The sequence below is a fragment of the Eumetopias jubatus genome, unplaced genomic scaffold (genome assembly GCF_037043125.1).
Source record: "Eumetopias jubatus isolate StellerSeaLion01/CBP00866 unplaced genomic scaffold, mEumJub1_p1.0 scaffold_13, whole genome shotgun sequence".
Lineage (NCBI taxonomy): Eukaryota > Metazoa > Chordata > Mammalia > Carnivora > Otariidae > Eumetopias > Eumetopias jubatus.
The window spans coordinates 25,880,559-25,952,647 of record NW_028274819.1 but is presented as its reverse complement, the minus strand read 5'-3'; the positions used below and the strand labels follow the sequence as shown (position 1 = coordinate 25,952,647).

The 72,089-nt window shown below is 44.8% G+C and overlaps 1 protein-coding gene across 2 annotated transcripts; it reads right to left on the bottom strand.

Moving 5' to 3' along the window:
* Positions 1-13,289: 13,289 nt before the first annotated feature.
* Positions 13,290-61,099, bottom strand: SLC1A2 (solute carrier family 1 member 2). Of its 2 annotated transcripts, XM_028087713.2 has the most exons (10): positions 60,967-61,096; positions 58,993-59,145; positions 56,960-57,210; positions 50,818-50,986; positions 46,319-46,445; positions 37,666-37,899; positions 32,334-32,528; positions 28,632-28,766; positions 16,494-16,725; positions 13,290-13,361 (listed from the first exon to the last, which is right to left on the bottom strand). In XM_028087713.2, the coding sequence occupies exons 1-10, from the start codon at positions 61,094-61,096 to the stop codon at positions 13,290-13,292; spliced, it is 1,698 nt and encodes a 565-aa protein (XP_027943514.1). The 2 variants fall into 2 exon arrangements, with proteins under 2 accessions (XP_027943514.1, XP_087874267.1); XM_088018141.1 differs by lacking the exon at positions 37,666-37,899 and having other exon boundaries at positions 60,967-61,099.
* Between the last annotated feature and the right edge of the window lie 10,990 nt (positions 61,100-72,089).

Below are 72,089 nucleotides of genomic sequence, written 5' to 3'. Positions count from 1 at the left end.
AAGGAGTCCACTACAAATGACTGTAGTTCTATATTTGTCCTTTTTTCCTTCACTGGAGACCACTAGATATTTCCAGACAATATTTGGAAGGCTAACATCGGATTACCCCAAATCACTGACCAAAATAGATGTTGGGGTTTTGTGCATTCATTCTGACCTGATAAAGAGAGAGCAGGGGCAGGGGTAGGGGGGAGGGGACACAGTAACGGTTTATTTGTCTGATTTATGGAATTCATAAGCATTTAAAGTTGTTGCTTTTAAATGTTTGCAAGAACGGTATTTACGTTGGATGGTTTTATGCTCTTTATGCTCTTTTTGGACAAGCAACACGGACCCAGCCAACACTCCTGAATTGAAGCCCGCCTCTGTGGCTCAGTTTTTCTTACAGTGACACAGGAATTAACTCTTGCCTCTCACTGCCTCAGTGGGAGGATGAATGAACTGAACTTTAAAAACTACCGGGAAGAAAAGTATCAAGCTAAAAGATTTGCATTTTTTCCAGGGACTCCACATTCCGCTGTTCTTGCACAGCCCACATCAAGCGCGTGGGCATCTCCACCCATGCCTTCCTGTCCTCATGAAAGCTTTCCTGGAGGTGCCTGAACCTTCTGTCACCTGTGGCTCTTTGAAGAACAAAGTCCTGGCTTCCTGTTTATGTCACTGTGCCCGGAAGAAGAGGTGTCCAGAAGGTTCAGTGCCTCAAGGTGGCAGCCTCACAGCTGCCCTTTTCAGACACACTGCCCTTTACAGTTCTGCAGTCCGCCATTGTGGGACCAGAGCATGCCACTACAGGGGCTCCTAGGGCTTTGGGGAGTAGGTGAAGAGTTTTCTTGTGACTTCCTGTAACTTCTCTCAAACAACAGTTCACAGCATAGCAAACAGCCTGCTTACATCAGGCGGAGCTTGCCGGGCCCATTGCATTATGCATAAAGAAGAGAGGAAAGATCTAGTGGGTCCTATCTAGCTGTCATCGGAGCTGTTTAAAGACCAGACCATGGGAGTCTGAGGAAAGAACGCTTCAGCTTTAATCTTTTTTTAGAGATTTTATTTATTTATTTGAGAGAGAGAGAGAGAGCATGAGCAGGCGGAGGTGCAGAGGGAGAAGCAGACTCTCCACTGAGCAGGGAGCTGAGGCGGGGCTCCATCCCAGGATCCTGGGATCATGACCTGAGCCAAAGGCAGACGCTTAACCAACTGAGCCACCCAGGTGCCCCGCTTCAGCTTTAAATTTAAATTCCCCTCCTAAAAATGTTCTGGTTTCACTTGCCTTGGTATTCCCGCTAACAACATGGGCTTCATTAATCAGCCAGCAATGTGTGGATTATCGGGGGGGTCCAGTGGTAGTCCACACATGGGCCCACTGAAGGAGCCATGGACATATAAAAGATTTGAATACTTTCCAGTCACACACACACACACACCCAACATATACTCTCTCTCTCTCTCTCTCTCTCTCACACACACACACACACACTCACACGTGCGCACGCACACACATTTTTTTTTATTGTATCTAAGAGCACATATGTCAAAGTTTCCTAGGTTATACACTGAGGAGCTATATACAAGAATGTTCATAGCAGCACTGTCTGAAACACACAAACAACTAGGAAATGAGGCAAATCTCCACTGACAGGATAACGAATACCAAAAATGTGGCATATTTTCCACACTGTATCATGATACAGCAGTGACAATGAATGAACCCCAGCTACTTGTAACAACATGGATGAACTCGGAAACCCAACATTAGGTAACGAAGAGACATGTCCAAAAAGACTGCATGTAGTCTTTTTTATAAGGCTTAAAATAAGCAAAGCTTGTGTAGGCACGCATACCTGTGAGATAAAGCTATTTTTTAAAAGCAGGGGAATGATAAACACAATTCCTAGGAGCAGTTTCCTCTGGGGAGTGAAACAGATTACCAGGATAGGGAGGAGAACCAAGGTCAAGGGAAATCATTGGTGATGCTGCAGTGCTGTGCTTCTGTGTCATGTGGCATTATCACTTCGATCTAAGCGTGTCTACATACGTACATGATGTATATACATACATGATGACTTCCCTGGCTGAACAGGTAAATTTCAGAGTTCAAATGCTTAGAAGTGATCTCATCCAAACCCCTAATTTTACATGTGCCAAAATAACTTCCAAATTGCAAAGGGACTTGCCCACATTTACTCAACTCTGCAGTGACTATATGGAGATCAGAACTCATGTCTTGTAACCCTGAGTCTATTTTTCCTCCTTCTATTCTCACCCCCAAAATAATAAGTAATAATTCTATTATTAATTACAATAATTACATATAATAGGCAACATGTATATAATATATAATAATTATGTACATATATGTTTTGCAGTGGTAAGTAAAAGCAACATTACACTGTCACGATGACAATGGATGGATTAAACACTTCTGCTCCAGAAGAGAGGGTAAGAAATTAGAACATGGGGATCATACTCCCTGAGCAAGCAAAGTCAAGTCTCTCTCTGCCTGTGTCCTATTTCGAAGGACCGAACAAATCCTATCCATACTAAAGTGTTATGTTTACCTCAGCTGTGATTTGTGGCTCTTTGCTATCTTAAAACAAAATGGCAGCCCGGAAACTTACTGACAAGCATATTTTCTGTAAATAAGATTTTAATAACATTTTGAAGATGGATGTGATGTGATACATACTTGACTCCCAGGGAAGAAGGAAAAATGTGTTTTAAAAGGAAATGTCCATTTTCACCAGCAGTTTAAAGAAATTGCTGACATTCATAAAAAGAATTGGGGTGTATCATGTCTATCTATTTCACTTACTTAAAATATTTGCTTCCTTTCACCCCCAAAAAAGAATGAGAGAGAATAATTCAATTAATCTAAACCATTCTATTCAGTAGGCAGGTGCCCCGCGTGTCAAAAAAACCTGCCATTTTCTTGGTGGGCCTCCATTCCTATACATACACCTTTCACTGTGTGAGAATCTCATTATGCTGAGCCCGGTCCTACCTTTGAAGACCATGCATTTTATTTCTACAACATGACTGCCAAATGCTTGCTACTTACCGCCATAGCAATGATTTTTCCAGTACTAGAGAAAAACGTGCAGTTAGACTTATTGAAAGATGATTTGTTCACATATTAGCCTTTATGAATGATTTAAGGACTCTTTATGGTCCGATAGTCACCAGAGCTATTCACCAACTCTTTCCAGTTTTCTTCCTGGGCCCCTGGTATGGTTGCACTTCCCTGCCCCTTTGAGGTTAGGTAGAACCCTGTGACTTGCTCTGGTCACTGAACTATGAACAGGAGTGAGGTCCATGACATTTGGGAGGAAGCTTCAAGACTCTGTAACATCTGCCATGTTCCCTTCCTCCTGGATTTGGCACCTGCAGAAACGTGGATATGAAGTCTCTCCCAGACTCCCTCAGTGAAGATGGCTCACAGCAGAGTCCTTCAAAGGCAACTTGTGATGAGCTTTCCACGTGACTGAGAAGTAAACCTTGTATCAAGCCCCGAGATTTGGGAGATAGCCCACATTAAGTGATTCACAAGGGAAAATTTAGATTACATCCCATTTTTGTCCACCTCACTAACTTTAGGGAAGATGTGACTCCGCTACATATCTACACATTCTGGAAAGTATTCATTTGGACACTGTACTTTTCAGTCCACAGTTTTTCCAAAAGGAACACTGGAGACCCTCACTATGGAAGCAACACTAGTTTAAAATGGGAACTGAAGGAGACGCAATGACCAAGAGAAATCAGAATCCACATTTATTGATGAGAGATATATACACAAAAGTTAAAACACTTAGTGAAATATTGGATTCACAGATTGCTTCCAGTATATAAAGAATATCCAGTTATTTTACACATGAAATGTTACAGTAATCAGTCCACATGGTAAGAAAGCTCAAGGTGAAAACGAAAGATCTCAACTACCCCAAATGTGCTTTGCCAACAAGGCATCTCCTAGTACCATACTGAAGAAATAACCCCAAAATTAGTTGAAGTTTTTTTATCTTTTTTCATTCATTAGTCTTTAAATGCCTGTGTGCTATCAATGCTCTGGGCTACATGACTTTAGACCAGTGGGGATTGTGAAGTTGAGGGAAACAATTATTCTTATCTTTCATTCTGGACACACAAGCATCTCCAGAGGAAACCCCGCCTAAAGGCTAGCTTTCTTTCAGTGGGGTTTCCATCCAGAATCTGACAGGAGTTGAAGAGGCCACATTTTCCAAGAAAAATGTGCCTGTTCCACCATCTGTATCCCCTCACTCCAATCATTGGAGAAGCCACCGAAAATTAATATGCTCTGTGCCCTCACAGGATCATGCAGGCGTCACGCCTTTTTGTGAGAAGAGAGGGGCACTCGGTGTCCCCAGCTGCACGTGGCCATTTTTCTCTGTCCTTGCGGAGGAGGAAAGGAGTTACAGGAACTTTCAATGCTACGGCATTCCACGTAGTGGTAATTAGACAGAATGTGTGTTTTAGGAAGCAAGTGTATATTTGCATTAGTTAGTCTCGTCGTCAATCACTCAAAACATGCACACAGAGCCTATTAGGTAGAGGTCATACTCCTTCACATCTGTGGGATCTGTGCTTCATCAGTTGCCTTTCTGCAACCCCAAAGCTATATACTGACCATTCCTGGGCCTCTAGTGCTCTTTCTATGGACACCTGTGCAGTTTACTACCAGAACTGTGCTTCTGTGGGGTTTTGCCTACATGGCAGTTAGTTAACCTGACTCAAGAAACCAAGGGGGACAAGGTTCTTCAGAACCTCTAAGTCATGAGAATCATGATCAGTATTTGGCAACCAGAGAGGCAGACCTTTACCTAAGGACAGGATGCTAGCTAGCATGCACATAAGCAGACTAACCTTTTGTCTCTCTGAGTCCAATACACCAAGCAAAGGAGGGCTGTAGATAAATGTCCTCATTCTAAACCTACTTAAGCCTAGATCATCAAAAGCTCCACAGCTGCAATCACCATGCATTAGACAGACGTCAGATGACCTTTCACTAAGAATCATGACACACGTCCAACCCTCCCTTGCTCTGAACTGCGTATTTACAAAGATGCTAGACACCCAGACTTTCACACAGTCATTGGTACAAAGGATTCATAGAGAAGTTCTTCACTGATACATACCCCTAAATCACATTTAAAAAGAGGAGAAGCGATTCACTAGTTATCTAAGAGGGAAAAGAAGGGTTTTCAAAACACCAATCAACATGTCTACTGCATTTAGATGAATAGCCAAAAATAACATTTAAATTAAATTAAAATACATCTATACACCAATTTCACTGAAATTACACATAGATACCTACATTATAGCTACACAAAGTGCATAGGCACTGTTCTTCATGCGCGAACCAAGTGTTACTGTATACACACAAGAACTTCATGCTTTGAACAGCTATCTTGTACTTGAAAATCACAGATACAATCATTGCCAGTTGAGGGCACTTCTAATCTGTTTGCTTATTGAGGAACAGCTTCAAATATATACCAGTACACTTTCTATGGAGTTGACTATCTTTTTAAAACGTGGCAAAAATACTAGCCCTACAACCATATCAGAAAGTGTGTTTGGCAGAAGGAAGACCCCCTTGTCTTTGCAGTGGCTACCGATTTGCCTTTTGGGGAAAATTACATAGATTGTTATTCACCTGAGGACAGAATCTACCTGGGCTTCTTTTAAACAATTGCAGTGTGACTCTAAGCTCCCACCTCCAGCCCCGGTGATTAAGAGTATTGCTTCATAGCTGGTACTAATAACCTTTTTCTTAAAAATATGTGCTCAATTCACATAACAATGTGACATTTACTACCAATTTGCTTGGCAAGAAGGAACTGCAACAAATCTGTCGTGATTTGCTTCCTAGCACTCACTCGCAAGCTCTGCTATTCAAGGTTTTCCTAAGCCCATTTTGACATAAATTATTGGGAAGGCAGGGGAAGTTCTGATATAGAAATGATCCCACTCTTATCACCTTATTTTTCATCTTCTTACTTTTGTGAAATTTGAACGCTTAGCTGGAAAAACAAGGCTTGGTGTCAGGAATAAGGAATTAGCACCATTCCTCAAGTTTAAAAGACTAATTGTTTAAATGCGTATCTTAACCAGCTAAGGGATTGAAGTGATTCCTTGTTCTTTATGGTCATTTTGTTCATTGCATTGCGAAGGACTGGATTCTTAAATTTTTCAAATGCGGTTATATGCTCAGGAAATAACTGATAGCTCTAAGTTGCTGTAGAAATGTCTTGTGCTCTAATTAGTTACAATTCTACATATGTGGTTATATAGAAAATACTGTAAGAAAATATCTGTCTGCAAAATTACAGATACTAAATAGATTAATTCAGTCTACACTGAGTTCTTTGTGATTTATGAAGAATAGATACAAACCTATAACATTATTAAAGGCTAAATCAATATTAAACATATAATATCCAGGACTATAAAAACATTTCCTCATGCTCTTTATAAATAATAACAAAGAAGCCCAGCGATTTGTTTAAAAAAGAACGTAAGATTGGGCTGGAGGAATTCGTGAGTGGGGTGCAATATTGATCACAGGGCAATGGAAAGACAATGAATTGTCCCCGGTAATATCGGTTCTTACCAGGAAGCCAAAATATATCTGCTGGCAGCAAGATCAAATTAGATTCACAGTTTGCCAGTTCTCTCCTTAAGCCGTAGAAAACAAATAGAAAAACAATATACAAAAATCTTCACAAAAGTAGTCTTTTATATACAAATCTCTAGAGCGACCAGATAATCTGATCTGTGTTGTGCAACATGGGAATGCAATGCTGAGGTTCCCCAGGGGGAGGAGGAAGAAGGGAGAAGTTAAGGTGATTTATGGAAAGATCTCGATGCCCAAGGTTGAGTTCCTAGTAAGGAAAATTACTCTCCTGGAGTAGTAAGTAAGCAACCAGCGGATTGCTTCCTGATCACACATCTCAGAGGACTTCCTGATCACACATCTCAAGAGGACTCGCTGCGCGGAGGAGAAACCTCAGAGCTGTGCTAGATCAGCTTCCTTGGCTAATGTGTGTATTTCTCTCCTACCAGAGGCAACAGCCATTTTTAGGCAGGCTGAATGGTTGCCATGGAAAGAAAGAGAGCCCCAGAAGGAGCAAGGCTCTGATGGCATCATCCCCGTCTCCACAGGGAATGACGACAAGGGTCACAGTTGGCTGTTAGGTTCCAACACTCACCCAGGGATTGGGGGTGTCTCCAGAGAGACTGGAGACCTGTGATGACCCATGCTCTAGATCATGCGTTGACTCTGCAAAGCAGTGGGATCTGTTTCAGTAGCCAGGTTTAGTCTCAGCACAAGAAGGCCCTGTATGACAATCAGAAGAACTTTAAAAATCTCAAAATGGATACTTGGTCTGGCGGTAGGAAGGTGAAGCCAGGCTGGACATAGAAAAAAAAAAAAAACCCATCAGTAATTATTTAGGATATAATTTGAGTGAATGAAGTAAGAATTTGTGGGCTTCTCTTGCTTGTCTATAGGTTTTTCTATGGGTCAGTGGAGAACTAGCCTTTGTCTTGCTGTCCTTGCTTCGGGTCTTCTGCACCCAAAAAACAAACAAACAAACAAACAAACAAAAAACAACGAAGACCCTAACCCAGTCCTTTCCATCCTACATTTATGTCTTGCTTCCCCAAACCTAAAAAGCGGGGCTTCTCTGGCAATCAAGTAAATACCAAACCTATTCCATATTTAGCAGGAGTTTGGGCTCAGAGCAAGGATGAAAGCAGGGGCCCATTGCAGCAGTACCAGAAAGTGCAAGAAGGTGTTCAAAAGCCATGCTGGTGGCATGCACCTTGCAGACAGACCATGCATTTTATCTGCCCTAGAAACCCCTCAGGCATGGAAGGGCACAATGATAACCAGCACAACTCCACTCTTGTAAGATAGAGCTTCTCTAGCTTTGATGGGAGGCCCATGATAAAAACCAACCAAGACGACCATTTGAAAATGAATTCAAATATCCCTGCAGAGAAAGGACTTGGCCCAGGCTCAGCCTGTGCTGGGCTGTGCATGTCTGCGTACAGGCAGGGAGGGAAGGTATTGACAGACAGTTGCTGTTACTGTATAAGTCTTGCACCAAATTTCCTAAGGGTGTTCAAGTTTATTTGCCAAAGGCTCCCAGATTCCCGTACTGGGTTGGCAATTAGGACGGTGTGCAGAAAACTGTGTGTTTTGGGTTCGGAGTGGGCTCTGTTGCTATAGTGGGAATGATCTAAGGCCCTGCGTGAGGCTCTGGACTCGCCCTACCCCTGTGGCAGCAGTTTGCTTTGGGCTGAATCACTACTTCTACTAAGACAGTGAGTTAGGCAAAAGGGCAGTTTTGTCAAAGGATGTCTGTTTGTATCCCAAAACACCAAACTATGGATTAACGTGGCCAACTTCCGAGCTTGTTGTAAAACATCAAATGAAGAGAGAGGCTTGAATTTAGTATTGCCCCAAGGGGATGAAAAACGATCCAAATTGATTATTCCTTATTGTGGGCCACTCTGACTTAAAATATAAGCAAGTCATACTTTCTAGCAGTAAGCCTCTTGAAAAAAAGAAATTAAAGCAGAGATCATCATATCATGGATTCTTAGGGCTTGAAGAGAGTTTTAATCACTTAATCCAACCCCCTCACTTTACGTATGGGAAGGAATGAGGCTTGGGCATGAGGCGACTTGTCTAAGTTACACAGCTAAAAGCTGGCAGAGTCTAAGTCAAATGTTTCTTGTACCCAACGGCATTATTTCTCAGCCTCCCTACGTCATTATGTGAATTCACCGTGCTAGGCTATGAAACGAGATAGTATTCAATTAAGATTCCTTGTCATCTTTTCTAGAACCAACTCTTGCACTAACATGTGGTGTGTTACCAAATTGTCTCTTAAGCAGCAACGATGCCTGCTAAAGAGAGGAATGAGAAAGAAGGAAGAGCGGGAAGTTGGGTTTTCCTTTTGGGAAAACCATAAGCAACTATAGCATGAGCAGCTTTGGACTCGCTTCACCTAAGGAGAACAGTCCGCCTATAGGGCCTGCCCAGGTTGGCACTCGGTGGCCCTTATTCTAGATTTCAGCCAGAAAGTACCAGAGAGCCTGAGGCTGTGAATCTCTGACAGGTAGATGTACAAAACTCTCACTTCAGAATTCCTTCAGGCTCTTTGCTTAAACTTAATCTTTAGAGGGGATGTAAAGCTAAGTGAAGTAAGCCTGTCAGAGAGAGACAAATACCAGATGCTTTCACTCATATGTGGAATTTAAGAAACAAAACAAAGGAACAAAGATAAGAAGAGGCAAATGAAAAAGCCAGACTCTTGAATATAGAGAACAAACTGCTGGTTGCCAGAGGAGAGGTGAGTGGGGGGATGGGCAAAATAGGTGAAGGGGACAAAGAGTACACTTAGCGTGACCCTAAAAGTCCAAGAGTGTGTATGACAATAACCGGAAAAAAAATCTCATTGGTACTTTTTCTTGCCTTGGAATGAATTTATTTGGAGAATAAGGAAAGCAATACCAGCAACCTAGACAACTGTATGGCCCCAAGACTCAAAAAGCAAGGAAGAAGAGCCACCTCCACTGGGTGTAACTGCTGAGCCCTTTTGGCCATCAAGTCAAGCAAGAGCTGCAAAGACCTTCTCATCAAGAGTCTGAACCATGGAAAAATTCTCTCTGAGCATGTGCGTACTGATTTGGACTTACTGCCGTATTTCATGGGAAACTATAGCACAGACAGATTCCTTGATTCTGACAAAAGTACAATATTGTACCATAACATTTGCTCTTGAGAAGCAAAGGAAGTGTGGTATTTGCAAAAACATGGCAGGATTGGGTTTCCCTTCAGGGAGCCAGTACATGAGTTACCCAACTCCGGAAGGGTTTCTTGACTAGACACGCTTGCAAGTGCCATACTTCCCCATGCAAGGTTGGAAATGACCTGAGGCCCACTACTCAGTCATTGGGATTCCTGATATTTCCTACCAGGAATACATCTCCCCATAAATTGAATTTCCCCTAAGCCCTTCTCAGTTTCCACCAGTCTAAATCCAGGAGTGAGGCGTTTGGCACCCTTTCTTTCGGCTGACCAACAGTTGCAGAGGAGAAGCTAATACTTTTCTTTTACGGGACAAGGTAACTTCAGGCAATGAGACTACGGGCTGTGTTTCCACACCCAATAGGAAATAAAGAATTGAATCTGGCATCTACTTGGTTCAGATTTTATTACCTGAAGACCTTTATTGAGGATCTATGCGATCTAGATGATTGCCTTGATTCTTTGATGCTCTGCACGGGAGGCACATCCTCAAAGACCTAAGGTAAAGCCTCAGCTTGAGAGATAAGCCATTCTTCCTGCTGACTGGATTTAGCTCATTGAACTGTAGTTGGTAATCAAATGGTAATTCTACTTGGGTTTCCCAGTGGGCAAAAATTAAAAAGGGGAGGATGAAAGTCTGTTCAGTTGATTTTCTCTCAAAATGATTCGGATTCCTAAAAAGAGTGAATGAGTCTGTAACAAAATGGTGTTGCCAAAGCCCTGACTTACAGACCTTATGGGTTGCAGTGTATGGATCTGGCCTGTTGTGTCTGTATATAACTTATGCATCATCAAATATTAATAACTGTTACAAGCATCTATATCTGTGTTGAACCTATTAATATAAATCTGTGCATATAACGGAAAGATTATACGTATCTTACTTAGAAAAAGGTTCTTAGAGGTATACTCTGGATCTGTTTGTTCTGTTTATGGCACTCATGCTGGCCAAGGGAAGCCCAAATGGGCATGGCATAAGAAGAATGAATGAGACCTAAAAAAATAGAGAACACAGTCATACGTCAGCTCTACATACATCCTGGATTTTCGGGTTAGTCCTGAATTTGACAGATTATTCAGTTTAAATATGATGTGAATTTCCAGATGAAAGTGATTTCCTAAGTATGTTCTTGTGAAACTTATTACAGGTAGTCTAAAACCAGAAAAACCTGTTTTGTTAAGCTGTACACCTTGTTTCTTCTGAACACATTGTCCCCTTATATATTTATAGGATAACTAGGAAGACAAAGCAAAGCAGGAAGACATTGAGCGGAGTCTTGGGAAGACGATCCCAAGACCACTCTTTTGAGAAACATGTCAACATGTACAAGTGCTAAGCTGGCCTTAAACAGCAAAACCCACAAACTCCTCAGTGCCTTGCCTAGATCCTTCTCTTCACCATCAAAAAGCTCTTGGGAGCACCACTTAAAGACAATCCATAACAGTTTCACAGCTAAATCCAGGAACTGTCCCCTTGACCCACAATATCTGCTGTAAAGGATGCACTGTCCACTACTACGTTTCAGCACGTCCTTGGCGACCCAATTAACTGTCCATCTAATGAAAATGAAGACCAATAACATTAAAAAGAAAAAAAAGGCATAAAGCTGCTTAATACTGCTCAAACAATGATCCTTATCTAAAAACAACAAGGGTTTGAGAGACAAAAGCAATTGGAATCTTACGTCTCTTGCAAGTTCCAAAGGTGTCTGGTTTGGAAGAGAAAAGTCACCAGGAATAGGTAATAAAGGGTATGTGATGTCTATATACACGACCTCTTCTCAGAGCATTTGCACCCTACGACTATTAGTGTGTACCCCAGCACCCATCTGCTGGTCTCTGATGACCACCTGACTCCTACGTGTGGACCAAGATTCTACACGCTCCTCGCAGTCAGTCAAATGTACTTATTTCTCGGTGATTCATGTTCAAGTTACCAGCAAACTCCCAAAGCCTGCAACCTTAGGAAAATACTGTGAGTTATTCAACAGAAAATGATAGTAGAGAAACTGACAAGTTTAGTTTGCACGATCCATCATCAGGATTCACTGGGTGCCAATGGCATACAAGGCACGGTGCTAATCCACTTATGTTATTTACTCCCTCAAACCGTGACAGCCTTGAAGACGCCATCTGTGAAATTGTGAGGAGCCATCATTTGCTCCCATTTCATGGCTCAAGGCTGCCTTGACTTTGCCATGGGAATGCCACCTTTATAGGATTTTGCACATGTTTGTTTTCTGTTCCTTACTACAGAGAAGACTGGGAAGCAGATTGGCTCTGCTTTCAACTGTGCCCTGTAACTAGTTTTATTGTGCTTTGAGAGAATACAACAGAAAGCTTTCTACATGTTAGATCAATGACGATGTTTTGTTTTTTATCGAGAGATGGTATTAAGAGGCGCAGCCAACGTAACCGTCCTCCACGTGTGAGGCGAGTCGAATGATTCAGCCTTCTAGGTTAATGAGACTGTAACTAAAATAATTTGCCGATTAAAAAAAATGTCCTTTTTTTTTTGTTAGAAATCCAAAGAAGAATTTTACGGCTGAAACAAAGAAAGTAAAGCATCAATCAAATCATCTCACTTGATTTCACTCTGCCAGGTGAATGCAAACCAAACACAAACGAATTTGAATATTGGAATCTGGTTAAAGTTTACGGTGGCTGTGTTCTCTTACTTTCGTCAATATGTACAGCGGCCATATGCAAATTACATCCTAATCCATTATCAAATTGAGAGCAAATTATGAAACCTACTTTGAAATTTCAGTGATTATTTCCCCAGACCGGATAGGGCAGAGCAGAAACTCAGTGGGTTCCATAATCAGCTGCCTTGAAGAACACGGTTCCCACTACCATTCTCTTTGAAATATTTAGTTGAAAGAGTACACAGAAGATAGATTCTGAGAGTTCCTGAAGACAGGGATTTGCTTTTAATCAACACATGGGCAAACTCTACGAGACATTTCAAGAGAATTATGTCTAGAGGCTTCTAACAGAATCTCTTGTGCATAACAAAGCAGAAGCACGGAGAACACTTGAAGGAATCACACTCTGGGTGTCTGCTCTTTATCCCAAGTCCCCGGAGTGTACCACATCACTTTAGTCATGTCCCCTGGGAAAAGAGCTTCCGAGACTCTGCATTTAGAGAGCAAAGGGAAGCTGGCAAGTATGTGTCTTCAATTCAAACTGATTCCTCCAGCACTCTCCGTTCAGACAATAATACAAGTGAGAAAATGAGGCAGTTACAAAGCATCACTTGGCAAAGACACAGCACCGCGCCTATCACTGACTCACAACAGATCCTCGAAGCCTTGGCTAGCAGATTAAGTAAACACAGAAATAGGTGCATTTTTTTTTTTCTTTTTAAAGACAGCTTGTTTATATTCTCTTTTTACCATAAGATACGCTGGGGAGTTTGTTCAAAAATTTGCTGAGAGTCACATCCTTATTTTTCACGTTTCCACGGTTCTTCCTCGACTCCGCAGTCGGCGGACTTTCCGTTGGCTGCCAGAGTCACCTGAAAATAATTATCATCAGCATCCAGCTAATAATAGGCCACTAACCAGAAAACCACCCCACGGGTTATGCGGAGGAGCACCAGATCCAAGTTACGCTACATGACTTCCATATTAGTTTTAAATGTCGTTCTTTCCCAACGGATTTGGAGCCCATCTTGCTTTTCAACACGGATTTGTAAATATTGAAAAGTCCACATTTGCCTGGGGGAGTATGGAGGAGCTAGAGACAGTTTGCTGTTTGGGGGATAATGTCTACTATGCTTTTAGGGTTGTGGGCGTGTCAAACTACACACAGACCCATCATGTAAGAATGCAGTCCTTAACAAAACAGTGTCCTTGTGCTACTCCATACAACCAGAGAAAACTCCCCCAGAACTCGACAGCTAGTTCTACACATGCGTGTGGAAGGTTCAGTTCCAAGGAGGCCAGGTCGGCTTTATACATGCCCAGTTGCAAAATCAGAAAACGTGAGGGTCTGGATACCAAATAAGCTATCCAGGCTTTAAACATGAAAAAGAAAAGAAAGGATTAAAAGCCAGTGGTCAGTGACAAGCACACCTAAATGATTTCAGTGCAGACATTTCCTAATCAGGTATCACCACCAGCCTGTCTATATTAGGGCTTCCCTGGCTCTAAGCGAACTGAACCCTTACACCGAACGGGAGGTGTACCCCTCCACTTCTAAATTGTTTCCTAGCTTACCTTCCATCTGTCTGTCCTCAACGTCATGTGCAAACTTAAACCCACGACTGATATTCCACATAATGCAGAGACTGGATTTATGGAAGCATTAGGATATGGAGACATGACAAATGCAGCAACGTTTGAAAGAAATCTGACCTTCTTCTTACCCGAGTGGAAGTGAAACGCATGCATTAGGAACACATACAACATGCTAGGGACAGACAACTGAACCAGGCGCGTGTAAATAAAAGCTACTCATTCCTCCCCCAATTGCCGGCAGCCCCCATATTTTTCTAGAAAGACCATGCGACAAGCCATGACCACCCCACGTGCAGTTACTCTGATTAAAAATAAAAAGTTCAAGCATAACGTCAAACTACAATGACAAAGGAAAGAGTTTGCAAACGGAAGAGGCCAACGCGGTGCCACGATGCTTGAAGTGGTTAACATTTTGACCAGAGCTGCAGCAAATTGGTTTCCCCTTCGGTGAACTGTCAGGAAAGACCGCCAGGAACAAACTGTCTGCCCGGAGAAAGCTGCCTGTTCACTCCAACCCTGAATGTGCCTGTTTGGCTTTGAGTGATGAACCAGATCAATAGCTGTGCAAAATTATAAATCACGTTGAAGTGCCTCTGGAACACCAGACAGCACTTGGGGGTGGTGCCCTGTGTTGTCATCATGGTTGAATACTGGGGCCTGTGTTTCCAAAGTGGCCAGGACAGCAGCTTGCTTGCTTGTTTTTTTTTTTTTTTTTTTTTTAGCATTTCTTTCTTTTTTCTGGCTGGGTTCAGGGAAGCTGGGGCTCCACTCCCCAGTCCATCCCATCTCTCTCTCCTCCAAACACCTAGAAAAGCAAGAAGGAGAGGGGGCCTAGGAGGAAGCACTGATGTCTCCCATCTTGGTGTTTAAAAACAGTGAGATAGCGAATGGACCAGACGGAGGTTTAAGCCTTATCTTTACTACAAAATTAGACATTCGCTTTGCTGTCCTCCCATGCCCATTTCAGGGCTTTGCAGATCATGAGCACTCAATAAACATTTGATGAATGATCAAAATATAGGAGGTCATAGGAATGAGATGGCCGTGCTCAACTAAACCCCACAAGGCACACAATAAATACTTGTTAAATAGAGCATAAAGCCATTCCACGGGAATGTGGACCCTTGTTGACCCAAACTAACATTTTGATGGGGAATAATCCAGCACATTCGTTTAGACGTGGGAAACACTGACTTTCCAGGAGAGTGGAATATGGGCTTTAGGTACATCTGAATTTCTAATAATTCGAAACATTTTCACTGAGTCAATTAATTTTTGCAGTTGTCTCTTGATGGGTGAGTCCTTCCTTAATTTGTACCAGAGCCTTGGCTCATCCACACATGTACCTGATAGAGAGGGGATGAGCAGAAGACTTGCTGGTCCATTAGACTTCTGGATCTATGTTACAGTCCAGTAAAGAAAATCACTTCTACGTTACCCTCAATTGTCTGGCAGAAGCCATGGTGTATATTTGGAATGACCCAGAAGTAACCCAGGAAGAAATTAACTATTAAATGAGATCTTGTCAACAGGAGTCAAAAAGGTATCAGAAATCTGTATCGGGTACAGCTTGCCCTCAGCTGCTGCCTGGAACCATATTAGTAACCCAACCCCCGGAGTTGACTCTGCTCACCTGCCAGGGTTTCTCCAAGTTTGCTTCACTCTGGTCATGAACTCTGTCTTTGACAATGTCAAGTTAGTTACAATGAAGGCTAGACAGAGCGCATCAAGCTTGAAGACTTAGCACCCAGCAGCCTGTGAAAGAGTCCAGAACACCCATGCTTCAGGAACGATGGTGCTGCCACTGTGGGAAATGTAGTGTCTATGGATAATTGTCCTGAAGGATAGTTATCCTTTACTTGAAATAGCTTCCCCATTCTTGGAGCAAAGTGACTGCCAATTCAAAACTCACCTCCTCACAAAAATAATGAAGAGAAAGATAGTTGCGCAAAGTTGGGCGGGCATATTTTTGACCAATATGTAATACACAGCAAGAAGGAATAGTTATGCTATGTAAATGAAGTGATTCTGGGTATTTCTCTTGGTGTTTCATTCAAGGAATAGAATATTTGAAATCCAGCAAAGCCTTAGAAACCAAATTCTTCGGAAAAATGTTCAAGAAAACCAATCAAATTTGTGGAGTGGTTGGATGGGGGGATCAGAATGACTGTTTTACCTCACGTGGACGAACCAAGCAACTGATTGGCTCTCTCACTGTTAGACCTGATGATTTCCTGCCATGTTAGACACAGAGTTAGATGATCTGGGACTCACAGAAGCTTGGGTTACACGATCTTTCAGAGAAATAAATGTGACAATAATACATGCAGGGGTTTTTGTGCTTGTCTTAGGAAATGGAGCATGCACTATTATATGCAGGTCTCAATATCCATGAATGGGAAAGGTACCTTGCACTCATCTACTATGACAGAGTTGTGTGCGGCATAGACACATTGATTAGAGTTGCTTTCCCTATGGTTCTTCACATCATCATAAACGGACTGAGTCTTGGTCATTTCAATATCTTCATGCACTCGATGCTGGGAGTCAATGGTATCCAGCTCAGACTTGGAGAGGTGATAGACAATCCCAGCCCCAAAAGAGTCCCCCACAACATTGACTGAAGTTCTCATCCTGTCCCTGGGAACAAAGAACAGAAAACGTTTAGTGAAGAAGCAGTGACATGGTGGTCGAGAGGTCAAGGTCTAGAGCCAGAGAAACCTGGGATTGAGTTCTGGCTCTACTTTTCCCTCTCCCTGATCTGGGGCAAGTTACTTAATCTTTACGAGCCTTGATTTCCTTGTTGGTCAGTTGGAGATAACAATCATACTTCTCTCATCAGCTTGTGTGAAAATTAAATGAGATCATGTACATAAAGGCTTAGCAGAATGTCTGACAGATGATAAAAGCCCAATAAAAAACAACAAAGAAAAAGGAGAGAAGGAAGAATTGGAGGGAAATCGTTCTCAGCTCTCAGAATTAGCACCCAGGCTCCAGACACTGGCAGCTGTGTCCAGCAATTCCTCTTGATTTAAACCATTCTTCAAAGACTCCCGATTACCTCCACTCACGTTACTTATTAATTCTACCTGTGAATTCTCCTGTAATAGAGAATTCATCTCTTCATAAGGATTGACACTGACACTGCATTTCCCTCTGCACCTCACTCTTCCCCCAACACCTACATATACATGGACACGGCCGAGGGATGAGACACACAGCCACAATTTTCTTCCCTGACCAATATGTGCAGTGACTGTGTGTCCTGGAAAAACCAGAACACTCTGTCAGGCTCTCTCCGGTAACCTAAAAAAATTAAATCTTCCAGAGTCCCTCTTGAATCAGCAAGTGTCAGGAAAAACCCTTCCTCAAATCTTGTTTCCCAAGTTCTGATTTGAAAAAACCGGATGGTCCAGAACTCTCCTTAGAAAGTCAGCACTGGGAAAACTAAGTTGTTAGGAGTAAGTTGTGTTCTCTTGTCCATTAGTACGAATCGGTGTGAAGAGTCCTTTTAACCATGTGTATGGGATACTCGAAGTCTGACAGAGAAGGATGCTGGAAAATCAAAATCTTTTTTCTAAAAAAGGAAGAATTTAGGCAAAAATATTGCTAAGACATCTTAGTCCAGGACACTCTAGCCCTTAATTCAAAAAAAATATATAAGGATATTAGAATTAGTTCAAGGCAAAGTGGAAGTCTTAATTGGTTCTTAGAACAAAGGCCTAAAATAAATTCTAGCTGCTACTATTAAATCTATTTCTCATTAGAGAAATGAAGCTGCACCAGGAGGAGTCTGGCCTGTGCGCTTGTGAGCCAGCTAGCCTCTGGTTTCAAGTGTGAAGATGTTCCCCATGCAAAAATAAAGATCAGAACCCTTCAACTCTCAGGGGCATATCTCCATCTAAGAATGCTCCTCTCCTCCCTTCTGCTCTGGCGAATCTGCCTCAGGGTGATAGAGTCTGTACATGAATGAAGACTGGCTCTTGAGGTCCTTCACACAATTAGGCACCTGAAGCCGAGATTGGTAAGAAGCCCCAGTGGGAGGGGATGATGATGGTTAAGAAAAAATATGGACTCTGGAGACAGCGTGACTTGGATTCAAATGCTAGCTTTTTCTTCTACTTGTTGGACAACGCTGATCATACTTAACATTTAATTGTGAGCCTTAGTGGCCTCATCTGTAAGATCAAAATAATAAAAATGTCCACGACACTGGGTTATTGCAAAGATTAAATAAGATAGCAAAGTGCTTAGCACAGAATTCTCTGAGACATTTAGCAAGAGCTCCCAAAACATTAGTCATTACATGAAGTGTACTTTATTACTATAAATCTTATCAAGTCAATTTAAGTATGTTTTTGGCAGCAACTAGCTAGAATGCCCAAACATGCCAAGTTAAGCTACCATCTCCCCTGAAAACATTAACCCTAGTTGCAGGACAATTCCTAGGGTAGCACTCCCAGCTAACCAGCTGATTTACTTGTCCATCACATAGCTGTGGTCTCCTTTGTTGTGTTTCAACTATACTTTCAATCCCTCCTGCCATGTGTCCTGAGCCATGCACCTAACATCCTTGACCAACTGTTAAATTCCAAAGAGCGCTCGAGTCTTCAAGAGGAATTCTGAGTACCCACTTATATCATGGCCCAGAAGGATCTACCTTATTGGCAAGTAGATGGGCTGAAGGCAGTGGTGGTGGAGAGGATGATGATGATGGAGATGACGATGATGATGATGGGAGCTGATACATCACATTTAATATGTATAGGAATATGCTTTACAGATATTACCTTGTTTAATCCTCTCCGCAACCTATAAGAAGTATTATGATCCCACACTTAAGAAATGAAAACTCTGAAGTCTGGAGAGATTAAGTGGCTTCGCAAAGTTACACATCCTAATGAAGTCATAGAACCAAATCTGAGCAGAGGCAGCGTGCCTCCAGAACCCACTGTCTGCCACATGATGCTAAGTGCCTGGGAGCCAGGCAGCTCTGATTCTGAAACTAGCTCAGCCACTTACTAACGGTATAACCTCGGTCACTTCCTCTACCAGAATTTTTCTCATGCAGGCAAAATACCTATTTTATAGGACTTCAAGAAGATAAAACCAGTTCCTGACCCATAGTGAATATTCACTATATGCTGGCTCCTTCCCTTTCGGGAAGAGCTATCACTCATACCCCCATCATGTGGGTGAAAGCACAAGATACTATGCTCAAGGGTTAATGACGTTTTCAGTTTAATAAATCCATTGCCACCCGAATGGGTGATATAAGTTTACAAACTCTTGTTTCCTCCACCCTTGACCTCTTCTGACATCAACTCCCAACTCTCCAGAGCAGCCACTGAACCAAGTTTTTGGAATAGAATATCTCTTCCATACCCTCAGACTTCCTTGAATTTGAAAATGAACTCTGACCAGAGGAAATAGATATCAGGCCAGAAATGAATGGAAGACGGAAATGGGCAGAATCAAAGCATACTGACGTTTGACACCAAAATCAAGATGGGAAGGGCCCTGGACTTAGGACTAGAATCCTAACCCAGATCTTCTGACTCTCTTACCTAGAGCAAATCATCTCTCACCTGAGCATGAAATATGGAATGGGGCTAATCCTGACCTCACAGCATATTGTGAGGGTTAAATAAAATGAGAGAGATATTCGTCACGCCTTAAGTACTCATTAAAGATTGCAGGAGCTCAGGAGCATCCAAATGGCTATGCGGAAATAAGAAGAGAACACAGACTCTAATACTTGCTGAGTTCTTTGTCAGTTCATTCATTCATACAATGAGCATCTTAGTGTGTGCAGGGCAGTATGTCCAGTGCCCTGTGAACAAAGAACAAGAAAAGGCCCTTCCTATGCTCCCTCTTCCCCCTAGAACCCACACTCTCTTTACTTGTCTGTGTCCCCCATAGAGTGAGACCAATGTTCTAATAGGAATAAGTGCTTGGTGTTATGGGATTTTGAAGGTAGGACATTTTCTCTACACTTGGGCCCCAGGAAAGACTTGAGTAGAAGTGTCTCAAGTTAGGTCCCAAAGATAAGTCTGAGATGATGAGCTACAGAGAAGAAATAAATCATGTGAAATTGAGGGGGTAAAAGCACCTAAGAGCATTCAGGAGGCAAATGAGTGTAATGAGAGGCAGAAGGTAAGAACCGACCAAATCACGTATGGCTTTATCAGCCCAGTTCGGAAGTCAGAGCATTATCCCAAGGGTGATGAGGAGCCACTGAAGAGCAAGACCATGCTTGTTCTGGTATGAAGGATGGTCTGAAGAAGGATAAGGCTGAAAGAGCAAAATCCACTTAGTGAAGATGTGGTGGAAGGTTATGAGACAGAATTACAGGATTTGAGCACTGATGGGTTATAGAGAATAAATGAGAAAAGAGGCAAGGGTTCCTCTCAGGCTTCTGGTTTTGGGCAATCAGTGGACAGTGCCACCATACGTATGGGATACGACAGGTCGGAATGAGAAAGGTTCTCGTGTCAGCTTGAACATACTGGGTCTGAGATTTGGGAGCCAGCAAAATAGAGATGTCCACAAGTGCTTGGGAATATGGACTAAAGATCAGGAGCGACGACTGGGCTGCACATAGTGAGTTAGGAGTCGACACCTAAAGCGGCGATGGGTGGATGGCACAGGTGTGTTTGGTTCATCCTTGGAGGGAATGGAGAGTGAAAAGAGGAGACAGTCTTGTCTAGGACCCCGAGGGTGACCACCATTTAAGGAATGGCCACAGGCATAAGAGTCTGCAAAGGTGGGAGGAAAATGGAAGAGTTTGGAGGAAGCATGTTTCAAAATTAAGGGTGTGGTGGACAATGCCAATTACTGCCTAGAGGTCAGGTAAGAAAAGAAAAAGTGCCCCTGGTTTTAGCGACAGAGGGGCCATTACTGATCCAGCCAGGGCAGTTACAAGCCAGGGGCAGAGAGAGAAGCTGGCTCACCAGGGGTAGAAAACTGAAGGAGAAAAAGTAAGTGGCGACATTATTTGTTATCAACTTATTCAAGACAACTGACTGAGAAGGTGAAGGGAGGGAAGGGAAGATGGGGGGAGACGGGAGACAGAATATTTGGTTTGCTGCTGAGGCCACCAGGGGAATGTCTGACCAACTCTGGGGAAGTCCAAGTCTGGCCAAAAGCAGGATAGGGGAGTTTATGGTTCACATGTGGAAATTTCTCCACCGGCAAATACTTTCATTTTGTCTCACAACCAGCCCTGACTGTTCAGGAAACCCTGCTGACCTCAAGTACTTCAAGGCTACTTGGTAAAAAGCATTTTACAGTGCTTGGTGCTATCCTTGAGTCTGGACACTGTGTGTGAGAACTGTGAAAAGGAGACAGAGGGGAGGTTAGAATCTTTCACTGAACGGGATCCACCACGGATGCCATAGTTCTGGGGCCACCAGGAACCAAAGATGAGAGAGGGTCTTGCCTTAGTTATTCACCCTGAGGCACCTGGTCTGGTTCCCTGGGAGAAAGGCAATTGCCAAGGTCCTCTCTCTCTCTTCTCTATGTCTTGATCTAAATCTTCTGGCAGGAGGGTGTTAGAATTGTCTGAAAGTCCCGATTCTCACGAAATAACAGAGCCAAGGGAGCAGGGTCACCCAAAATTGATCTGGTTCCTTGTATTGGGCTGAACCATATGAAATTGCCATTTCAGTGACTCCCTAAGGCCAAATATTGGCAATTTCATGTTATTCAACTTCGCATTCATAGACACAAACCGTCATGTCTGCCTCTTAGAATGCAGGGCGCACAGTGTGGCAGAGGGATCACCCGAGGCCCCAGGCCTAAGAAGGCTGGCACAACCCGAAGCATCCAAGGGCTAAAGCCACATGGGGTTGAGAAGGGAAGGAGGGCCCACCAAAGCACTGGTGAAGAGTGTGAACCTTGGATGGGAGCCTGGATTGCGATCCGGGCTCCATCAGGGCAAGGTATGTAGCTTTTCCTGCTCAGCTTTCTCATTTGTAAACTATGGAAAGTAATCCCTCCATCCAAGCATTTTGAAAAGGAAGTAACTGCTAATGTGTCCTGAGTGCCTGTCATTAAGAGGTCCTCTGCCAAACTCTGCATATAAAAGGCCTGACTGAGTGCCAGACTGAAACCCAGTTGGCTCTTCCGCCTCCGCCTCCCCATCATCATCATCAGGAGTCCAAGTGAAAAGGGGAGTAGACCACTTCCTCTTGTTCCTCCACCAAGTCTGGTGCATTCCTCTTTTTGCACTTAAGCACAACTCAGCTGGGAGTTTTGACCACATCTGTCCCCATTACTAGACTATCAGCTCTCTGAGTGCTGATGCCATGTAGTACTGGTTCATGACATGGGCAGTGTTGGGGGAGGTGGGTGGGCAGGCATGGGAGGGAGGAGGGGCAGGGATGGATTGTTAAAGAGGGCAGATAAACTCTAGAAAGACAACTGTCTTTTGTTCAGCAGATGTCTGGCTGGCTGTCCTGGTGGTGAAAGGTTCGGGCCAGGGCAAGATGTAGAGGGAGAAGGAAGGAGAGAAAAGAGAGCCCAAATTACCTTGCCTGCAAAAACCAGAGAGGTGTCCTGATTGCTGGGGGTGAGCACAGAGATGGAGGGAAGGGGGCCCAGCAAGGCACAGAGAGACGGGGACTGAAGGGCAAAACAGAGCATAGAGAGGAGCCTAGAAGGGGGATGGTGGGCACTAAGGGATTTTTTTTTTTTTAAAGAAAAGGGGTGCCTCGTATTAAATTGTTTCCATGCTACCTGAAATTATTAACAGTGATTACTTCAGTGAAACAAAACTCAAGATTCAGTGGTAGATAGAGGGACATTTTCTCTTTTTCATCTTACCACTCTCTTGAGCTTGCTTTACCCCTCCCCTTGTTTCTCCGTATTGCTTTTGTGATACTTTAAAAAATGATTTTGCTGTGCAGAACCGTAGCCCCACGCCCACCCCACCCCGATCTGTAATTTCACCACCTTGAGTCAGGGACACTTTGTCAAGGGAGGGAAGGACTTAGGGGAAAAGGGTCACATCCCATGCTGAGGTCGACACAGACTGGGCAACATAGAAAGAATTCTCTGGGACTGGAAAATCAAAGAAAAAGATTTAAACGTAAACCCCCAGAATCTTCAGAGCTATGGCAGGTGTAGGAATCGGTTTCCTCTTCCACCAGACACGGAGTAAGCCTTCAGTCAGTTTTGTGCGTATATATGCATGCCCGAATAAGAGAACGAGAACCCAGCCTGAATAAGAGAACGAGAACCCAGGGTGGTGGGCCCGGACCCCCAAGGAATAGCCGGACCGTCTGGGTTTGAATCCCAGGTCAGCCATTCAACATCCACTAAATCAGGATAAGCTGCTTTTCCGTGGGCCTCAGTTTCCTCAACTGTTAAATGGGGATAATACCATTAGCTGCCTCATAATTTGGGGCAACTTTTAAAGAGGTCCATGTAAAGTGCTTAGAACACTGTCTAATAATTAGGGCGCACTTGCTGAGTATGAGCTATCAGTATCCTGAGTCCTTTCCATTGTTTTTATTGACTGGATGCATCAACTGCCAACTGGTGTTCAGAAAAGAACCGAGGGGCGCCTGGGTGGCTCAGTCGGTTAAGCATCCGACTCTTGATTTCAGCTCAGGTCTTGATCTCAGGGTTGTGAGTTCAAGCCCTGCTTGAAAAAGAATCGAGGTGCTGATATACCCACAACCAGGGACTCCTATTCCCCCTTCCCTATCTCTAATCCATGGTTTCTGGAAGCGAGGTTCCTGGCATGCATCCTCAGCATCACTGGTGAATGTCAATTCTTGGTCCCCATCCCAGACCCACTGAATCTCCAGGAGATTTTGGCGCATGCTCAAGCTTGAGAATCACTGGGCTCTATTCCCTCCAAGGAGGGAGGCTAACAGGGAGCTTCAGAGCTCCCCCCGCAGGAAGGAGGCCGTAAAGTCTTCCTAGTAAGTTCCCATTTCAGCTCTATCCCCCAGCTAGTAAATGTATCCCCAGAAACGATCTTACCAGCAGTCTTATATAATAAATGGGTCACAGATCCACTTGGGTTTCACTGTATTTTGGCTTTCCTTTTGCCACCTGTGGCCAGACCCGGTTATTTATTACCTCTTCCTGGTACTGGCTCCCTGTTTTCACTCCATCCTGCTTCCTTCCAAGAAAGAGGGGTGTCAGAGAGGTCTCATAAATATCTGCCGAGAATTCCTGACACAAAGGGCTTCTTGGGCCCTGGGGAAGGTTCTGGTTTTATCAGCCCCGCCCATCCGGTGTTCGAGGACTCCGGCATTTTTCAGGGCCCAGAATCTTGGTTTTCACCATGACATTTACAGAGTGGCCAAGCCTGCCCATTGAGAAGCATCCAGGGCTTGGCGGGCAGTAATGAGGCTGGCTGGTCTCCAGCAGTTGGCAAACACTGTGGCACGTTAAATGTCACTGCAGGCTTTGTTTGATTTTAAATTGAAAAATTGCTAGAGTTATGAGAGCTTACAAGCTTTGCCTGGAGAGGAAAAAAACAAAAAACAAAACAAAACAAAAAAACCCTCACCTTTTCTTTTTCTCTGCTTTCCCCCAACCGAATATTTTCCTAGGGAATGGCGAGACTCCCCCTGCACCTCTGTGTCAACTCTTCCCCCTAACCCCACTCACACTGTGATGGGTACCCGATGGCCACGGAGCCCATGACCAAGAGCGTGTTTCCAGAGCTCCACTTGCTGGTGAGAAAGAATGTGCCACCATTACTAATTCAAAGCAGATCTGACCTAGCTACAGACCCCTACGCACATTTTCCCAGGATCCTCTACCCTCCCTTTTTCTTCTCCTCTTAAAAGGAACATTCAGGCTTATTTGTATACAAACATCCATCACCAGCAGAATCTTAGTCCAAGTCTTAAAACCAGTAGGGCACTCAAGGGCATGGGGTCTAGACTCTTGCTTTTAAGCTGACAAGTCATTATTCCCAGTGTTCACATGACAGAGCTGAAGTCCAGGGAGTAACTTGCTCAAAGTCCTACAAAGAGTAAGTGCAGAGCTCAGATCCAGGGCTCCTGACTGTTTGCTTTCCTTTCTCTGGGCACACGGGGCCCCCCGCACCTGAGATCCGACCCCAGAACCGGAGGACAGCTCTTCATCTGTTCCTTCCTTTCCAGGGCCAGCCTGGGATTGAGTTTTCTCATATACAGTTTCATCAATATAGTTAATCCAAATGTATCATCCTCTTTGGGTTCAGCCAACTCCCTTCTGCTGGCACGTTCCCACCCTGGAGTTAGGACACCATGATCTCTGCGCAAATATGAACATGTGAGCGCTGGTGTGGGGTGATGGGGAGGACCCAGCCCTCCTATTCCATTCACTAACATTTAGGTCAGAAGTGGGCAGGGTCTTGGATGTTTCATGAAATGACTCTCATCCAACAGGCTTGGAAGCAAATGACTGCCAAGAAGCCCAGGGCCCACAATGGTTGACCCACTGGAGCTGGAGGGCTTGAATTCTCAGAGCAGCGGAGACCTTGATTGTACCCCATTTGTCCCCATTTAGGCTTTTTCTGTTGTTTTGTTTTAATCTTGGAGGAGGAAAAAAACAGGTCAAACAGAAAATTCCCTGGTTAGTCTGTAGAACCAGGGGTGACCCTAATAGGTCTGTCTTCCCTAAAACCTTTCTGACTGAGCACCTCTCACTGAGCTTCTGCCCACTGCTAGATCTGCTTGGTTGTAAGTAGGAAGCTGTGTCGGGTCGGGTAAAGCATCCTGACCTGACCACCCAAGCTCTCTTGTGCCCACAGGCAAGACACTTAAATTTTCTGATTCCCAGTTTCCTCATCTGGGAAACACTCCTTAGGGCCCTTTGGGGATTAATCATTACCAGATGTAAAGAACATGACGGTATCCACCAAGTACCAGCTCCCTTTTTCATTTCCAAATGATATTAGTGCATTTTTTTTTTCACTCAAAGAGAGGCATTTGCATGATCATGAGGGGAGGCTGTCTCTATAATGATCATTTATAAAAAAGCTTGATCTCGAATGGTGGATTTCAGGCCTCAGAAACAAGCCCAAGAAGAGACGAGGTAATGTAGACACACAGACAAGAGTAGCTCCACAATAACACCGTTTTGGGGGGGGGTTCAAGGAGCCAAGAGGCAGAGGACTCAGGAAGCAAAAGTCACAGGGGAAGCACATTTCATTTCAATAGCTTCCTCTGTCTTTCTTCCTGTGTGGAAAGGCCCCTGGTCATCATACAGCAACCTGTGGTGAAATTTAGCGCACATGTATCGAGCTCCTACTGACCTTGAACTATTGCCAATGCCCTCATTTCCCTTTTGTCCTCTTCCCCACCAAAGCCCACCCCACTCCTTTGTCTCCTTCATCCCATTCCCTCCCAATCCTTCCCCCCCATAAACCACCGCCGAATCTCAGCCGCCATGACTGCCTTGTCGGAACAGACGTCGTGAGAAAGCCTGCCCTGGGGGCCGGCACAGGCTCCCAGAACAACCGAGCTAGCATGGAGGACCCACCACCACCCCCTGAGAGAGACTAGCAGAGACAGAGAAGAGGCTATTTCGCTTACCCTTCACCTTCCCACTAAAGGTATTTTCGGAGCATTTCTCTGGTGATGAAAGAGCCAGTCAGGAAGATCCATGACCTTCCCTGTAGCCCTTCTGAGGAGTAGAGATTATGTCCGGGGAGCCACTTCCATGTTCTAACCTAAACCTTAACAGCAGGCAAGCTCTGTGGAGAGGTCAGTCTTCCTTCTAGCTCACCAGATGTCCTTCCCTTTAGTCATGCGCATGTTTCTCCCTTTGGAAGGGTGAAGGTAAGGGGAGGGAACTGTTGTTTTAGATGCAGGAAACTCAAGGGCATTAAAGATGGCTTCTGGCTCTTAAAATCTATGACGATAGATGTCAGAAATATTGCCACTGCCATGTGGAGCAGTTTTAAAAAATGTGCGGGCACTTTGGCCTTGGACCTCTGTGCCCCTGACACTGAACACCCAATAGCATCTCCTAGCCCCTATTGCTTAGCTCCAAGACTGGACAGGAGGCATCAGTGTATACCCCACAGAATATCAGAGACCGAGTGGGCCCTTAGCAAGGATCGATTCCCATCTCGCTACCGGCGACCATCTGGCTAGACTTGCCCTGTGAATGGGCAAGTGTCCTACATTATGAAAATGCCCTTCACTGGTAAATATACTGGGAAAGGTAGCTGGGCTATGTGGACACAGTCAAGTTCAAACTTCTCTGCATGGCCGTGCAGGCTATCCATTTTGTCCCACTTTTCACCAGTCCCTGCCTCCCACTCTGTGCTCCAGGATTACTAAATCCCACACTGTTTGCTGCCTCAGTGCCTTTGCACAGGTGGGCCTTGTCCTGCCTGGAATGCCCTGTTTCCCCTTCCACCTACGTCTACCTACTGGTTATGATTCAGCTCAGCGATCACTGCCTTCAGAAGCTTGAATATGGCCCTGATGAAGAACGCAGTCGCCTCCCAAACCAAGCCAAACTGGAGTCAAATCTCTCTTCACTCTCAAGTCACCTCAGTTTCCTCATCTATACACCAAAAGCAATAATACCAAACCTTCAGGGTTGTTAGAAAGGGGAAGATGTAAAATGCTTGGTGCAGTGGCTGGCACATGGTGCCCATGCAAATTCAGTTGCCATGTTCATTATTGCCTGATTCCTCCATTCCGCCCTTCTATCCTAGACTGGGACGGGTGCCTCTTTCCATCACTATCTTTTATGTGCATGCTACATTTTTTTTAAGATTTATTTATTTTAGAGCGAGAGCGAGAGAGAGAGAGAAAGAGAGAGAGCCCAGGCATGAGTGAGTAGCTGGAGAGGCAGAGAGAGAGGGAGAGAGAATCTCAAGCAAACTCCCCACTGAGCACAGAGCCTGACATGGGCCTCGATCCCAGGACCCTGAGATCATGATGTGAGCCAAGTGTCAGCCACTCACCTGACTGTGCCACCCAGGTGCCCCTATGCGAGATATTTTTTTTTTTTAGTCTAGTATAATAAACATACAATAAAATGTACCCATGATAAGTGCATGGTTTGATGAGTTTTGACAATGTAGATACCTGTGCATACCTGTGCCTATGAAACATTTCTACCACCCCTAACGATTTCCTTGTGCCCCTTCCCAATGAGTCTTTTCACCCATCCAGGCCCAAGCAACCACTGATCTCTTTCTGTTGCTAAGATTATATTGCCTTTTCCTGCAGCTTCATATAAACGGGATCATACCGCGCACACTCCTTTGTGCTTCGTTCATTCAGCATAATGTCCTGAGATTCCCCCACATGCATCAGCAGTGGGTTCCTTATTGCTATGCTTTTAACTTTGTTTTGTAATTTATCTGATGCCTCCACTAGACTGGGAGGTCCTCAGGATGCCTTTTTTGCCTTCGGTTCCCAATGAGGCGCTCAGTAAATGTTAGAGAGAAGGAGGGAGGGAGGGAAGAAGTTGTCATGGGGATTTGCGAAGACCTTGGCTGCAACCTTGCATCTTGTCCAGCCCAGGGAGGCAGGACTCACGTCCCCAGCAGAGCCCCCTGGGCAAGCACTTACAGCAGCCAGTCCACGGCCACCAGCAGGCTGATGTCCTCCGTCGGCAGGCCCACAGCCGTCAGGATGAGGAGCATGGTGACGAGGCCCGCACTGGGGATACTGGCTGCACCCACGCTCGCCAGCGTGGCCGTGAGGCTGAGCGAACAGAGAAGACCAGGTCAGGGGAAGAGAAAGAGGACTTGGCAAAACCATCCCTGGCAGGCAACTGTAAGCTTCAATTTTCCCAGCAGTCATAAAATTTCTTTTGTTTCTCAAAGAACAGAGAAATCCAGAGTGAAGAGACCCAGGAATTAAGGTCTCTCTGGATTCTACTCAACTGCGGTGGAAGTTTACAAATTCATGGATTAGAGCCTTAGCCTCAGCAGGAGAGCCAATTAGCCTAATATATCACAGGGCTCAACGAAGGTAAGTGTGGCTCTCAAGCAGGCAAGGAAATAATAAAGAAGGAAAACAAATCACCCTAATCCTCCCACGGGAATACCACTGCATTCATTTCTGCTTACGCTTTTATGTCTCTGTGAGCCCCAGAGACATCTGGACTCCGTGGCAAGAGTCTGAGGAAGCCACTGCCAATGTTAACATGAGAACTCAGAATAGCAAATATCCAGACCCGATTGAGTGGACATCAGGGGAACAAATCAACAGATTCCAAATGACATTAAGCTTCAGACGCCTGGACATTTCACCATGGACTGGAAAATACATTATTCAGAAAGAAGGCGCCAGGGAAAGATAATGAAATAACAGGAGGTTTTCTTCCTGAAGCCTCTCATCATTTGCAATGCCAAGGGCACACCCAACACCATTTTGAAGTTGTCTCTGGAAGAGGGTTTAATCTAGGGTTCAAGTGCCCTGTCTAGACACCAGGGGGTCTCTGCGGTCCAGCAGAGGGCTCCCAAACTGGTTTAACTGAGCCCAGATCGTTGTTGTGACCAAGCACAGAATCCTGGGTCTTACCATCTGGAGGGACCTGAATTTACCTAATCTTATGTATGAAGACAGGAAGTCCCTACGAGGTTCTATAGTTTGCACTGGTCTTTCCATACTGCCATCCTTCCACATACAGGCCTGTCACCATCTGGACAGCTCGCCTAGGTGGGATTGACAGAACCCATCTGCACTATTCCCCTGCCCCCATCAACGTAAAGCTGGTGTTAAGGCTTAAAGAACTCCATTTTTCTTGGATCCTTCTGGGTCATAGGAGGTAACAGTATATAGTGGGTATCAGTGAAGATTATGGAATGGAACAACCTGGTTTAGAATCCCAGCTCTGTCGCTTATTAACCACATGACTTTGAGCAACTTACTTAACCTCTTTGTGCCATGATTTCCTTATCTTTAAGAAAGGGTCATCCGGAGCTAATAAATAAAAAGCACATAGAAGAGACCTGGCACCTTGCAACCCCCCAGTAAATGTGAATTGTTATTCTTATCAGGAAATCTGGGCAGGATTAGGCTGCTTTGCAAGAAAAACTTCCCTAAAGTCCCAAGGGTTGGAAGGTGGGAATTCTCAGCCATTTCCCTGACATGGATAGAGCACCAGGAAAGGGGAACTTCCCAAGTTCCAACAGTCATGGCCTCAGCCGTTTTATTTACAACATCAGTTGCTTCTGTTATGAGTCATTCTTACACATCCCTTTGCACTGTGGCCACATGGTCTGGTCCCCCCTGGGCTGTGTGAGACAAAAGCCTATAAAGAGAGTTCTTCTTAGCAGTTGGTCCTCCCACTCTTCCTTCATCCCAATTTATAGCCTCACCCTACCACGGGCGGAGTGTCCGGGTGAGTCTAAATCCTGTAATAGCTTCTGGGGGCAATGATCGCCTCTCCCTCTCTCCATCCCTTTCCACTTTTCCCATCCTTCCGCTCCCTGGCTCACTTCTCTAGCCCGCTTCTGGGATGCTGTACAGAGTATTACACACACACATTGTCATGGCAGAGCCTCACAGTAACCCTGCAAGGTACACGCGGTTGTATCTGCTTTCCATGGGGGAAATCACGAGTTGGACAGACGGAGAAACTTAGGGTCAAACAGCTCGGCCGTTGTCTGCTGGGATCAGAATAGTCATCTGTGTGATTGCCATGCTCTGCGGGCCTGATGCTCCCCGCCCCTGATCCCTCCAACACTGAATTAATCAATCCCGATCATGGGTCCCCGGTCCATCCTCTCGTCTCTTAAGTTTTCATCTAATGGTGTGAACTCAATGGGAAGTGGGGTTGCCATCGAGGCCAAGAATTCAGGGACCAGAAATCACCTTGCTTGGCTTCAAAAGAAGGGGTTTCATCTTTCGTTCATCTCTGAGTTTTAAAGCAAAAGAGGTTGGTAGTCTCACATGCATTCCCTGACGATGTGGCTTAGAAGGTGGGATACCCGGGGTCCGAAGCATGTTTTCCCCTGGGTGACATCATGGCACTCACTACATCACTGTCACATTTTTCCCTCATATTCTAGAAGTACTGAATTTTATTGAGCATCACTAATAGCAATACTACTAGTAGCTAACATTTGTTGACAGGTGATTATGTCCCAGGTACAATACTCCCAACCCCCTAGAATGTCCCCAGTATACCAGTGAGGAAACTGAGGCTCCCCTATAGCACAGCTATGGACTGAGTTGTGTCCTCCCTATCAAATTCATTTGTTGAAGCCCTAATCTCCAATGTGATGGTGTTTGGAGGCAGGGCCTTTCAGGGGGTCGGTGGGGGGGTGGGCAGGTAAGTACACCATGAGTGTGGTGGCCTCATGATGGGATTAGTCCTCTTATCAGAGGAGACCTTCAAGAGCTTGTTCACTCTCTCTGCACACACCGAAGAAAAGGCCAGGCGAGCAAACAGCAAGAAGGGGAACACTAGCCAGGAAGAGGATAGTCACCAGGAACTGAGTTTGCCAGCACGTTCATCTCGCACTTCCCAGCGTCCAGAACTGTGAGAAATCAATACCCCTGGTCTGTGGTATTCTGTTATGGCAGCCTGAGCTAAGACAAGTACATACCTCACGGGGTGGTTGTAAGGATTCGATAAATTAGTATAAGCAAGTAAGTATGATCTTTAAGTTTATGGAGAAACAATGTATTTTTAATGATCTCTTGGGAAAGCGTTCTTCCTAAATTTCTTAAAGGATGAATACATATGGCAAAAATAGGTTTAGTAAAACGTATGGATCTATATTTGTGATTTCATTGTAATAAAATGGTTTGTGTTGTATTGAGAAATCTCTTCCTTCCAGTATTTCATCATTTCTGCCATGACCCTCTGAAATGCTGAAGGGAACATATTTTAATGAAAGGAAAAGTGGATCCAGAGTCAGCCGCTGTCAGCCCCAGCTACAACCCTCCTGGCTCATTAACACGGCAGCCTTGCACAAACTACCCTGCCCCTGGAAGCCTGTGCCTCCTCATCTATTAAATGGGCATAGAAATAACTGCCTTGCAACATCACGGGATTGTTAAAAATCAAATAATACCAAATTTCCAAAGCAATTTCACATGTGCAATACAAACAGCAGGCCTAAGTATGAGCCTGCTTCTTTCCTGTCACAATATTTTCCCCTTGAGACTGCCAATAACTCCTCTTCTGTGTTATTTTCTTCATCATTCTTCCACCAGGGGACCTGAAATTCAAGTGGCCCCATCAAATGGAGTTAGTGTGGAAGGGGGTAGGGCAAAAGGCCATTTCAGTGCCTCCCCAATCCACACTCCACTCACCTCACAGTCACAATCTGGCCTCCATCCAGGATAACACCGTTCATCTGGGCAATAAAGATGGCGGCCACCGCTTCATAAAGGGCCGTACCGTCCATGTTGATGGTTGCTCCAACCGGGAGGACAAATCTGGTCACGCGCTTATCGATTCCCAGATTTTCTTCCAGGCAACGGAAGGTAACAGGCAAAGTTCCGGCACTAGGGAACCAAGAGAGAAAGAGAGACAAGAGTTTATGTCCACTTTAGAGAAGCAGGACAAAACACAAACTGGAATGCCACCACAAAGTGTTTGTTCTTTTGTTCCAATCAAGCAATGTGACATGCAAAAAGCAGTATCTGGAGCCAAATTAAAGACCAGCTGTTTGGAGTTTCAAGTTCAATCTTATTAAGATGCTCATAGGCAGCAAACTCTTTTTGTTGGCTCTGGTTTTTGAGATCTACTTAGAGCTTTAAATCCTTTTTCCTTTGATCAGTGTTTCCCTCTTGCATTAAATATTAAAGACCATTTGATTGCCCACATTAATTGAGCTGCAAAAAAAAAAAAGTGTCAGAAAACAATGAATGTCAACAGTGAAATGGAATGGGGAATTTTTGAATGACCCATAATTTCATGCTAGAAACACTTTCCAACAAGATGACTACAGGGGCTGCATCTAGTCTCTGGGAATTGCCCTGAGCTAATTTTGAGAATGCTGGACAAACATGTTAAACACCATTTAGCCTGAACCTGAGCTTCTAGCAATTCACTAGGGACCCTCACAGACAGTCTAACTCCCTGATACATGGTCACTGGCCAACTGTACTGTCTTTGCAACATAGAGCAAAAAGCACGTGCTCTGTAGCTAATCAAAGACCCAATATGGATAGAGTGTCTCCACCCCAACTCATCCCAAGTCTGGGACAGGAATTCATGACCACATGACCCAGCCTTGAAGGCCAGAACCCCTGACATGTTCGTGTGTCTTCTAAATTAGGAGACCTGTAAGGATAAGTGTTGCTGACAGCCAAAATATTATTTCCATGTGGAGAGAGGCTCATGAGAGAGTAAGTGGATTGGCTTCAAAATTTAAGTAATATGGAAAGAAATGTAGAACACCCAAACTGCCACGTGAGTGCTTTGTGATCCATTCTCTTTGGGGTTTGAATGTTTTGTTTTGTGTTTTGCTTTTGGGGGCTTTTTTCTGTTCAAACCTTAGCAAAGTGAATTGGGTGCAGACATACTTTTTTCTATCATGTGTTGACAGCCTTAGTCATGGTTCCCTCCTTCTACTAGTCAGAATTAGGGCTCCCGCCAAGCTTAACATAGACACTTGCCAGAGGTCTCAGTTTCTCAGAGAGTGGGAGAGAGCCATCAGCTTCAGAGAAGCTACTGAGGATGCAGATTCCAGGGCCTACTCAGAAACAGAAACCAGAAGCTCTAAACTTAGGGTCACCTAAGTTCTGCATCTTCTTAAATCACTGACCCATAGGTTCCTAATAATAACCTTAGAGAAGCCAGAGTCATCTTACGGGAACATTCTTTGTGATTTCAGGTCAGGGGTCTCATGCCTCTTCCTTGGTCTTAGGTAGAGGAAATGAATGTTTGGAGACCTCTTGTACCTTGTACCTGGTTGGCTGTACCAGATGTTTTAATGAGACTCCCCCACGCTACCCTTTCTTTGGACCCCTTTGAAGGGTTGGCAGGACACCGTAACTTGTCTGAAATGGCAGCTGTGGTTGGTGGCTGGGATTCTAAATGGTATGAATCTGAGCACACTTCTGGGAGGACTGGAATATGTTGATTTTTATTATTGCATCCACTTTTCCCACAATGTCATCAAGAGGTCTTCAGACAATTAAATAGACTGGAGAAAATAATTGGTAAATCATGAAAATATTCTCAAAATCATAGATACCCAACCAATCCAACCTGGGACTTAAGAATTTTAACTCTTTCCTGCCTATCCAACATTCTGACATTGTTTCTTTGGCTCCTGCCTCAGCAACCTAATGACAGTTTTCAAATATTGCATAATAACTAGCAGATACTTGACAGTCTTCTTTTTGTCTTTTTCCAGAGTAGTTTCAACAGCATGGACTGATGTCAGCAGGATGCAGAGAGGTGTGTCCCAGGCTAGCCCCTTCCATCAATCCTCCCTGACACCAGCCTGTTGAGAAAAGGGAGTCAGTCCCTTCCACTCCCCCTTCAGTCGGGGTCCAAGGAGGTAGAAAGAATAGTTAGCTGGCTGTACTGGGGCTTTGTGTTTTTTCCCTCTGGTCATAATGGCAGAGTTAGTTCTTAGTATGTGACTCATGCCACAAATTTTTCCTTAAGTGTGTTTTCTTTTAAAAAATGAAATTCCACATCCCGGCAAAAGCCACAGTTTAACCGACGACTAAAGTCGCTTGAAATACAGGGTGAGGAGGAAAAATGGGTCTAGCATTTGGGTTATCTTGGCCAGACAACCCAAGCATTTGTCTGATTTAAATATGAACTTGGGCCATCCATATGCCTTTGGGATCTACCTTGTCTAATTAAAGGTACTAGGATAACTGTCTAGACATTCAAAGGAAAGATAATAATATTTTTGGAAGATTTAAAGATCAAAACCACAAAGGTATTGGAAGAAAATATAAAGTAATATTTTATCATTTTTGGTGGGGATGTTCCTGAGAAAAAAATCAAAATTCCAAATACTAAATGAAAATGCTGACAACTTTGATGATACGCAAATTAAAAACATCTAGGGACAAAAAGCAATGCAAATTTTCAAGATAAGTGTCAGGTGGAAAGGAACATCATTCACAACATGGGACACATGAGTTAATATTTTTATACATGAAGAGAGTTAAAGACAATCAGGAATGGGCAAATTACCCAACAGGAAATGACCATCACAAACAATTCACAGGGTTGGGGAGAGGAGGAGAGGATGGTCAATAAGAAGGCAAAGAGAGGGCGCCTGGGTGGCTCAGATGGTTAAGCGTCTGCCTTCGGCTCAGGTCATGATCACAGAGTCCTGGGATCAAGGCCCCCACTGGACTCCCTGCTCAGTGCAGAGCCTGCTTCTCCCTCTCCCTCTGCCATTCCCTCTGCTTGTGCTCTTCTGTCTATCTCTGTCAAATAAATAAATAAAATCTTAAAAAAAAAAAGGCGGCAAAGAGATGTTTCCCCTCACTAGTAATTAAAGAAATGCAAAATCAAGGAGATCATTTTTCAACAGTAAGATTGGAAAGTATTAAAGTGACTGATAATATCCAGTGCTGGTGAGTAGGTGGGAAAAGGCAGCCTCGCACACCCAGTTAGTGGGGACATAAACTAAAGGACTTTTCTGAGCAGCAAGCTGGTGGTATGTTTTCACACAGTTAGTGTGCTTACCATTGGACTCAGAAATTCCACTTCTATAAATTTATCCTAAGGGGATCATCGGACAAGCTTGTAGAGATGTATTTATAAGGATGCTTGTCACAGTCCTTAGTAAACACGCTTTATACGTACATCACAGGGTGGAGGTGGGGTTGTACTGTAGCACCCACAGTGTATTATTATGCCATTTAAAAACAGTAGGAAGATATAAATTGACAGAACCTTTATAATATGTTGACCAATGAAAAATAGCAGTTTACAACATCTATACATAGTACACATTGGAAAAATATAGAACTATTAAGATTAACTAAAAGGGTTACTATTAATTATCCCTGGGCAACAGAAGAACTGGTGATGTTCATTCACTGTCTGAACTTTTTCACAATGGGCAAACACCACGCTCATAACCAGAAAACAAATATAAAACTAAACATGATTGTTTTGGGGGGAAAAAAAGATTTACTTTTTCTCCAAAGAGAGGGGGATCTTTATGGATAGAGATACTTAACCATATGAAATCTGTAAGACCAAGAAGGAAAAAGGAAATTTCGGGGTGTTTCCTTTCATCTTGGGAAACTAAACGCAGGGTCTAGATCCCCGGGATTATATATATTTTTAGCATCTTCTGAAATCCCACATTCTACTAGTACCAAAATCTCATTGATGTGCAAGATGGAAATACAAATTTGGTTTCTCAGGTGGTCACCCCTATTGGCCTGTTGGGTCACTTAAGGAAAAGCTGACTGCCTGCTCAGTAGCCTTGGGACCGCTGTCTCGCTGTGTCACAGGGTGGGCACCTCACTCACAAAGCATGGTCACAGGCTCAACAACAAGGACCCGCTACCTGTGATTCCAGAGACGATGCTGAGCTAGGGGCTGCAGAGTTTGCTCACCTTCCCGCCATCTGCTTCATGACCTTGGTCTTAGTTTCGTGACCCTTAGTTTTATGCAGAAATACCAATGACTAGGGCAGGCTGAAACAATAAAACTCTTTTAATCTTTGAAATTCTGAATTGCCACGTGTTTCTTATGTACTTGTTTTTGTTTGTTTGTTTTTGCTAAATTCAGTCCAAGAAGATATGCACAAAAAAAATTTTTCCCCCCTCTGCGTATCTCTTCAGTCCTCATTGGCTTCAGATGCCTGGCAACTTAGTTAACGAAGAAGGAATGGACTCTCAGTCAATGTCAAGTTGAATCAGTGCCAACCTGATTTTCTCAAAATCAATGGGGCAGAATGGTCCACTAGAGGTTCATGCAGAGGTCACAGACCTGACTGACTTCTGTTTTTTTTGTTTTTTTGTTTTTTTAATCTTACCTAACACATTTACCATGAAAAATCTCACTTTTTCTACTTTTGAAAAACAACTCCAACAGAGCGGTATTTTGTGATAGCGTTTTTCAAATCACAGGTGGGAGAATTTCTTAAATAGCTTACCATCCTGTCATGTCTTTTTGGGAAACATTTAAAATGAAACGAATGCTAGATATGGCGAATTAGGCATGCAGATTAACAGCATGCATTCATCTGGGAAATATTTCTTTTTAAGATTTTATTTATTTATTTGACAGAGAGATAGAGAGACAGCACAAGTAGGCAGAGTGGCAGGCAGAGGGAGAGGGAGAAGCAGGCTGTCTGCCGAGCAGGGAGCCAGATGTGGGGCTCGATCCCAGGACCCCAGGATCACGACCCCCTCGAGCCAAAGGCGGCCGCTTAACCAACCGAGTCACCCAGGCGCCCCTCGTCTGGGAAATTTAATATGAGGTATTTCCAGGACCGTTACCTATCAGCAAACATGTTCATCAGAAAGCTCTTAAGTTCCTAGGAGCCAAAAATCCAAAGCATTTACCTTTTTCAGAAATACTTTAATAATACATGAAACACATTCTCATTGAACTTTATGGTGAAAGGGTTTTGCAAAGAGGAAGTGGCAGAGAGGGGAAAGGAATGAGCAGAGAGAAAGAAAGGTGATTTCTTGTATTCTCTACCTGGAAGCAGTACCCAGGGCAGTGATCCAAGCTTGGAAAATGCCAGCAAAAAAGGAGAAAGGGTTTTTCCTGGTGACTACAAAGTAAATCAAGGGGAGAAAGATGCCCCCATGGATGATGAGGCCCACAATCACCGTGATCATGTACATCCCCAGTTGCCTAGCAACCACTTCTAAGTCCTTGATTGCAATGATCTTTCCACAAATTAGGCAGGCGATACCCAGGGGAGAGTACCTGAAAAACATAAAAGAAAAACAAAAACAAAAAAACATTGAAGAGATCCTTATAGAATTCACAACTTATATCTGGGCCTTACATGTACCACAACCTGAGGAAAACCCTTCGCATTTCTGTACCAAGAGTTTTGCTGGAGGAAGTCCTCGAGATTCGACAGCTGTTCTTCACTTCAGACTAACCGCACAATCTGAAATCTGTTCAGTGGATCTGGGGGCCTCTGCTCTGATGAAAAATCCAAAGGTGAGCCCTGTTGCTCAGGTGATTTTCAGGAATAGCAGACACTTGCTTTACCATCTCCCAAGTAAGCACCAAGCTTGAGAGGCACAGATGCTTCAAGAATCTTGTTTGGCTTCCCTGTTCCCCCCAACTCCATCCTTGAAAACTGGGAATCCACTTTGAGCTTCCCAGAAAGCTCATTAGCGTTTCACGCAGCTATAAGCTGGTGTTGGTGAATTTGCTTTGTTTTTGCCTTAGACAATAGGAAGTTTATTAAAATATGAGAGAGACAGAGACAGAGACAGAGAGAGACAGAGAGAGACCTACCAAAACAAGAAAACCCTCTGAGCCAGAGAGTCCATTTAGAGAGATGTGGTTTTATTACTTCTACATCTGAAAGAATTTCTTTCCGTACTTACTCTACCAGGAATGCTGGCTACCCTGCCCTGTGTCTCAGGCAATACAGTAAGACCTCTGCATACATCACCTCATTTCATTTTTACCACAACCCTGAAATCAAGGTATCATTATTTTTATTTGGCAAATGAGGAAATTGAGGTTCAGAAAAGTTAAGACCAGTCCAAGACCACAAAGCAAGGAAGTAGGAGAACAGTCTCAGCACCTGTGACTCTCCGAGGGTTGTTTTCCCCTTACCCAGCCAAACCACTTTCCTTTTTTTTTTTTTTAAAAGATTTATTTATTTGACAGAGAGAGACACAGCGAGAGAGGGAACACAAGCAGGGGGAGTGGGAGAGGGAGAAGCAGGCTTCCCGCCGAGCAAGGAGCCCGATGCGGGGCTCGATCCCAGGACCCTGGGATCATGACCTGAGCTGAAGGCAGACGCTTAACGACTGAGCCACCCAGGCGCCCCAAACCACTTTCCTTTAATGAGCAATCGGAGCTCTTTATACATAGGCCGACAGTTTCCCATATACCGATTTATTCTACGTAAACTCCTTTCATGCTTCCATCTTGTTATTGTTTGATCGGGACTTTGGAAACGGTTACTGCTGTCCTCGCTCGTGAGGGCACTAATTGTGCTCTCTCTCCTCTTGAGTGTGTTTTTCCCATGTTGGGCAACATCCTTTTTTTATTGCCCCATCTGGTAGTGTTGGAGCATAAACTTGTTCAGCCTGCGACACCTTCCGACTGAAATGAAAACGTTTGTGGGGAAGTTGATACCTTAGTAAGAATTATGAACTTATTTGAGAAAAAAACTGGGGGAAATGAAGTCCCAAAATAAGGCCCCCAGCTGGGGTAAGGGAGTCAGCAAAGGGAGACAGACACCTAAGCCAGATTTGCTGGTTGTTTTTTGTCTGTTTGTTTTTGTTTTTTGCAATTGTGCCTGAAGCAAGCAAGCCCTTTCCCGGGTAAAGAAAAGATGTGGGTAGAGGTTCCTGGGTGGCTCAGTCGGTTAAGCGTCTGCCTTTGGCTCAGGTCCTGATCCCAGGGTCCTGGGATTGAGCCCTGCGTTGGGCTCCCTGCTCAGCCGGGAGCCTGCTTTTCCCTCTCCTTCTGCCTACAGCTCCCCCTGCTTGTGTTTGTTCTCTCTCTCTCTCTCTCTCACTCTCTCTCTCTCCCCCTCTCTGTCAAATAAATAAATAAAATCTTAAAAAAAAAAAGAGGTGGGTAGAGGAGAGTTATATACACAATTACATAAGACATGGAGCTTGTCCAGCCACTTACCAGCTACATGACCCTGTAGTGACTTAATCCCATTTTATAGATGTGCAAGTCGAGGCTTAGGCTGCCTCCAACTTCATGGGATTGCTGCAAGGATTGCATTTTTGAGCATGCATGTGTATGCACTGTCAAAGTCCCACGCCCGTCCCTGTCAGCACCACTCTGACTGCTGACGAAGGAATCCTGTGGTCACACATGTACACCATGTCCTCTCCCCCACCATGCTTAAAGAGCCAAGTCTGAGTTAATGTGGCTTTCTAAACCAGCTCACAGACTACTGTCACCCAATGGCAGACGTTTTTATGAGCAAAATACTTTGTCAAGAGGAACCTTCTGAAAGAGCTGATTTGTAAATGATAAGACTTAGTGAAAACCTTAGAATAACTCTCTTCCCTGATGAGTATCCAGCCTGTAGCCTCCATGTCTTTGAAGGTTGGCAATGTCTGAGGGCTGTTTCCACAGGCATTAGGGAGTTATGTCCTTAAACCCTTGGCTTTCTCACCATTTTACACTCTCCTGGTGTGCCCATGGTCACATCTCCTAGATCAGTGGGGTTGTCTCAGGGGCCAAGTCTTTGTGGCAGGAGGTTGTAAGCAATGAGTATAATACACCTTCCCATAAAGCCAACAAGCATTTATCTTCATAAACCAAGAGATCAATTCTTTTCCAAGTACCAGCCACCCTTTAAAGATGTCCAGAAAAACACAACTATGAGCTGTTCTGGGCGCCATTCAATTTTCCTGCTCTTCTGGAAACGCAACTTGCAGAATGGAGAAAGAGTATTTTCAAGGCTCTTTGCCAAGCAAGACCAGCTATCCAGTCCCCCTGGAGAACCCATTTGAGCCAGAGCCAAATGAATCAGAGAGAGGAAACATGTTACCTCCAGGACACTCAGCTTGCTGGGAGAAGTATGAGTTCCCACTGTCAGTGGAGAGTGTTACTCAAAGGCCAGAAGGTAGAGTGTCAGGGTAAATAAACATGGCAAGCAGGGACCTTAGTTAACCCAAACATCTTGGTCTCCAGAATGAGAATGAGCATTAATTCAGACAAGGAAAGAGCCTTTATCGTCCATGGTGCCTTTTAGGGCCATTACTTCCCTGAACCTGTTTTCAAAATGAGTAGCTTATGCTTCCTCTCAGGAGCTGGAGCTTCTGAGCTCCTGGGTTTCTATATAATTATCTCATTGAAAATGACACTCCACGGAAACAAAAAGGACAAACGCCCAAGATTCAAGGTTACCACGCAAAGTTTCTGAGTTGAAGCAAACAATAGAAGCCATAAGCCAAAGTGCGTGAAGAGAGGGTTCCAGTAAGCTCCTGAAGCCAAATGGTACCCAGGAATCACTGCACCCATTTCTAAATTAGAAGAGCATGACTGCAGGGCAGGGAGAGAGGATACCTTCTACACTGTCCTTAGGCTACTTGTATCTGCAGCTCCGGGCACTGTGGTCAAAGCCACTGATTAATCGAGGACTGGCCTGTCAAGTCTTTTTCCTCCTGTTGCATCATCCATTCTTGCTTCCATCCACTCGGTACCTCTGTGCTTGTCATCTTCAGGTTCCCTCCCACCAAGCTGCCTTTCCCAAGACTGCTCTCCACTCTACCAACAAAAACTCATACACAGAATTTAACATATCCAGACCTCAGTGTCTCTGTGCATTCATAGACACCAGCTTCAGAATCAATCTGGCCTGCTTGGTAACAACATGGATTCCCCAGACCCACCACATATCTACTGAGTTAGAATTTCCTGGAGCTGACCTAGGGGGCAATTATATTTTAAACAAGTTTCCCAGGTAATTCCTGATGTGTTTGGAAACCAGTGTTTGAAGGGATAAAATCTGCTCTACAACTGATGAAATGCAGATATCACTTGGTTAGCCTTTGGAAACCACTTATGTTAGCTGCAACTGATTCAAGACCTTTAGTCTTCACGCATTAAAGTAATTAATTCAGGACTCTGAGTCACAGGACAGAGGGTGGATCAGACACTTAGGTGGAGATTAGTTGAGGGACTTTCTCAGTCTTGCCATAAAGGCGCTCTGGTTCTATCCCACACTGCTATTGGTTTCCAATAGCAACACTAGCCTGCCAGTTTGGGATAGATCCCAAAAGAACTAAGAAATGGAAGAGTCTGTCATTAAAGAGCTAAACATACATTCCAAGAGTTACCTAAAGGTGTTGTCTGTGTTCAGGCTCAAAAAGTAACACAAATCTCCATTTTTCCCAGTTCACTTAGAGACAGGTGTTCTGGCTATCCAAGGAGTGACTTCACTGAGAGTTACTATGTGTGGATTAGAACTTTTAATCAGGATAGAGTGAAAATCAGTATGTAGAGCCTCCAGGCTTGTAGCCGCCAGGGACTTCCTTTTGCAAGTCAATAAACCCCAACTCATCATGGTAGCCCGCAAGGCCCTATGAGATCTGCCTCTTACCCACCTCTCCAACGTCACAGCTTTCCACTCCCTCACCAGCCAACCACATTGCAGCTACTCCAGATCTTCATTCTGACCCTTGAAAACACTTCACTTGCTGTTTTCTCCCTCTGGAAAATTCTCCTGTCGGTTCTTCGTGGAGCTACCTCATTTCATTCTTCAGGTCTTCCCCAGACAGCCCTCCTGGATCCTCTGGATAGAGTCCAAGCCATACTTCCATCCCCCGTCACTCTCAGTCCCACTGTCCTGGTTACTGACTTTGTAGCACTGATTACCATCTGAATTCTTACTTGCTTCCTTTTGCTCTTTCTCTCTTTTCAATAGAATGTAGGCTCCATGAGGGCAAGAATTTTTCTCTGTCTTATTCACCATTATATCACTAGCACATAAAATCACTATTGGCATAGAAGAGGGACTCAAAAAATGTTTGTGGAGTGAAAGGATGGATGATGGATGGATTATGGATGGATGATTGTATGGATGGACAGTTGGATGGATGGATGGATAATGGATGATGGGATGGATGGATGGATGGATGGATGGATGGATGGATGGTTGGATGGATGGATGGATGGATGGATGGATGGATGGTTGGATGATTGGATGGCTAGATGGCTGGACGGTGGTGGTGTTGGGTTAACAGGCAGAGAAAATTGAAAGAGTGAGCAGAGATCTCACTTCTCACTTTGTGTTTCTATAGTGGTGAGATTATGCAAAGTTTTACTTTCTGTTTAGATTTTCAGATTTTGAAAAAATGTTTTAAAGAAATTTGCAAAAAATGAGGATATGAAAATCATACTGAAATTAAGGGTTTTTCTCTCTCTCTCTCTTTTTTGTGTGTGTGTGAATCAGAGGGCCTCTTAGACTTCTCAAAGAATCCATGAACACAGAGAAACAAAGGCTATGGATTGAATTCATAAGTAATGGTAATCACAAAATAACAACAATGATAATACTGGTTCATAGAAAGTGTTTAGGCAGGTCCCAGCACATGAGTAAAGCTTTGTAACTGTTGGTCACAATTTCATTCAATTCTCACAGCAACCCTAGGCTGTTGATTCTATGATCAATCCATTCAGATCAGAATGTGGGGTTTAGAATGTATCTAACTTGCCTAGAGTCACACAGTTAGTCACCGGAGGAACCTGGATTCACTCCAGTGTGAAGTCAGACAGAAGTTGAATAAGGCACTGTACAATTAATTAATTAGTTAATAAGGCACTGCACAACTCCCATTACTTAGGCTGTGTAACACTGGGCAAGTTAACCTCTGTGCTAAGTTTTCACATCTGGAAAATGGGGCTAACAAAACTACCCATTTCTGCTAGGTATTATCCAGACAAATGAGTCAGTTAATGCATGTAAAGCAACTGGAACAGTATTAAGCATACAGCAGGAATTTGGCAAATCTTAGTTACGATTTAATGATAATTATGATAATACTAATTAGTTCCTCAGTAATAATTAGGTACAGTACAATAAAAGAGGTAGTACTGAGCACATAGCAAGGATTTCCTGACCCTAAGTTATAATTTAGTAATAATCATTATTAGAATAATAGTCATCTCTGCAATTCTATTTAGCTATTCTACTATTCTTACTACCACACAGAGAAGAATCCGAAAGAAGTGATCATTTAAGCTGTGAGGTGGTCAGTTAAAGAGTAATTGACTGTTTTACCCAAAACCTTCCCACACACATCATTATCCAATGCTGACGGGGCAGCTAAAGAATGAAAGAAATGTGTAGAAATGACATCTCATGTCATAGAACACCCTCCTGACTGTCTAGATGAGGTAACTGAACGGCTGTCAGAAATCATTCTATAGGCCTTATCCCTGACTCACAATTGCTCTGTATCTCCTGGGATTTGATGCTAAATCTTTAGGAGTTTTGGTTTCAATGAATAGGAAACCTCGATCCACACCCTTCATCTCTGTGGAAAAGTGAGCACACCCTTCATCCCATGATTCATCTCATCTCCTAGATTCCTTTTCTTCATGGGCTCAGTAGAAATGACATTGCCCACATCATTGGCATAATACAGAAATATGAACTGCATTTTTAGAGCAAGGATGCTCATTCTGCTAAAAATTCTAGGAGTCCAGGGCAGATCCTAATGTATACTACCAATAGGCATATCCTACTTTATGCATTATCATCTATTAAATTCTCAGCAAGCACAGATGGATCTAAAAGACTCTAAACATATTTTTTAGAGCATCACATTGTGTGTGACTTTAAATTTTCATAAAAAAGAAATATTCAGAAACCTAGGATTGCCTTTTACCAGCATCCTATCCATGTTTTAAAAGTACAACAAAGAAATGATCTGAACAAGCCAAGTCTAGTAAATATGGTTCATGAAATCATGAGGGACATCTTCTGGATCTGAGACCCTTCAGCTAGCCTACTCACTCCTGTGGTTTGAGGAAGAATTTCTACCAGCACATCACAATAAAATAAAAATAAAATGGAAATAAAAAATAAGTCAAAAACAGATTTTTGCCCTTGTAAAGTGGGAGTAGGGGCCAAGGAAAGGAAGAAGAGAAAAAGAAGGTAGAATTTTAGTGGAAGGCACCACACAGAAGTAAAAGAAGATCAGAGGACGACTGGGGAAGGTGGGTAGGATGGGAGCACACAGAGACAGGGAATTTGTAGCCCAGAATTCCTGTGACAGATAGGACACAGATGTCGTCTGGTCTAATAATAATGGTTTTCTTTTTTTCTAGGCAGGCATACCAGACCATCATAGAGCTCTGGAACAGACGCATGTAAAATCTTTCCATTTGAGAGATATGGGGCACTGGAAGGTTCTGAAGGTGGTACAGTTTCCTTTATGAAGGAATGGACACTCACGCTCTCCTGGGCTGTCCCAGAGTTCAGAACCACTGACCATAAACACACATGAATTGAAGTAGAGACGGTATTGCTTAGATAATTCAAACAAAAAAGCCACCCACCTATGCATCAAGGATTGCAAAATCAATGGAAACTCCAGCTCTTCTCCCCTCTAGATATATAATCTTAAGCAAATTAATTCAACTCAATACACTTTAGTTGCCTTTTCTGGAAAATGAGAGCACGATGCCATCTTTGCAGGATGACTGGGATTATAATAGATAAGTATTAAGCAATTATCATGGCTCTTCACAGATAAAGGGAAATCAATAATTGATAGCTTTTATTATTATAATGATCACGATATTGTTATAAAATCAAGATTTAGTGACTCTGGACCACAGTCTTCAATTCTATACAACTAGAGGGTGTAGCCCCATTTCTAAGAGTACTTATAATTTTAATGTGTCCTCTGTGATTTCATTTTCACTTGCATGGCCTGAAAACTGCCTCTTTTTGCTTCTGTCTGAGTCATGAGTCTCCGATACATTGCTTTTGGACACGAGAATATTAGAGTAGCGGTCCTTCCACACACCCTGGGTCAGGCCGTATCATTCCTGGGATCTTGGACTTAGCATTTCCTGGTACTGCTCAGCTTCAGTATTACTAGTTGATTTCTCCAGCTTGTCCCTCTTTTTAATTTTTGTTGTTGTTTTTGTGTTCCCACTGGCAGGAATTGGCAAACTTTTTATGTGAAGGGTCAAATAGTAAATACTTCAGTCTTTGCAGGCTACACAGTCTTGGTCAGAACCTCTCAACTCTGCCATTTAGCACAAAGCAACCCTAGACAATATGTGAATGAATGGGAGTGGCTGTGTGCCAATAAAACTTCATCTATGGGCCCTGAATGTGAATTTCATATTATTTTCATGTCTGTGAAATATTATTACTCTTTTGATTTTTTTGTCCAGCAACATAAAAATATAAAACCCATTCTTGTAGGCCACTCAATGAGTAGCAGAAAGGATCTGGTCTGAGGATGGGCCATAGTTTTCCAACCCATTTTCCAGGGGAAGCTCCCAAAAAGAGATTTTCATCCCTTTCTCAAAGTCTTTCTGGAGAGCCCTTTGCTTGGTCCATGGCCACCCACTCTCTCCTGCTAGGAAGGCTCCATTATCTTCCGAGGATCCCCCCTTTGGACCACCCCCCCCAACACACTGAAGTAAGAACAAGACCACTTACCACATGATCATGATCACTAACTTCATTACAATCTCATTCAAAATGTTGAAGAATTCCACCATCAGCTTGGCCTGCTCTCCCATCTTCCCCATGGCGATGCCAAAAGCAATGAAAAACCCTATCAGACCTGTTGGGTGAATCACATTACACAGAAGGACAGATTACAAAATATGTGTTTCTTCCTCTTTCACCATTCCCGACATAGGGAGCCACCTTCTCACTTGCCTGTTGCCCTGTGAATTAGGCATTCGATTTCACATGGAAAATACCTTTCTCCCGGATAACTATGGCATCCCTTAACATTTCCCACAAGAGCAAGTTGAACTGTCAGCGGTGTTAGTGCCTTGAAGAAAATGAATTCCGTTTCATTCCAAACTCAAAAGGACTCTCTTCTCTCTCCTCACTTATGAAGCCTTGGGTAAGCAGATTCCATAGTACATAGATTAACGAAGGAAGGCTTGTTGGGACTTGGGGATTATCGTGCAAACTTTGGAGCCCACATTAGAGCTGCAGAGACCAATGAGCCAATAAAATCTCTGCCAGGGTTATGTCTATGTTAGTTTGGTGTTAACCCAAATTCATGCATAGCTGGTATGTTTCACTGCAGGAAAATCCTGAGCATAAAAGTATTTTTCTACTGTTATATGCCTAACGTGAGAAGGAGGAACAACGTTGAAGTCAAATGGAAAGCAATGAGAAATCCAAAACAGTTGGGAAACCCCAACTGACCCAATTCATTTGGATTTAACCTATTATTTATTAATTCTTCATCATTCTTTTCATGGTCAAAATGGTAAGAATCCTTCCTTTTTTACAGCATTTTTTTTTTTTTTGCAGTATCATAAAGGCAGAATATAGACTTAGTAACTTTCTAGCCCCTCAGCCCCCTTCTCCCTTCACTTGACATCACTGGACTTCCATCTAAATCCAGCCCCACCACAGTCTCTAGGGTCAATCCTATCCCCAGGCTGGAAGGATGTGAGGAGCTCTGTCTCCATCAAACTGCACTCGGTCCTGAACCAGCTCTAACACCCAAACTTGGGTCTTATCTCTGTGTTGTCTTTGCCTCGTTCCCTCCATCTGAGTACCTGTCCTGGAAAGCTGCCATATACTTTGGCTCCTCCAAGCTGGGCCTGGCTTCTCTTTCCCCAGAAGATCCCCTCCCCCTACTATTCCTTCCCATTCTTGTCCTCAGAGTCTCACCCCCAGCCTGAAGTCTCACGAGCCCCACCCAGGGAATGAGCCACTACATGGCTTACAGACATCCCCATTGCTGCCTGTCTGGATTTCTGATTACCAATCACTATGTGCCCCTACCCCACTCCTGACCCATGATTGTCAATCCTGGGACTCCAATTCTGACTACTTGCATGAACTGTCAATCAATGCTACTGTGCCCCTGGCCACAGGACCTTGCTTGCCCATCTGACGTTTTCTCTGAAATGCAGTATGGCCCATCGTCTATACCCTCTCCTTCCTTCCTCTTCCCTACACCTGCCCTACCCCAGTTTGGCAGGCCTAGTTGCCAGTCCTCTCTAGTACATCCGGTTTCCTACTGTGTCTAGTTATCGCTAGAGTCTTGAGTTATTCTGGGCAAATTATAGCATGATGATTTGATTCTTTTAGGGAGAAATTCTTTCTCTCTTAACCTCTAACTTTACCCTTTTCCTAGCTCCCCCAAAACCACTCACTTCCCCACACCAACTCATATTGTTCAACTATCCTTCACTGGATCCTCTCTCTCTTTGGCAAAAAGAACCCAGCACCTGCACTCAGGATTGTTAATCCCTGGTAGTGAATATTTCTCCTTTTCAGCTCTCAGCCAGAAAGACTGGCAAGTGCCTTACAAGTGAATTATTGGCCACAGAGACAGAGGCTTAGTGAAAATTAGTGACCAGGAAAGAGTGGCCTAGCTCTGCCATCATGTATGGAACCAAATTCGGGCTATTCCCAAGCCCTTCTCTCAAGTCCATGGAGAGGAGTTTGCTAGGTGTGTGGTGAGAAATAATCTGTGAACATTCTGGCTGAGAAGAGCTAGTATTACCTAGTTAATTCCATTTGGAGATTTTAAGAGAAAACTCTCAAGGTCTCAAAGTCTCAAAGAGCTGGCATAAAAAAGATCCCCTTGCGGGGTCAGCAGAAACTGGGCCACATCTATCACTACGAGAGAGAGACGCTGGAAGGAGCAAACTCTTCCGGGAATTGATTTAATGGTTGGGGTTACAGTAGAGCTCAGAAGCAGTTTGGAGGTTACTGGGGAGAGAAATGAGTGCTTCAAGAAGAAAGAGGCCAGAGCCAAAGTTTTATCTTCACTTATTGCAATACTTGATCATTGGGACTTTCCAAAGGCGGTGGGGCGGGGGTGGGGGGGGGGAAGTCACCTTCTCCACCCTTAGAAGACCAAGGGATTTGTACATGGGAAGTTTCTCAACACTCTAACTTCCTTTGGCTTTCCAGAGCTCAGTCTGCAGCTGCCCACCCATGTCCAGCTTCCATGTCATTTCCCTCTGTCAATGATGCCTCACTACAATCACTTACTGGAACTGGGGCATTTTGCTTGAACAAAGCCCCCTTATACTTGGTCATTGGGGCTGTGAGAGTAGTGAGCTGTGTTGAAACTCCCAGTGCAGCCCAGGGTCAACATGACTTCCCAGAATCCACTGAGAATCCAGAAACGGACCATGAAAGTCTTCTGAATGATTCACCCCAAAGTTTTGGCCTCATTCTTCATGGCCTTAACCTCCTCCAGAGTATGTAGAAGACTGTGGGTTCACTTTGGCCCTGGGGCTTCGGAGACAGAGTATGGTTGGGAAGGTCCTGAAAGTTCACACATATCTGGGCAGTGGGTGAAGAGGGGCAGATCCGGGGTGGATGCTGAGGATATTTACAAGCTCTCCCCAGAGGAACTGACCCACTTTGTCCTCTCTCCTTCCTCCTGTCGCCTCACACTGACTGTCAACAATATCTATTGATCTTCCATTGCCTGCCAAACCAGTCAGCTTATCTCCTCCCACCCTCTCACTTACTCAACCTGTTTCCTGCCAGGCCAAACTAAGAAGATCCCTCACTGAAGCTGCTGCTTTTCAGTGCCTCGACAATCCTTCTTCTCTGCCTCTTTCTCTCAATCATTCTGCGTAAGGTGTCAGGTTATCAAGTTTAGAACAAACAAACAAACAAACAGGATACCCAGTTAAAATGTGAATTTCAGATAAACAATGAATATATTTCATTTTAGTATAAGTACATCCCGTGCAATATTTGGGACATACCCTACACTAAAAAAAATCATGTTGTTCATCTGGAATTCACCCTTAACTGGGCATCCAGTACTTTATCCGACAACCCTACTAAGGAGACAAGGGCATTTGATCTCCTAGATGGCAAAGTGGAAGGACCACTGAGCTGATCCCCTTCTAACCAGCTCTCCCTCAAGTCCTTAGAAACCTTGCTTGCATGGATCCATCTATTTCTCCTGCCCAGCTTCCTTGTTTCTCCGAGCTTAGGGCCAAATGTCCTTCTTTCTTGTGTAGGGGACATCAGTGTAACAGTGGGTGTGGGGTATGTTGGAGAGTGGCCCCAGGGAGTGGATGGGGAGTAAACTGAGCAAACGGGAGTCACCCACATGATGGGAGTCTGCATCCTCTGCGGGCTGTTTTCTTATTGAGCTCCCCCACTCTCCATCCACCTTGGATAGCGACCGTAGCTTGCACCAACAGAGCACGCAGCATAGGCCACTGTGCCCCACAGGTGCAATCTCATTTAATACTTAGAATGATCTACAAGAGAAATGCAATCCATCCCCACTTTACAAATAAAGCTTGAGAAGTGGAGCAACTTGGCCATGGTCAGGTCACCAGTGAGTGGTCCATAAAGGATCCAAACCTGGTCTACCTGCTGAGCCAAAGACCCAAAACCATGGAAGGCTAGGAAGGCTCCATGCTAGGGGAAAAGGGCTCACTGGAATCCCAAAAAATTAAACAAGGTAATCTCCTTTGGATAAGCTCCTTTTTGGCACCAACACCAACACTTTACACTCCTGATAGCATTGTATTTGTTTAAAGACTGTGAAAGCCAGGGTGGGCTGCCCCTGTGCCGAGCACAGCATTAACACCCAAGGGCAGCTCAAAAATTAAAATAAAATAAAAGCTTAAAAAACGAAAAAATTGGATGTGTAACTTCACGAAATGGACAGAGAAAGAGACTTGCCAACCACACAGAGTCAGGGAATGTGCCCAGTGAATGTTAGTCTGCTCTCTTTTCCCATAACTGACCCCTTGCTGCCATGTCCCCTCGTGGTCCTGCTCACTCTCTCCCTCTTGCTTAATCTCCCAAATACCGGTCTTCGTGACCCTCAGATCGCTCTCTAGAGAGAGCCTCCTGCTCACCTACAGAACAGCAGCGACGGGTTTTCTGAGAAGGGAGGCAGTGCTGCTGAGGCGCTGAGAGGCAGGGAGGGCAGGCCATCATCCCCCCACTGAGGTGTACACCAGGTTGCCTACCTAAGACATTCATGCCGTCCTTGAACTCCAGGCCCTTCTTGATAACCACCTTCGCTTCCTCAGGCGCCTCCATCACAGTCTCGTTCAACAAGGAGATGACAGCGTTGGTGGCATTGCCCTCCTCATCTGACGGAGGTGCCGCCAGGACTTTCTTGGTCACCGTTTGAATCTAATGGAGTGGGGGAAAACAGAAACAGGAGAGGTTTGGTCGCCCAAAGCCCAACCACTTACATGTTTTTAAAAGTTCCCAGTATGTTAACAAAATAATTAAGAAATGTCAAAACAAGGTTACAAAAGTTGGGGAATATTTGATATGTCTGTGTTTAACAAAGTGGTGTTTTATCACATAATACAGTGGGAAACGATTGTCCTCATCACATGATAATTACAGGATTTATAACTCATTTGTAATGAAGTGTGATCCAGTAACGGGACACAAACTTCAAGGTGGGGGACAGACGTCTACTTCTTTTATTCCCATGATGGTAGCCCTGCATCTTGGGAGACAACATCCAGCATCCAACATGGAGGCTCTTCATAATTGCAAAACCAGTTGGACGACCCTTCTTGCCTCTTGGGAAGGGCCCAGGATCTGGTCAAGAGTAAGAGAGTGAGGGTCTTGGCAGGGATCAGGTGATGCTTCATGGTGCACCTGTTTTGCTCCTTTCTGCCTGGTACCTGTCTGGCAGAGTCTTCACAGACTGACTCTCATTTGGGCTCCTTCCAGAGTCATGCTCTGCTGGGCATCTCCATCCGGTCACCAGATGTACTAGATGCCAACAGCTGCCATGACAGGGATGTTGGCTTATACTTCAGAACAAAATGTAAGAAAACCCCACTCCTTCTAGGCAGTGATACCAAGCCTTGCTCAATGTTTCCTCAGCATCTCTGTGCAAATGGCCTCCCAAGAACCTCTCATGCTATTCCTCGACATCTGTGACATCCATTCTATTTTTAAAGGTGCCAGGCACCCTGCAAGCACAGTGCTGTGAAAACTCACATCGGAGCCCAGAGAAACAATACCTCCAAGGGCATTAAAATAGAACTCATGCAGAATCCTAGAATGTCAGTGCTGGTACGTAGTAGGCAACAGATGGCTGAACCCTGAATAGATATGGAAGAGGAGGCATGGGGAACTCAAATGACTTGTCACTCAACACAGAGCTCTTGGCAGAGCTGGGACTTGAACTCAGAGGGCCTGAGTACCACTGAATTCTTCCACTCCCTAAGCCCCATGGATCCAATCCACTGTGCCTGAGCCTAACAGTGAGCAATGCCAAACTGACCAGCTATCCAAAGTGGGAGAGAAGGAGGAGGTGCTCTGTTCTAGCCTGACCACCTGCACCTGTGCAGGGAGGGAGGCAGCTCAGCCTGAGTGTGCAAGGGGAGAACAGGAAGCTCATGGCCCTCTTGGTCTGGGCAACATTGGCATGAAGAAAGAACACAGGAATGATCAGAAGGGAAGCTTCTGTGAGCAACAGAGTCATGCTCCCAGGGGAAATGGGAGGACCAGAAGCCAGCTGTGGACCTGTCCTGGGAATGCTAAAGAAGCCAAGGCTCGAGTTCAAAAGACTAATGGCCATGGTGGTAAATAAATGGTGGCTCTCGGGATCAGGTGGGCAGCCAGGTGCTTCATGTTTGACATCTATCATCTCTTCTGTCAACCGTAGCCCCTCAAGGCTCACAGGGCTAACTAACTGCAGGGCAGACAGCTAGCTAGTTGCTGAAGCAGGATTCAAAAGGAGTAATGTTTGACTCCAAAATCAGCTTCCAAACAGCACGGGCCAGTGGCTTAAGTTGCAGGCAAGTTGATAGGGATACTGGAACACAGGCCTGGTTTCTGCCTGAGCTCTTGATCTGAGCCTATTTGGGTTGGACAACGCCATCTAGGTGCCAACTCCAGTCTACCTGAGTCCAAGCCACCAGGGTCTCTCACCTTAGAACCTACAAACGCCTGCTCACTGCCATTCTCACCCCCCTTCTAGTCTACCTGCAAACACCAGGTATGTCTAGCTACCCAGAGCTTTGTCTACATTCAGAAAATAGAAAAACAGTTGTCTCCCTGCCTAAAACTCTCTTAGAACAAGTACCCGAGTCTGACCGTGGCCTACCAGGTCCTGCCTGAGCTGGACTTTGCTTCCCCCAGCTCACTCTACCTCCCACACATTGGCCTTCCTTCTCTCTGGAGTCACCTCGGCTTGGCAGGCCTCCGCCCCCAGTCCTCCGCCCAGCTCAGCCCGTCCCTCACTGTTTCAGCTCAGGTGTCTCTCCCAGTTACTGCAGAGCCTATCATCCTTCCTGCAGCGCTCAGAGTGCACTTATCTTAATTTTTTAAATAGCTTGTGTATTTACCTGATGTTTGTTCTGGTCTGTGTCCCCCACCCCTGGAATGTAAGTAAGTTCCCCTGGGCAGGGACCCAGACTGTCTCATTGCCTGTGGTGTCCTGTGCACCGTGGAAAGCCTGGCACCCAGGAGGTGCTCAAAAATACGGAATGGACGAGCAAACACAGATCACTGGATTCCCCAGAAGACCCTTGTGGTCCCTATCACTGGGTTTGATGGCATGTGGTCAGGCCACACCTTACCGCCCATTGCTCTCCTGGAAACCTCAGCCTGGTTCACCTCCCTGCTCTGTAAGACACAGGGCCTGCCACCTGGGGAAAGGCAGCCTATGCTCTGGGGACATGCACCTTCCTCCTTCCATCCCTGTGTCTAACTCTGGTCGTGAGGCCCCCCTACCCCCCAGCCAAGACAGGCTTCTTGTTGTCACGTTCAGCTGCATCCCAAGGGCACAGAAGGCATCTCCTGGGCACCCTCTCTCTCTGGTAATGCGATGTCACTGTACAAGGATTCCTTCTCTCTGAGCCGTCTTCAAGGTCCCCCTGAGCCCATGGATTGCTCCTAGTTTAAGACCCCTTTCCTCTAGGCTGCCTGGAGTCCAGCTTAAGGAATCCGCATGCTCCCTTACCCTGAAGTAAATAAAAGATCTACACAGGGGCACCTGAGTGGCACAGACAGTTGAGCATCCGACACTGGGTTTAGGCTCAGGTCATGATCTCACGATCGTGAGATGGAGCCACGTGTCGGTGCCCCCTCTCAGCATGGGAGTCTGCTTGAGATTCCCTTTCCCTCTCCCTCTGCCCCTCCTGCTCCTGTTCTCTATCTCTCGCTCTCTAAAATAAATAAATAAATCTTAAAAAAAAAATAAGATTCTGGGGCACATGGAGGGCTCAGTTGGTTAAGCATCTGCCTTTGGCTCAGGTCATGATCCCAGGGCCCTGGGATCGAGCGCCGCATCGGGCTCCCTGCTCAGCGGGGAGCCTGCTTCTCCCTCTCCCACTCCCCCTGCTTGTGTTCCCTCTCTCGTTGTGTCTCTCTCCATCAAATAAATAAATAAAATCTTTAAAATAAAAAAAATTTTTAAAAAATAAGATTCTGATTGTCCTAACTCAAAGGGACAATGACCCTGGGCTTCGCTGGGGGACTAAGGGTTCACGCCTCATGAATGTTGCCAGCGGAGGGGTGGGTCCGGGGTGGGGGCAGGGCAGGGAATGGCTCAGCCCCCAGTGGCCCTGCCATGGGCAGCTCCATCCGAGACTGCCCTTTGACCAGACAGGTCACCGAGTATGAGCACGGCAACACATGTGTGAGCACGGCTCACCATAGACCAGAGCAACGGCTCCAGGTGCCTGCCTGCTTCAGTCCTGCCTCGCTGACTGGGATGAAGGGGTCTCCTTGTATGGAGCATGGGCACGATGGGGCCCAAGAAGGAGGCCCTGTTCCCCCCCGCTCCCCGGTTCACAGCTATACTTCCAGAGTGCTCTTTTCAAAATATTAACAGTAGACTGGACACCCGGTTGTGTCCATCTCCCCAAAGCAGGCGAATGCATCTTTCAAGTGGGCTAGCAAGGGGGGCAAGCACGCTCTACCGAGGGAGCACCAGGAAGCACCCCTCCCCGGCCTGCTGCTCTTCCCTCCCCAACCAACTTCCCCGGTTGCAATGGTTTCTTTTATTTTTATTATTATTATTTTTTAATGGAGACTTTTTGTTTTGCTCTTTATTGTTTTTTGTTTTATTTTATTTTATTTTTATTTTTTTACTGAAGTATAGCTGACCCACAAGATTACATTAATTTCAGGCATACAACATAGTGATCTGACAAGTCGATACATTATGCCCTGCTCACCCCAAGCTGCCCTCCGTCTCCACCCAACACTGCCACAGTAGCATTGACTATATTCCCTCCGCTGTGCCTTTCTTCCCTGTGACTTGCTCATTCCATCGCTGAAAGCCTGTGTCTCCCACCCCCCTTTGCCTGTTTTGCCTATCCCCCACCCTCTTCCATCTGCCAACCATTGGTTTGTTCTCTGTATTTATAAGACTGCTTCTGCTTTTTGCTTGTTTGTTGTTTATTCATTTGTCCTGGCTTTTAGGTTGCATCTACAAGTGAAATCATATAGTATTTGTCTTTCTCTGACTGACTGATTTCACTTGGCATCATACCCTCTGGGTCCATCCATGTTGTTGTAAATGGCGAGATCTCATTCTTTTTGATGGCTGAGTAATATTCCATTGTGCGTGTGTGTGTGTGTGTGTGTGTGTGTGTGTGTGTGTACACACACACACACACACATCTTCTTTTTCCGTGAAATGCTTTTCTTTAACATGACCCCATGCTATAAGAGCCAGCAAAGTGGCACTGGAAATCAGAGAACACATCCTAACCCAGAGTCATTCGGGCTCAGCAGTGGTGGGCAACAGCATTTTGGGGACAGCTGGGAATGCAAACTTTTCCTCCAGGCAGCCTGTTTCCTAAGTTCATTCTTCTGTGATGCCCTGCAAATGGCTGGAGCAGGTTCTTTGGTTCTAGGTGACTTCCTACGCAGACTAGTGGAAACCGGAGTATATTCTAACCTAACCTGACCTTGGGTCTAGACAACAGGCTGGTAAGTAGGGCCTCGGCAGCTCTCTCAGTGGTTACGCTCATTAGAATCATCCATTTTTTAAAATCATAAGGTTTTATAAAAAATTGATCTGCCTGTATGCAGTTGGTAGGAGTATACATTAATACAAATTTTATAGAGCCATTTTGCAACATCCAGCAAATCTGAAATACAAAACTCTTTGGGAAGACATTAGCGTCCAAGAATTTATTTTTTAGATATACTACACAATCATGAAAAGAGAGAGATGATGCCGGAGCCCTGTTAAATAAAAAACAAGTGCAATGCGGTACATGTAATGCCATACCCCTTGGGTTGAACTTTTTTTTCTTTTTTTAAGATTATGCACACATGTGGGGCAGTTGGTTGAGCATCTGACTCTTGGTTTGGGCTCAGGTCATGATCTCAGGGTTGTGAGACTGAGCCCCACATCGGGCCCCGAGCTGAGCACAGAGTCTGCCGGGGTCTCTCTCCCCCTCTGCCCCGATCCGTGCTCGCACACTCTCTCCTGTTCTCTCTTGCTCTAAAATAAATAAATAAATCTTTAAAAAAAGATTATGCACACATGCATACTATGTATGTGGAAGGAAACAAAATTCCCAACATGACTAGTTCTAGGGAAGGGAAGTGAGGACTTGACTCCTTAGGGGCATCTACACTGTTTAAACTTTTTATAACCCTCATGTATTACTTCCACAATTTGAAAATACCCATTCCCTGGGCCCACACTAGAGATTCTGATTCTGTAGGGCATGTGTATTTTTTAAATCTACCCCATGCGGTTTTGTTATACTACCAATACTGAGACTCCCTGGGCACTCTAGAGGGTTGTGGGCAAAAGCGATAAAAATGTGCCCTTGGACAGCACACAGAGGGGAACCAAAAAACAAGGAAAGAGGTAACAGGAAAAAAAAAAAAAAGGCAAGAAAGGGGAATCCCAGAGCAAAGAGATGCTAAGTGAGCTGGGGAAAAAAAAAAAAGGAAGGTTAATAATGAAAAACAAAAACAAAAACAAAACAAAACAACCCCACGACTTTAATCCCCAAATCCTGCTCCAAATCATCTCATACAAGCTCAAGAGAGAGATAATTAAATATAAGAAAACTGCTCCCCAGGGCTAGTTCACTGAAACACTTCAAGTTATTATCCTGATAACTTAGGAGGTTGGAGGGCAAGAGCATAGGAACTTTGGGTTACCTGTTGAAAACAGGCTTGGACCAGGTTTTCAGGAAAGAGATTCCGAATAAGGTCCAGGAAGGCATCCAGGCTGGACACTTCATCATTCTTCTTCCCGGGCCCCAGCTGCTTCTTGAGTTTGGGGTTCCCCGGGTGGATAGCCAAGACCAAGATGACCCCCAGCACTGCAGCAATGATGGTTGTAGACATGTAATAGACCATGGCTCTCGTGCCCAAGCGCCCACTGGCTTTAGCATCCAGGCCCGACAACCCTGGATTGAAAAGACATTGGAAGGATTAATCCTGTGATGCCTCCGTGAACTCCCCATCCCTGCATACCTAGAACATGGCTTTGTATTACTCAGATGCATTCATGGTTGATTAAACCTCCTCCTACTGAAGATTTCAATCCTGAAGTTTACAGTTCTATTTTTTTTTTTTTTTTTTTTTTAGATTCTAGAGACCTGGGGAGAGTTGATGATCTCTTGTTCAGAGTTTATAAACCTGATCTTGCTTGTTCAGAGTTTATAAACTGATCAGTGACTACTTTTCGTCAGTCCACAATAGTGAGTTCAAGTTGAATATATTCCATTTTTAATTCTGAGATGATGTCCTTCCCACTTATTTGGTATTAAGATATCCTTTCTTTATGAAGTGATGGTGCCAGTACCTGCTGGTTTCTTTCTTTTTTTTTTTTTTTAATGTCCTCACTTAAAAAATGAGAAGCTGGTATAGGGCCTGGTGACTGATATCAAGAGTCTAGCATAGTGATCTAGCACAGCCCTCATTCCTCCAAGGTGAAGCACGGTGGAGACCCACATTTTCCAACCTAGTGCAGGGGCTGGAGAACAAAAAGGTGGGACTTTGTCTATACTGTAGGAGGTCCTGTGATTGTTAGAGGAAATTCCAAGCCAAGTCACAAAAACTCCTACCTTCACTGGGTTTTTTCCCAGTTGTTTCTTCAATTTTTCTACTTCCTGGTTTCAGTTTCTGCTTTTACTAGACAGAGACATTGTAGCACTTGCTGTGGGGGAGGAAGTCATTGGTGTAAGCTTTCCTGAATTGAGCTGACCCATATATGAGCCACTTCTCCTTACAACCTAAAGTCGGATTCTGGCCAACAGATGTTCAGTTTCCTGGCCAGCTTGCCCAGTCTAAGGACTGTTAAGCGGGCATGGAGAACATTGTCTCTGGCTTGCAAATGAGCCTTTAAGGTGAAAGTACAGTGTCGCTCAGTCTGGGGCTGAATGATGAGACCTTGCATTCACCGGGCTCACTGGTCAACCAGAGATGAGACTCTAGAACAACCTGGTTTAGCATCTGAATCTCTTGGTGTTTCCAGAGCCTCACTTCCCTTATAAGGGAGAGAGTCCAGAGGGACAGCTTTCTTAAGGTCATCCCGATGGCACCCAAATATCAATCAAAGCCTAGCTTTCATCCTTAACTCAGAGCTCCAGTCTCTAAACTACAATTTATACCCTATTTGAGCAATATCATTTGGTAAGGAAAAAGCTGCCAGTATAAGCCCATAGAAGCAAACAAATTCTTTCAAATAAAACAATTCTTTCAGCCCAAAACAAGTGAACATGATCTACACATTAAGGGAGCTCTTCTTCCAAAAACCTCGAAGGGTTTCACATCTAGGCTTTATTTTTCATACCCACTTTCCTCTATACCCAGTTAAATAGTTAAGAGAAAATTTCCTTTTCTATCTATTACTTTTATTTATCAGGATCTGAACAAGGTATAATTTGGGAAATGAGAAAAGTATACGTTCAAAATTAAAATCTCTATTGTTTATCATCACTTTTAACATGTGTTTCCTTTTCATCTTTTATTGCTAGACAGACAGATGGTCGGACTGACCAACAGATGGAATACTTTTTTAGGATTGATAATCCCCATCTGAGAGACACGACAACCAAGGCTCTGAAATAAAATGACACAGACAATCACATTCATTCGTTCAACCAGATTGAGATTCGATGGTCAACCCACAAACCAGAGCAAGAGTATGATCCACTGTGGGCCAGGCTCCGGAGAGGTGGTCTTACCTGTGATTAAGCTGGAGATGATGAGAGGGAGGATGAGCATTTTTAGCATCCTCATGAGTATATCCCCTGGGAAGGCTATTAACATGACCACATCAGGGTGGAGAGGAGATGCCAAGCGAAGAAGCCCTCCACACACTGCCCCCAGGATGACACCTAGAAGGGAGAGGGGGAAATATCTGAATTTCTGTTTTGCCTGAGTCAAATGAATAGCTCTAGGGGTTCAGTGACATTGACCTTTCTCATACCTCCCCGTTATATGATGATGAATAACATGTAACGAAAATACCATTGGATAAGTAAAGCTGATTTTAATGACTGGTGAGAGAATATTGGTGTACCTCCGACTAATCTAACAAGCAGCTCTGGGAGGGCCAAGGAGAGCCTTCTCAAGGCTTTATGAGGAGGACATATGGTGACTTGACTAACTTCTTTGAGGATACTGTTCACTTGTACCATCAGAGATTGTCAGCAGAAATAATCCATAGTACCAAGTATTGCTTCCTACCCCCCAGCCTACGCCTGGCAAGTGGCAAGGTGCTTAATGTATTTCTTCTCTTTCTAACTGCATACCAGATAAAAGGAACATTTGATTTACCAAGCTAGTGTGAGTTTCCTTTTTCCTTCTATTTTCTTTGGCTCCCAACAATTTCCCCATGGCTCATTCTCAAAAAGTTTTGTCCTTGACTTCTATGTTCTCTTACATAATCCTGAGACTTGCTTTTGTGGGAGACTTTTATGGGAGATTACAGGACGTCTCTAAAAGTATATAATTTGGGAGGAAACAATTTGGGCAGAGTTGCTGGCAGGAGCCTTTCACTTTGCATACTCGGGGATTCCACAAGACAAACTGGGTATCAGCAAACAGGCAGCCAACATAAAAGATTCTTTTATGAAACCACAAATCAGGTCATAGCACCACTGGCTAAGAGGAAGGGCGGAAGTTCCTGGGTCCATGGGCTATGGTGTTAACTCCAGGGATGTGCAGGGAGGGCTGTGGCCAAAACCCTGATTTTTTTTTACTTCTACAGGAGAAAAACATACTTCTTGATGACCTACGATGAGTGAAATTTCTTTATTCCAAAGTAAGCTTTGGAAACCCCTACCACACCTCTGTCTTCTTTCATTAAGTGAACTGAACTGTGGCAAGCCCGCAGTTCTGACCCCGGTCCACTGATGTCCAAGATGACGGACTCAAAGGAGGAGAAGCCAGGGAGCTGAGTGGGGAAAGGGTTGGAGGTGAGGAGTTGTTCATTGCTTCTGTGCGTTGCCTAAGAGAGAGTTGAAGAACAAGAGGGCTCAAGAAAGGAAATGGTGTGGTTGTCATTACAAGACCCTGCAATTTGCCCCATTTCCAATAAACCCTGGTTGAAAACCTAAGACCAAGATTGTGTCACCAGTCACACCAAAGGACAACCACAGCCTAGGTGAGGTCTGAAGCAAAGGAATCAGACTTTGAAGATGGAACCAGAGCAGATCAAGGCTTCTGAACGAGCCTCTTCCACCCTGACCTCATTAGCTAATGTGCTAAGCTAATCGAAGGTAATGAGGTATTTGTAGGCTAGACCTCTGGAGCCCTCTTAGTGGGGTTTTCAGCACCTGCTGCCTCTATCTTCGGACGCGTATTCCTCTAAATGTGGTATGCCGGCCATCTGCTTAGGAATCACCTAGAAGCTTTGTTATGATGCAGATTCCAAGACCTCACTGCAGATGGCCCAAAGTCTCCATGTGCAGGGCCAGGAATCTGCATGTTAACACACTCACAGGAAGTTGTAAGATCGACTAGAATCCCAAGGAAGAAAATGCATGGCTGGGGCAGGTGAGGGGAAGATTTATCATCAAGGCAGCCATGCCTGGGCAAAGGAGGCCTTAGGGAGGACACGAGGCTTCCTTCCAGTGGGAGGGCTGGCTGTGGGACCCAGCTTCCCCAAAGAGCCCGGAGAGAGCCAGGGAGGAGGGGCGGCACCTGTCACCTACCGAACACAGTCAGTGTGAGCAGGAGATTCTTCCCCAGCTTATCACACAGACGTAAGCCTAGATGCCGCTGCTTCGGTTCCTCTGAGCTGAGATGGCTGTCGTGCATTCGTACCTCCACCTGCTTGGGCATGTTGTTGGCACTGCGATAGGAGCACAAGGAGTGGTTAGAGCCTGCTGGGTGCCGCCCAGATACAGTTGGAGGCGCTCAGGCAAGAGCAGGTGAACAGGCCTCCCCCAGGCACAGCGGGGTATCTGGAACCAATGGTAGGAAAATAAAAACCAGAGCAACTCAGGGTACTCTGAATTCCAGTTTATCTGTAAGCAGGACACCAGGACACACTGAACATCCATGTGCCAGGCACATCTATCCCTACCATCTTGGATCATCACGGTAAAGATCAGGATGCCTCGGTGGCTCAGTCGTTAAGCGTCTGCCTTCGGCTCATGTCATGATCCCAGGGTCCTGGGATGGAGCCCCGCATCGGGCTCCCTGCTCAGCGGGGAGCCTGCTTCTCCCTCTCCCTCTGTCCTGCCTCTTCTCTATCTCTCTGTCTGAAATAAATAAAATCTTAAAAAAAAAAAGGCATACCACAAGAAGTGGTGAGGTTTTTTCCTAAGAGTTGCCTACCATGGTAACTCTGGGAGGCAGGAATCCCTGCCCCATTTTCCAGAAAGTAAACTTGCTCAGGGTCACAAGTCTAAAAGAAATGGAGATATAAACCCAGATATGTCTGCCTCTAAAACCAGAGCTCTTTCATTCTTGTCTCAATGGCAAAAAGGTGACTTCTGAATTACCTAAGATCAGAAGAGTCATGACCTAAGTCATGCTACATTAAAATGCCTCTGAGCTCAAGCTTTCCCCATCCTGGTCATGGAAAAGTCATAAATGTGGGTAGGCCAAGCTTGGCCTCTCTTTTGGCAAGGATGGTTTACCCAGTTTGTTTGTTTGTTTTTTAATTCAATCTACTGTGGTTTTTAAAAGGTCATCTGCATTATCAGGACTCTGTTAAGCTGCCCGAGTCATGCCACTCAGCGTCAAAGAAGGATGGCTTTAAGAAGCACATGATCACCTCCATCCCTCAATACAGCCTAGCCCTTTTCCAGATAAACCCCATGGGAACCCAAGCTGTGGGGAGAGTCTGCAGTGAAACCCTTGTTGGGTAATAAATACACCACCTCTTTTTCCAGCTTTGCCATTTGCCAGGCCAATAAGATTTCCAAATTTAAGCTTGGAGATTGACATAGAAAGGCCTTTTTTTTTTTTTACTTTGACAACTTAAGACACTTTTGTTAGCTGCCATTTCCAATCACCATCATGTGATTACAAATGTTTTGCAGTCTTTAACACCTAGAAAGACAGGTCACAGTCTCCGAATAAACGGCAACGCCTTCAAGATGGGAGGGTGTTAACCTTACCCAGACTTTCTCACCACAGACCGGAAAAGCCTTCTTTGTAACCAATATCAATCCGCAGGCCAGTGGTTTGGAATCACTGGTTATAATAGAAATAGCGTGGGTTTTGGAAAGAGGGAACCTGGGATTCACTTGCTAGCTGCGTGGTATGGAGAAAGAAGGCCTTGATGCTTCGCTTGTGGAAATGAACGTGATAAAGTATGTTAGCGGCCTAGAATGACACCTGTGCAGGTGGTGCCTTCACGCAGGGAGCATGGAGACACATAGTCTTCATCAAGTTTATGACAAGGGTGACATGTAACTCAGGGGACCTACCTATTTGCACCACCATTCCAACAAGACACCAAGCTTAGCTTCCAGAGTCTCAGACTGAAGATCAGGGACCCAAACACAACTACTTTGTCATAACAGGCTGCTTAATATACTTGCTACCAAAATACTATGAAATTAGGAATGATGTTTCATGGTCTGGTTAGAATACCCAACTGAAAATATGAGTCCAAAATATAAGCATCTTGGTCTCCCTTGGTGACCTAATTATCTACTCATCTGGTTCGTTTTGTGGCAACCTCTGATTAGCTGATAATGTGTGTGGCTAACGATCACGCAGACTGTCTGTAAAGAAAGTAGGGCAGGCCTGCTCGCCGCAAGCAGATGAGGGCCAACCTGGTCAGCAAGCAACAAACGCCGCTTCCTCTAATCACCAAGCAAAACAGACAGGAAGGCTCTTTTGACGACACAGCAGGGGAAAATGATCAAAACGATCTTTTTTAACATGGACAGACTACATTTCAATGTTTCCATTGGGATCTTTTGATATTTTTAAACACGTCTCCAGCCAGTCATCTGAAGCTCTAGACCAAGAAATGGCCAAAAAAGAAGGAAGGCCACGTGTGCATGTGTGTCTCTGAATTAGAGAAGGGATCTCTCAGGCAGCCTTTGGTATCACTCGGCATACCCTTAAGATTGTAATCCCCTGCCTTCTGCTTCATTCGAAGCCATTTTGCCACTGAAGTTAGACTCGGGCCCATGGCTGGTATTTAAGTGAGACTAACAAGTATTTACACCAAACGTTCTGGCAATTTCCATAGGATATAATGAAAGTGTCAGGCATCAAAACAGTCATGTCAAAGTGAAAACACACAGATACTAGGTACATGCATATACTCAGTCCAGCAGTGTGCTTGGGGGCCTGTGGAGCACGATCCTTGGTTTGATTTTCAGGTCATGACAAAATGTCCTTGCAACCCCAAATCAAAAGCCACATCAAAGGGGCAGTGCCAAACGGCCATGAATCCACATGTATTTATTGAGAGGCTTTCTATGACTTCCTTAGCCCCCCTTGAAATGAAACAAATGTTCCAGGCCTATAGGAGTCCATGACATCTGCACATAGAGAATGATTTGCAAAGTACATGAGGATCCCAGCCTGCATCTAGGAACCCTAAGAACTCTTGGTAAAGATCCCACACCAGTCTAAATGATCACTGCATCTCCAGAACACAAGGAGAGCCTGAAACGGGGAATATGGCACAAGACAACATTGTATCATATTACAGAACAACACAGAGCTGTTCCTAAGCCTTATATAGCTTCAGAATATTTTAAGTGAGATTACACACCTACACAGCTATATGAATGCTGGTTACTGAATGCACACAGTACCCGCGGTAATCACAAGGATACCTCCTACTTACTGAGTGCTCTATATGTCAGCTGTTCTACTCAGAAAAGAGCAAAGTGCAATCCTTGCTCTTAAGGAGTGCGTAAGGGGAAACAGAAAGCACACTGTACAGTACTTGTCTGCTTTACATGTGGGCCATGGTCAAGCTCTGCAGGGCATGCTATGCAAATGGGAAGAATGGCACCTAACCTTGCTTTGGGGAAGAAGAGTGTTCAAGAAAGGCTCCCAGGAGGGCTGATACCAGAGTTACATCTTAAAGAAGGGATTTAATGCAAATGTCCATCCGCCACCAGTCCGAGAACCCTGGGAGAGCAGGGCTGTGATCTTGCACACCTGGCTCCAAGTGCTTGATGAATGTTTGCTCGAAGAAATTAGGAATTAGAAAGCAACTACAAAGGGCACCTTGCTTTCTCCTGGGAACAAGGCCCTTTTATAGACAGACTGGTAGCCTACCGCTTCAGCAAGCCTCTTTCGCCTTGCATTTATTCCACAGATTTCTACTAGACACATATGACAGTTCCCATGCTGTTCGAGGTGCTAAAGATACCACAGTAAACAGAGTGGGCAAAGCCCTTGCTCTCACAGAGTGCACATTTTGGTGCAAGAACAAATAAATGGACACACGTATTCCAAGTGGAGGTACATCTGGCCAGGAGGAGGACTCATGGGCAAGAGGCGTGCTATTCTGCATCAAGTGGCTGCGGAAGGCTTCTGTGACAAGGGGACACTAGAACAAAAACCTGCAGGGGATGAGGGGTCTCCTAAATTCATGATGCAATTTGCCCGGGTCAACGGAATATATACACTTAGGAAACCTGTCTATCCAAACCAGAGCCTGAAGCTCCCACCAGACACAACTCCAGGCATCTACGAGCTGGGTTTTAGCACAGGCACTGATTCAAATGAATGCCAAACCCGAAATCAGTAACGCTGCACCCTGTTACCATTGCGAATATGACAGGAGTTTCAGCTGGGACAGCTGAAAGCAGAGAGAGGTGAGCTGGACCCCGGAGGAAGGCTAAGGTCACAACAGCCTGCACATTTGCTATCCTGGCAAGACCCGATAGGGGCAAGCTCACTGGATAAACGCAGTAAGTTATCTCCACTGTGTGCCCTTGGCCCCTTATCAATCCTCCCTCCCTACGGCCTGTGGCGGTACACACAGAAACAAGCATGAAGGAATTTAAAAGCCCAGGTGTTTCCTGAGATTAAGAATTCCTCCTACCAGTGAGATCATATGATAACTTGTCTTTCTCTGATTGCTTATTTCGCTCAGCATAATACCCTCTAGTTCTATCCAGGTCGTTGCAAAGGGCAAGATTTCATTTTTTTTGATGGCTGCATAATATTCCTCTGTGTGTGTGTGTGTGTGTGTGTGTGTGTGTGTGTGTGTGTGTGTGTACCACATCTTCTTTATCCATTCATCTGGTGATGGACATTTTGGCTCTTTCCATAGTTTGGCTATTGTGGACATTGCTGCTATAGTAAGATTGATGAATCACAGACCTGTACCTCTGAAACAAATAATACATTGTATGTTAAAAAAAAAAGAAGAAGAAGATAGTAGGAAGGGTAAAATGAAGGGGGGGGAATTGGAGGGGGAGATGAACCATGAGACACTATGGACTCTGAGAAACAAACTGAGGGTTCTAGAGGGGAGGGGGGTGGGGGAATGGGTTAGCCCAGTGATGGGTATTAAGGAGGGCACGTTCTGCATGGAGTGCTGGGTGTTATATGCAAACAATGAATCATGGAACACTTCATCAAAAACTAATATGTTATGTATGGTGATTAACATAACATAATAAATTTTTTTTTAAATAAAATTTAAAAAAAATATAATAAGTAAAAGCCCAGGTGTGCCTTGGTTAGCCCAAATCCACCCAGCCTGATGCTGGCCAACACCGCTGACCACCTCTATTTTTATTCGAGTGCCTTCTGGATGGAAGATTTAGCAAGACAAATCCTTAATATTGGACGTTTCTGTAAACCATCACTGCCGGATCGCTCCCCATGGCCCCACAAAGTAAGGCCATGTGATGGGACAGCTGTTTGGATAACTGGAAACTGGAAGAATGAGCCTGTAATTTCCTTCAGCCTTAACTTCACTGAATGAGGTCAATGGCTGTTCATTTTGCTGTCACTGCCCCGTTGCCTCTCACGCAAATCCACAAGAGCTGTCTCACCAGTGAGCTCAGCTTATCGTGCAAGACTTTCTCTGTGGCCCAAAAGGGAAGATGTAATAGGGCTGGTGCCGAGCTTTAAGCTCTTCTCAGAACCTGCTTTTAATTAGCATTTGATTTCCCGTGCTCTGCCAAGAGCCTCTAAGAATAGGCTCATTAGATGTGGGGTCGGATTCAGATCTCCTGCCTGCACACTTCCATGTTGCTGTATCTGGCACCACACTCTTTCTTCCTCCTCCACTGGCTCGGTAAGGTGACAACAGAACATTCCCCAGGGAACCCAAAAGCAACTGACGTGTTTTGGCCTGGAGGCTGTGAGAGCTACAAGGGGGCATCCCACCATGCAGCCCTCTGCTGCCCAAGGCCAAGGGCCTGAGGGGACAATGCCCAGGAATTGCCCTAATGGGGGATCCTAGGCCAGACCCTCAAAAACAGAAATAGAGCCTGCTGAGGGGCTTTCTCCTCAGGTGGTTGGCATGTTTGGAAAACAACACTGAAAATGCTGGGGCTATCAGCTCTGAGCACGGAGCACCACGATGTGGTGATTACAGCCGTGATTGCCCCACATCTGGGATTTCCCTGGCTCCCTAAAGAACACCAGCTTTGCTATAAATGGGACTGGAATTCTAAGACAGTGGGGGCATTTCCAGCCCGCCAGCTCCTCCACCCTCGCTGGGTCCCGTAAGAACTGCTGGAACGGGGTCAGGGATGCTCACTGACCAAGAAGTCAGACTCTCTCTAACAGCCACTAGGTCCTCAAAGACCCCGTGAATGAAACTAAAGGTTTGCAACTCCCAAACCTCCCTCAGCCCCTTCTTCTGTTGATCTTTGGGCTGCTGTGTCACAAAAATGCTTTCTAGAAAGGTCCTGCCGGTGAACCACTTTAGACTTCACAAACAATATTCCTTTTCTATGGCCTTTTTTCCTGGACATCCAGAGGTCTGGCTAAAGAACATGGTTTATGGTTTTCCCAAATCGTGACAGGACTGGACCTGCAGACAAAATGAAACGGGAAGTCAGGCGGTTTGGGTTCTAATTCCAGGCCTGCTGCTACCTGGTTGTGTTAGAAATAGCATTGGGGATAAAATGGATATAAAGCTACTTGCCTAAGATCAATAGACAGGAGATAAAGTAGTATGGAATAATGAAAACAAACTCAGTGTAAGATACCAATAGGGTTTAGGTATCATTTTTGGCCGATTTTGGGGGGTGTGTGGTCCCAGGCTCTTAATCTGTAAAATAAGAGGGTTGAATTAGAAATTCTTTAATGTTCGAAGATTCTGTGATTCTTTGGGGGGAGGGAGAGGATCTTCACCACCCTCAGTAGCCTCCATTTTTGGTCACTCGGGACTGAATAAGCTTAGAGTTTACCAAGGGATGGATCGTTTCATCGACCAACCATGAGGGGACAGCCTAAATGTTTCATGTCTGTCCCCACAGGGAGGGGCAGACATGTGACTGAGAGACAAGAGACACACCGATGGTAAAAACAGCCACCATTGCTTTATGTTTCCCTTACTTCCGCGTTTCCCTTTCCAAAAACATGTTTTTGTAGGACTACTAATGCTACCACGAATCAGGCATCTTCTTAATCCCCCAGCCCCCCCTCGACCAGGTCTCAGTCTAGATTTCTGAGGTGGGCAGGTCAATGCCACAGGAATGGAGTCAAACAGGTGGACTGGCGTTGGGACCAGCCAATTGCCAAATTCATCCCTAACTCATTGAGAGACCACCCATATCATTCACAGTCAACTCGCATGGAATTGGAGATTCATTCATGCACAGAAACATTCAGGATGAGAAACTGCAGGAAAGGAGTCATTTCTTCATACCATTTCCCTAACTATTAGGCCCCCACTGGCCATGCCATGAATGACAAAAACAGAGCCAACTGGGGCTTTTGGGTATCCTCACACAAGGAGCAAGGAAGAAGTTATAGGAGACAGAATTCTGAAGAGGTAAATTAAAACAACATCCATTTTTCCCAGAAAGAGAAGTTAAAACACCAGCCACCAACTGATTAGCAGCTACCAAAAGGCGACTTGATGGAATACAATTACGTAATTCCATGGCCATGGGGTTCTTGGTTAAAATCTCCTTTCCCTACCATGCCTGGGACAAGGCATTGCTTTCTTGGACAACACCACCCAACTCACTCGTTCAGTGTAGAGCTTCAATGTGGTAACAGGAAAGCACCACAGAGTATATGACATGTAACTGATACTCAATGTTAGTTTCCCTTCTTTGTCTTAAATGCCTAAAATGGTACAAAATGACCATTAAGACGGTTTCTTTACAGTTGAGTTTTAGCAAGTTGAGTTTCGGCGACAAATAGTACTTGTGCTTTTTATGAAAAGGAAGTCCCAGAAGAGCCAGAGTGGGTGGGGGCCTGGAAAGTTCCCACTCTGTAAGCGTCTACACTGTGGAATGACTGCACAACCTCTGAACATCAGGAATACAGTCTTAAGTATAAGACCTCTGGACCTCTGTGATATCCTCTTAAGGTTAGGGACTTAAGCCAGCCTCAACACAACAGATTTGCCCATTTCCAGAGAGGTGCACCACCCAAAACAGACATAAGATGCCAAGGAACAGTGACCCTCCCAGCCTGGGTAGAGAGATTGGGGTGGGGCGTTTAATCATCTCAAATTGGGAACCTCTTCTAAAAATAAAGATTGTGCCATGACCTGGGAGGACACTGGCCAGCCCAGTCTCTAGAGGCACGTCACTCCTGAAGTAATTGCTACTCACCTCCGTTTCATCAAACAACATGAAAATACATTTGAAAACATCGCACAACTCCAGTAAACAGGGAAATTCATGTGGCATGCGTTCTGGGTTTTGAGCCACAGGGAATTTGGCCCTCGTCCCGGTTTGCGTTGAAGCAAACGGTTTCCTCCAGCTAAAATGTCCTCCCCATGCTCCCCTCCAACCCAGCCTTCTTAGACTAACTTCTATTTCTTCTTCAAAACTCAAAATTCAAGTAGGACTTCCCTGAGGAAGTCTTGGTTGACTTTTCTGCAGCTTACTTGTTGGTTGATGCAGCTTACTTGTGCTGACCTGCACTGACCTCTCTCGAGCTATTTATCACAATGATTTGTCTGTTTCCCCACTAGATCATAACCTCTGAGGGCATGGCCTTGTCTTAGTCTCCCTCACACCCAGTATGGTTCCTGGTGTGTGGTAGACGCTCAATTTTTGCATGTTGAATGAATGAAATGAATGAATGAATGGGCAACAAAAAGCACGTTCTAGTCCCAGGGAAGACCTGCATTAGGAAAACCTATAGGTAGCAGGAAGGGGCAGGTCTACACCAGGCAGAGCTGGCTCTTCCCTGCTGGCAGCTCTGATGCATCTGCCCTGCCCAAGGCATGGTGGCCCCAGTGCTCCCAGCATCCTCTGGGGAAGATGAAGCCATGAACCAATCTGGGCTCAGCTAATGAGGCCTTCAGGGGAAACTGACAAGGACACAGGAAGATGCCTTAGGACCCAACTGCCAGAATCAACAGCTCTAAATCTGGACCTTCCAAAACGTCCCTCTACCAAAGAGCATGACCACTCTTTCCTTTGCCAGAAGGACTCTTCTGGAAGCACTCTTAATTAACAGAGCTATGGATCTGGCCTTCAGGCATGGCAAGTTCTTCTTCTAGTCCCCGAAGCTTCCAAGCACAGCCCTCCTAGCCTGCCTGGCAGGGGTGGAGCCTGGATGTTGACTAAGTGGCTTAATTAGCCGCAGAGCCTTCAGGAACCAGGCAGAGACCAGGCACAGCAAGTGGCTGGGACATCCTGGGCAGTTCCGTTACACCTTACAATTGCTTTTCATCAGTGTGGTCCTTCCCCTTCTTGAGCAGAGCAGTCCATGTGCCTTTTCTCTCCTTCTAGACCCTGCAGCCAACCTGGCAATGCAGTGTCAATTCCAAACAAGAAGACAAGTGGTCACCACGACCCTGCAAATAGCGAGATCCCCCCGGGCTGACCCTGGAAACGCCACACTATGCTTTTGTGGGGAGATGTTTTTGAACTTCCTTCTCCGGGGGGCTTCAAAGGTGCCCATTTCTGGCTCGCAGAGGCCTGAAATTCCTCCTTGAGAGTCCCGTCGTTTGCATCTCAGACTGAAGCCAGAAGGCCATGGAAGAAGCAAACCCTGCCCTGACAACCCAGTGTGAAGGAGGTCCTCAGATCTCTCCCTAAAGATAGGATGTCCTGAGGGGGTCACGGGTCCTGGCCAGAACCACACCCAGGAGCCAAGTAAAAGGAGAGGAGCTCAGGACATCGAACATAATCTTTGCCAAGCGCATGCTACTGCCCAGGGTCAGGTCTGAAGTCAACTGTATTTAAAACTCCGTGGCCTCACAGACACATGAAAAAGTGCTCAACATCGCTCGGCATCAGGGAAATCCAAATCAAAACCTCAATGAGCTACCACCTCACACCCGGTCAGAATGGCTAAAATTAACAAGTCAGGAAATGACAGATGCTGGCGAGGATGCCAAGAAAGGGGAACCCTCCCACCCTGTTGGTGGGAATGCAAGTTGGTGCAGCCACTCTGGAAAACAGTATGGAGGTTCCTCAAAAAGTTGAAAATAGAGCTACCATACGATCCAGCAATTGCACTACTGGGCATTTACCCCAAAGATACAAACATAGTGATCTGAAGGGGCACATGCACCCCAATATTTATAGCAGCAATGTCCACAATAGCCAAACTATGGAAAGAGCCTAGATGTCCATCAACAGATGAATGGATAAAGAAGATGTGGTATATATATATATATATACAATGAAATATTATGCATCCATCAAAAAAATGAAATCTTGCCATTTGCAAAGACATGGATGGAACTAGAGGGTATTATGCTAAGCGAAAGAAGTCAATCAGAGAAAGACAATTATCATATGATCTCACTGATACATGGAATTTGAGAAACAAGGCAGAGGATCACAGGAGAAGGGAGTAAAAAATGAAACAAGACGAAACCAGAGAGGGAGACAAACCCAGTAAGAGACTCTTAATCTCAGGAAACAAACCGAGGGTTGCTGGAGTGGTGGGGGGTGGGAGGGATGGGGTGGCTGGGTGATGGACATTGGGGAGGGTATGTGCTCTGGTGAGCGCTGTGAACTGTGTAAGACTGATGAATCACAGACCTGTACCCCTGGAAAAAAATAATACATTATGCGTTAATTAAAAAAAAAAACAAAACAAAAAACAAAAAATCCGTGGCCTCAACAGGGTTTCTGGAATACTAACAATTTCCTTTTTCTTTTTTTTAATCTGGATGCTAGTTTCACATGTGTGTTCAATTTGAGAAACTTAATCAAGCTGGTCCCTTAAGATTTGTGTGCTTTTTCTGTCTGTGTTTTAGACTTGAATCAAAAGTTTAAAATAAACAAGCAAACTAAATTATGTTGCTGGCCCCCAAGTGGCTGATTCCCATAGCAATGGCTTTGCCAGCAAAAGAAAGGGTGCTAACTTTACCCCAAGAACACCTTATACATGGGGGACATGTGAATGTCTCCTTCGGATGAGACAGAAACGGTGGGATTTGGGGTGGCCCGGGTTATAAGAGACGGCTCTCCCTGGCCAAAAAAGATGTTTGTGGTCTTTCTCTTCTTCTGCTTTTCCATGCCCGTAGCTGCCAAGATCCCTCAACACACCACCTTCCCTTCCATATGGAAACTCTTCTCCTTGTGCTCATCTTTTAACTTACAATCACCAACAGCTCCTCAGTTGAATTAAGAAGTCGGTCAATAATAATTTCATGATAAGTTAACATGTGCAGACTTGGCAAAATGATGTCTTATCCATTATCTCATTTTGTCCTCATGGCATCCCTGAGAAGGGA

Bases quoted from the DNA above. Each gene is read 5' to 3' on its own strand.
- SLC1A2 (XM_028087713.2), bottom strand. From the start codon at position 61,096: ATGCCCAAGCAGGTGGAGGTACGAATGCACGACAGCCATCTCAGCTCA. The intron at 46,446-50,817 runs GTAGGCAACCTG...TTCACCCAACAG, and splicing joins GGACGGCATGAATGTCTTAG to GTCTGATAGGGTTTTTCATT. The intron at 28,767-32,333 runs GTGAGTGGAGTG...CTGTTCGCTCAG, and splicing joins GGCCAGATTGTGACTGTGAG to CCTCACGGCCACGCTGGCGA.